Raw genomic sequence first — 70,411 nt, forward strand, 5'->3', positions numbered from 1 at the left:
TGCCTGAGATCACAACATTAGTGGTGATAAGGCTTGGCCCAATGTCCTCAGACCCCACATCCTTCTGGGAGCCCCACTTCTGCCTTCTCCACCCTCATTCGCCTAATTCCCTGTTCCTAACACAGAGATTGAGTGAGAGTGCTCTGCCCTCCTACAGGTTCTCCACCCCACTCTGGCATCTGTGCTAACAGCTCAAAGACGTGGTAGAAACCACCGTGGCTGACATCTGCATTTCTAAGATGAAGACACTGAGTTCAGTGCTTGTCAAGGCTTCATGACTAAAGGGTAACTGAGCAGGAGCCCGGCCCTGCAGCTCCTCCACTTCGCCACACCAGCCTGACAGCACTGAATTTCAGAGCCAGAAAAGGCCTCAGGTAGACCAAAGTCAGGGGCTTAATAAATACTGCAGTCAACGCTCAATTACCCATAATAATGGAAAATAGGAAGCAAATAGGAGTTGTATCCTTTACAACTTCTAAATCTGTCATTGCCATACTTCCCCCAGGGCTGTTAAGGCATCAGACCAACTGCTCCTCCTATTCACATCCCTGCGGATGGCCGGGAAAGGAGCTAATAGGGTGGGTACAGGGGCAAGATGGTTCAATCCTTGCTTTATCAGGCCCCTAGTAACCACAACTTGATGACTGTCCCACTATAGGATGGACTACATTTGCCCTGGTCCTGCCAGCTGTGCATCCCTCCATGGTGGCACATGGTAGGTCAGAAGTGCCAATGAGGTGGCATGAGGCTCCTGCCACACCACCTTGCCTCAAAACCTTATGTCTTCATCATGGAAACCTTGTTTATCCATTATCAAGCCAAGAGAGAGGATTACTGAGGAGAACGCAGCCAAAAACAGGGCACTCCCTTTGGAACCAGCAGGGTTTCTCCGCTCACAAGCACACCCTAGTAGTTAGCACAGTGTGAATGAAGACACCCAAATGTTCATCTGTGAATGCTAATAATGAATGGTTGCAACTACAGGATCAGCTTGTTCTTCCTTCAGGGACATGGAGGCAGATATCATGTTCTCCACTTGTCTAAAATGCTCTTCCAGCTCCACCAGGTGTAGAACAAAAGGAAATCAACTGTGCTGGCATCAGCAGAAACTTAAGACCGATAACAAGAGGGACTAACCAACTACTCCATTGCATACAGAGCAGTAATGTGGAGGGTAGGAATGTCTGGGTTGTTGGGTCCGGAAAACTAAGCTAAGAACATGCCCTGCCGCACACTTTCGCACTGTCCATATAATTGAGGTTAATTAAGGACCTAGAGCTAAGGGAGGGGCAGGATGGCCTCATCTCAGACCTTGTCTCATGCATACCTCTGCATGTAGACAGGTGACTACAATCCAAGATGGAGCTTGCCTCACAGGATCTTCTTCTCAGACAAGAGTTCCCTTGCACTGGAACTGGTAACATCCCCAGGGATCCCATCTACCTCCCCGCAATTACCGTCAACCCATCCTCCAAGACCCAACTCAACTCAGATGTTCTCTCCTCTTGACTGATGACCCTGGTGCGATGTGGCCCCCTCCTTCCTGTATTCCTCCAGTGCTTACTCTGTCCAGTTCATTGACCAACAAAAACTCACTAATCACTGCAGTAGAGTACACATTCTGCTGCATCTTCAGGATGAAAAGGTAAAGAAGACAGTCCTTGTCCTCAAGAAACTCATTATTCCATAGGTACTCATTTCTGTGGAGTAAATATATCTACCATGGTTGATCTCAAGCAATCAACATGGTGTTACTGAACATGGAGTTAGGAAGAAAAGCAGGCAACTGGCTTTCATGAGCTGGTGGGGGCTGGTTCCAGGACACTGCTGGACATCATATGCCAGAAGCAAGGAAACATAAATGGAAAAGTGAGACAGGAGTCAAGGAAGGAGGAACTGTGAACTGGCTTTTAAAGGATGAATTAGAGTCTACACACAGAAAAGAGAGAAAGGAACTCCAGGAAAGTGGAGAGACATTTGCAAAGACCTAACAACATAAATATGTGTGAAAGTTTGGTGTATTTGGAGAACGACAGTACCCTCTCCCCTAAGCCTGACCCAGATGAGAAACTGGTTGACACTCAATCTCCAACAGATGCCCATGACAGGTGTCCTGTGCACATTCTCGGCCAGGACTCTGATGGCCCTGCCACCTGCTTCCAGCCTGCCTCCATCCAGCTCACCCCAACAGGGCCTGGCCTCTGTCCCATGCAATCTCAGGAGAATCTTCTCAATGTCTGTAGGTGTTTGGGCAAGACAGCTGTCCTGAGGAGAAATCATACCAAACAAGGTTTTAAACTAAGGTCAGATGTCCTTATGCATGTTTAATCATCCTGTTCTACATTTGGTGACCTTAAGGACAGATCTTAAAGAAAAGGGATGGCACTCAGTCTTCTATCCCAAAGGCCACTCATCCCAGAGATACAGCTGGCAGCACCTGTCTATGGCTGTGGCTGAACTCCGACAGCCCTTTGCTCATCTCCCTAGTAAAAAGTAAGGCACTGTGCTGAAGTCAGGAGTCCCAGGGCATCCCTAGAAAGACCTCAGAGGTGAGGCCATCCTGACTTAGCTTTCCCTGTCCAGTTCTCCTAGAACCTACTGTTGTGACACCCACTTTCACCCCATCAGAAATTGTCCCCTGGTGAAGCATGCAATAAACTATACTCCCACCCCACCCAGGGATCCCACTTAGGAGAATTGTTACCCCCTGAGGTCTTTACTAAGAGATTGGGCCCTAAACCTTCCCAGTCCCTATCCCCTCACCTTGCTAGTTACTTGTCTCCCTAGGTAGGGATGGTCACCAAGGGCCTTCCCTGGCCCCGGATTGGTCAGACATAGCTACTCCTAATGGCCGGTTGAACTCAGCCTGCCAGAGACAGCTCCCTTATAACCCCTTCACCAAAGGAAATATGGTCTAGGCAGGTGAAAAGACACCCAGTAAAGCCAATAAATGCACATTTCAGACCCTTGAATGTGCTTTTCTAGGACAAGATTCCTCACCCAAGGGGCCCAAAATTAAGGACGCCATGTGTTGCTTTGTTGAGGGATTCTTAACGTATTTTGTTGGAAATAATCAGAAATAAATAAGGCATGCCCCCACCACTCACTCACCCATTTTGGACAACACAAATCATTGGAACAGACATACTTGCAGCTTCCTATATTTGTTATTAATGCCAGGACACAGGCAGGTAAAATGGGATGGGAACACAAAAGAATGTTTTTTCCCCTGCGGGAGAGGGTAGGATTCACAGAAGTTCTGGCATTTAACTGGATCTTGAAGAAAATGTTGATGATCAATATTAAAATGCACGCTAATAACTATACCTACTTTCAGGTTACAGCTGCATTCATTCATCTTTACATAGGAAGAGGGTCTAGAATGGAAAGGAAAACTTAATAGTTCTTAGTTGAGGTGAATTTTCTGTTCATTTTGATTTTCTTTCATATGGTTACTAGGCCGTTTGTGAAATTTTTCAGTAAAGATAAAAATACATCCCAGTAATTTCATTTGTACTATTTCCCACCCCTCCCCTTTAAACATCCTTATGAGGTGGCTGGAAGATGTAGCTCCTTCAAAGCTGGAAAATTTCTAAAGTTATACAGAACTGCATGACAACTGGGCATGGTGGCACATGCCTGTAGTTCCAGCTACTCGGGAGGCTGAGGCAGGTGGGCTGCACATGCAGCCTCAGGCTGGCCTCTCCTTCATGACAGACCCCCACCTGTCAACACCCCTACGGAGTATACACAATAAGAACTTGAGCAGGATTGAACCAAATCCATCATAAACAACCCCTGCTCAAGAACTGAACTCTGACATTTTTTTTTTTTTTTTTTTTGAGACGGAGTCTCGCTCTGCCGCCCAGGCTGGAGTGCAGTGACTGGATCTCAGCTCACTGCAAGCTCCGCCTCCCGGGTTCACGCCATTCTCCTGCCTCAGCCTCCCAAGTAGCTGGGACTACAGGCGCCCGCCACCTCGCCCGCTAGTTTTTCGTATTTTTCAATAGAGACGGGGTTTCACCGTGTTAGCCAGGATGGTCTCGATCTCCTGACCTTGCGATCCGCCCGTCTCGGCCTCCCAAAGTGCTGGGATTACAGGCTTGAGCCACCGCGCCCGGCCGAACTCTGACATTTTTTAACTGAACAAACAAAAATGTTCACCAAAACACCTATGAAATCAGGTCAAACCAGAACCAAACCTTTATGCTCTTTAAAAGAACTGCTCAAAATATTCTGGGAGTTGAGTCTAGGAATCTTGGGAAAGAAAATTAAAAAGAGAGAGAAAGAAGAATCTGGAGGACTTGCAAGGATAGTGGGGAAATAAGGCAGCCTTGGGATCTCCAGGTTGGAAATGGTCGAATTTCTGAACCGGGGCTGGACTCTCTGCTCAAGTGCCCGTACCTTGGGAAAGACCCTTCTACTTGTTTCTCCAATGCAGCTTAACTCATCTCACAAGACAGCTCCTGCACTATCGGGCAACTGGGCCAGGGTGAAAGTTCTTCTTTAGAGTGATTCCTGTAACTTCCAAGCAAGAAGAGGCTGACCCTCTTCCCTACGAACTATGGTGTGGTTTATGTGGTGTGGTTTATCTTCATTGAAAGTGACCATTGGCCAGGTACAGTAGTTCATGCCTGTAATCCTAAAACTTTGAGAGGCAGAGGCTGGTAGATCACTTGAGCTCAGAAGTTCATGACAAGCCTGGACAACATGGCAAACCCCATATCTACAAAAAGAACAAAAATTGGCTCGGTGCGGTGGCGGGTGCCTGTAGTCTCAGCTACTTGGAATGCTGAGGTGGGAGGATCACCTGCACCCAGGGAGGTTGAGGCTGCAATGAGCTGAGATCGTGCCACTGCACTCCAGCTCTCAGAAACAACACCCTGTCTCAGAAAGAGAGAAAGAAGGAAGGAAGGAAGGAAAGAAGGAAGGAAGGAAGGAAGGAAGGAAGGAAGGAAGGAAGGAAGGAAGGAAGGAAGGAAGGAAGGAAGGAAGGAGGGAGGGAGGGAGGGAGGGAGGGAGGGAGGAAAGAAGGAAGGAAAGAAGAAGGGAGGGAGGGAGGGAGGAAGGAAGGAAGGAAGGAAGGAAGGAAGGAAGGAAGGAAGGAAGGAAGGAAGGAAAGAGAGTGAAGGAGGGAGGGAGGGAGGGATGGAGGGAGGGAGGGAGGGAGAGAAGGAAGGAAGAAATCATCACACCCCACCCTCAGCCATCTTCCTTGATCTTCTTTCCAGTCCCTTCTCTGCTCTAGTTCTTGACTCTGTGCTCACATTAACCTTTCAGTGGGTCACTTGAACTTCCAAGATGCTCAGGACTGAGCTCAACACCCAGGGACAAGAGCTTTCTCCCACGATCAAAGATTCTTTGTATCAGGAAGGATTTAGCTGCTTCCTTACATCTTTACAACTTGTGAACAGAATCAAGAGAAGTCTTTTTTTTCTATTATTCCCAGAAAGCTTTCTGAAATATCTGAATTATGTAATCTTCATCCTCACCCTCCCTGGGAGCGGCTATATTGTGGTGACCATCACAGGAACCATCATTGTGTGTAGAGGAGCCTTTGTACCAGCAGAGGACACTCCATACTGACTAGAGAGAATACGCAGGGCCTATTGACAGATTGGAAACCGGGCGTGGGCACCTGGGAGGGGTGGGGATAAACCCAAATGAACTCGGGAAGGTTGCAAGTTGACTAACACTGCACCATTTTTCTGATAATGGATTGGCAGGGAGTGTCAGGTTCCCTCCAGCAGATATGGGAGGGGCAAACACAGTGACACAGAGCATCCCAGGGCATCGTGAGGATCCAATCTTTCAACAAACAAATAAATTTGCTGGCACCACCCAGATGTCTTGTGGGCATCTTTACTCTCCCTTTCACCCAGCACAAGGCTCCAGCCCACTGGGCAATTTTAGAGACCACGTTTTTGGCCTCTAATTGTAGTCAGACTATTATCCATGCCCCCTTCACCAGGAAAGGGGCCTATAGTGCCACTTCCTCCCTGTCACCTACCCAAATCTGGTCCCTATTTCTAGACTCGTCTCAACTTGCAGCTCCTCCACGACTCACATTGACTTCTCCTTCTGGCTGCTGATGGAAATGGGCTGGCCTCTTGGTTTCCAAGACACCATGCTCTCTCACTTCTCTCATCCTCAGTGATGACTCCTTTGGACTCAACTGATTGCCCTTTCATTGTCTAATCCTTAGGCACAATGGTCCCTGCGTTCTGTTACTGATGCCCCCATCTCTCTTTAAGAAAAAAAAAAAGAGAGAGAATAAGTTACTTTGATGGCAAATACAACTGAAATTAATGGAGAACTAGTTACACAGTTCAGGGGTCCACATAATCTACTCTCAGGTGGAAACATATGCTTTCCACAACCCTTCCCCACAACACACACACACGCACACACACACAAACACATATACAAACAAGTACAGTTGAAAATAGGTACCTATTCTCCCTGGATGCTCTAAAAATGTCCCCAGCCACAAAAATTTCCTAAAGCAGCAATATTGTCTAGAAATCTTTCAGAAATCTGCGGATGCATTGTTGTTGTTGTTGTTGCTGTTGTTGTTGTTGTTGTTGTTGCTTGTCGCTGTGACATGGGGAGCTGTGACTGGCATTTAATGATCAGAATCCAGTTTATGCTAGGCCTCTTGCCCAGCTTTCGAGTGCCCCATAATGTATAATGATTGAACCCAGAACCTAACTCTGTATCACATACAGATGCAGAGTTTCAGCACAGTTTTCAGGTACACTGAGTGGTTGAGAACTACAACTACTGTATAAATAGAGAGAAGATCATATTTCTTTTCATCAGAAGCTTACAGGAGTTTTTTGTTTGTTTGTTTTTGTTTTATTTTGTTTTTTACCTTTTTTGGAAAATTGTGTCATCAATGGCAAAACTACCAGAGTTTTTAAGTTGTCCACAGACATCCTACATCCACCTGCATTTGTAGCTGGTTTAATGCATGGTGATTTTACCTATAGGCACAAACGTCTGACTGCTTCATTATGTCTTCCATTGCAGTTCCACCTAAGATCTTACAGGTTGAAATATAATATGATATTATACCTTTTTTCCTTTTCTGTCTCCTTTATATTACAGTGGGGATTTTTAAAAATTATGTGTTATTACAATATAATTATGCTTTTCTTTTTCTTCCTGACAGTAAAGGGTGTTACTTTAATTTTTGTTATAAGACAAGAGACAATGAGACTGATACCTTTAGAACTGCTAATCTAAATAAAGAATATTCTTTTCAAAAGAAAGTTTTATCAATATCCATAAAGTCCCTGTTAAAATTTTCACACCAGTTTTTGATAGAACTGGGCAGTTTTGTGAGATTTCCTCGTGGTCCCTCCAAAAGACAAACAGAAGGTCCCCATTCCAATGAAGTCTTTCCTGTACCTCCTAAAATTCCAAGAATACTACAGGCTCCAGCTCAAGACCATCATTTGGAATTCTCTCTCCCAAAGTGCTAGAGAACAGCCCCCGGAGCCGGTGAAGATTTCCCATGGGAAGGAGTTGGGATAGCAGATTCGGGCTGAACTAGGATTAGGATCTGAGAGGCAAGGGGTCCAGGGAGAACTGCTGGATTCTGCTGTTCTCCACGGACCCTCAGTGGCTGTCTTAGGCCTGGAGTTGTTGGAGAGAAGGCAGTTAGTGTGTGGGAATGAGAAAAGGTGGGAAGTCTGTTCTCTCTAGAATTAGATGAATCCCCAAGCTCTGTTAGAGATGTGGCTGTGTAAGAGCCACACAGTTATGGAAAAAAAAAAAAAAAAAAAAAAAACTTTGATCAGTTATGGAAGGAAGCCTAGCCACTGAATTGATGGCTACAATGTTGGGGCCATTCAACAAAGAAGCATGGCCCAGAGGGAGCCCCATGACTCCATTGACCAACCAGCTGAAGGTGAGATTCTGTCCTTCTAACTGTTCTGCTATGGGGGAGGCACATGGATCTAGACCCAGGGAGAAGAGATGCCTGCAGATATCCTAAAGTAAGGACAAAATGCAGGAACTGGTCAGGTCTGGGGGCTCACCCCTGTAATCCCAGCACTTTGAGAGGCCGAGGTGGGTGGATCACCTGAGGTCAGGAGTTTGTGACTAACCTCACCAATATGGCGAAACCCTGCCTCTACTAAAAATACAAAAATTAGCCAGGCATGGTGGCAGGTGCCTGTGATCCTAGCTACTTGGGAGGCTGAGGCAGGAGAATCACTTGAACCCAAGAGGCGGAGGTTGCAGTGAGCTGAGATCGCGCCATTGCACTCCAGCCTAGGTGACAAGAGCGAGACTTTGTCTCAAAAAAGAAAAAAAGAAAAAAGGAAAAGAAAAATCCAGGAATTGAGTCATAGGTTGTAATGTATGGACAGAAGCCACAGTCAGACTCCAAAAGGCCTATCTGCTAAAGAATATGCAATTCAAATCCCATCCGGGTGAAGATGATCAAGTTGGCTGTGGTGGGAAGCCCAGAGTAGCAAGATATCTGGAAAAAGAGAATTAACATATATGTACATTTTTGCTTGCATGTTCATAGATACCTTTTGAAGGACACCCAAGAAAGTGAGGGGAGTGGTTGCCACAGAGAAAGGGAACTCATGGCAGGGAACAGGAGAACTTTAACCCCACGTTTGCCCTTGTAGATTGCCCTCCTGCTGAGTATTGTTACCAGGATAAGCACCAAGCCTCAAACACACACTAGACTACCTAGGGATGAAAGAGTACAGTCTAAGGTTTGGGGAGGTATCACTAGATCTGGGGATCTCAGTAGCTTTGGTGGATGGCCCCTGAGGAATTCTGACCAGCTTCATGTCTGTTAAACTTTGTCCATTTGAGCAAGTTTCTCCCATTTACTTCTGGTTTTCCTTCCAGGGAGTATCAGTAGTTCTCCTTCTGCTCCTTCTTCCTGAGTTATCTGATGATTTATTCTACCCTCCAAATGCTGATAATTCTTCAGTTTACACCTTTAGCCCCATTCATTACATGGATAGAGCAGATGCACTTGCTACGTAACTCAGCATCTTTCCCCACAAGCCCTCTTGCTGGATTCTTTGTTACTACCCAGACCAGGAATGTGGACTCTCCTCTTGCCTCACCCCACCGCATCCTCGTCCAATCTGTCACCAAGTCCTAATGATATGACAGCTAACTATCCCTGTAATGCATATTGTCATTTCTGACCTTCTACTACCTCTAACGCCTGGAATTAAAGTGCAAGTCCCTATCGTCTTTTGTCTTCTCCTTTGCAATAGTCTCCTAAGTCTTCCTGCCTCCAATATGGACCTCTTCGATCTGCCCTGGCTGATTTTTCCAAAACACCAATCTAACCATGACACTCTCTTATTAAGTCCTTTTACCAGTTCCTCCTCACCTATGACAGCTGTTTCAGACATAAAATTCCTGAGGGAAAAAGACACTTCGATAAATAGATCTCCCATCAGCAGACCAGATTTCTTAGGGGATACTTGGAAACAAGACAAGCTGTGGTCCATACTCAATTCCTACTCCACTAGCAGTAAGACAACCCCATTCCCTTCCAATGGACCCGTACATAGTAGGTCTAATAAGTCAATAGGTATGAAAACCCCATCTGAGAACCTCTGACCCAGAATTCAAAGTCCAGACTCCACAGGATGCCTACAAGGCCCTTCTTGATTGGATCTGGATATCTTTTCCACATCATTTCTGTCACTAATTCCATGCTTCTTCAGATGCTCAACTACTTCATGAAATTTCACTCTTCCATGTCCTTATCTATATGATTCCCTCTACCTTGAATATCCTGGTCTGCCTGAAAAACTCTGATTCATTCTTTAAAGCCCTGCCAAGCATCACTTTCCATCATCTATACTCCTGCATATCTATTTCTGTGTCTTGTATGTATCTCTACCATTGCTACTACCCAGGTCTCTAGGCTCTCTGAAAGCAAGAACCACGTCTCACTCATGATTGTCTCCCCAATGCCCAGTTCCTCATACACAGTATTTGTGCAGAAAATGTTTGAACAGAACTGAATCCAGAGTCTTCCTTTATCGTCTTTCTGATATGGGTGCATTTTGGCGTTTGGTCTAACTCAGTTTACTTCTTCAATATATACTGACTTACACAGGGTTTTCATTTAATCCTTGTAACCTTAAAAGCCTTGGTAAGTTTGCCTGCAAATTGTATTTTTCTCTGTTTCATGACCTTACCATAAAAACTCGAGTCCAAACAGGATAAACAGGAGCATTCCCAGTACTGAAATGTGACTAAACAAAGTTGTAACTTAAGAAAAAATCTAGAAAATGTGGGCCAAAGTGTAAGAACACGTCAGTGTTCATTCAGTAGCGTCCCTCGGAGAGAGGTGTTATATCTGTTGACCCCAGAGGTCAGCTCTTCTGTGGAGGAGAGTGAATCATCTCCCTCAAGGCCACTTAACTTTCATTGTTCTAAATCCACAGATCAAGCCAGCACTTGTGACTACTTTAGTTTCCCAGATCTCTTGATAACAGGATGGTATTTCAGTCATTGAAAGTATGTGTTTCCCCACAAGCTAATGCATGGACTTTCTGATTGACACAACCATCATCTCTTGTGTGTTTGGTTCCCATAAATCAGTACTCAGGAGCAGATTCAACTTTGGGTGCACTAACAAATCAATTTCCTGTCCCTGCAGAGCTGTCACTGAGCCACAGTGACCACATCAAGATACATCCCCCCATGGAGGCCCTGAGCAGCCAGCTGCCTTTTACTTTTTTGTCACTCCCTTTTAATTCTTTCAGCTACTTCTTTATATAACATATTCACAATTCACAAATGTTTTCACATTATATTTATTTTCCTCTTGATGTCTAGAGGCAAATATTCTCATCTCCATTTCCCCTCAAGACAACTTAGGCTCAGGATGGCCAAATCACATCCAAAGATCCACACATCCTATAAGCTATAGATGCCTTTTCTTTACCTGCCCTTTAAATAGTACAGTTCCTTGTTCTTTCTACTCCACCATAGTGCTTTTCAAATTCTCACATCAGTTCGAACGGAAATGGACGTGGTGAAGGTGTTTCATCCAGCCAAACCCACTGCTGGACTCACTTTGACAGTGAGAGCAGGTGAATTTCCATGAGGAAGTGCCCCAAACCATCCCAAAATGGAGCCAGGTGGGATTCCAAAAAAACAAAGCACTAAACGCCAGGGTGATCAGTGTGCAGTATTTAAAAGGGGGACCAAACGTTCAGAGTGAAGTGCAGCATTCTCACAGTGGACAGGGAGATGAGGAATGTTCTAGCTGGGTATGCCTGCAGTTAAGGAGTCAGGTTATGGAATTTTATAGAAGAGTTTAAGAAATTTGGCTCAGGGCGAAAGCTAGTTTCTATGTGTTCAACAAAAGGGCTCTTTCCCAGTGTTTCCTAGCAACAACTAAACAGCTTTGTCAGTGCCTGAGAATGTCCGAGACCCAGCTTTGCTTCAAGTGTGCAGAGGAAAGCATGCAGCTGGCCAAATGATGGAGTAGCCAAGGCACTCTGTGTTTCCCGGTCAGGACATAGAAAGACAGCAGGGGACACTGAGGTCCCTACAGAAGGGATAACTGAGAAGGAAGAATAGAGCTCACCTGAGTTGTGTTCGCATAATACTTGTGTGATCTATTCTCTCCTTATTCCATTAGCCCTGTGGGACTCTGGAGCTAAGAAGGCTTTTCCTAATTGGAGGCTAAGGAAATTGATCCTCAGAGAAGTTGACTGCTTTTTTCATGTCATAGAATCATTACAAAATTGATGGTAACTTGTTTCTTTGAGCAAGCATCTACTGAGCTGTATGGAGTCCAACAAGCAATGTTACATCATCATCATCATCATCATCATCATCATCACTATTATCATTGAAACTGGCACTTATTGAGTGCTTACTATGTGCTCAGCTATGTGTATTCATCTTATTCAATCCTCACACTATTCCCACAAGGAAGGCATTATCATCCCCAATTTAGAGATACTAAAACTGAGGTGCGGAGATGTCTGTAACTTGCACTGTATCACAGAACTAGTAAATGGCGACGGTAAGATTCAAACCCAAGCATATCTGAGTTCAACTGTCCATGCTTCTGGCCACTATGCTATTCTCTTGTACTACTTTACAAGTATGAGATATGTGTCAACAAGGGAACTTCTTAGATTAGGCAGAGCTTTGAATGATGGCACAAAAAGAGAAGGGAAATGGAAAAATCTAACTCTCTATTACCACTCGTAGTTCTTGAACTCCCCAAGCCAAAGTCTGTATTCTGGCTGCAGTTACTGCTGACCCTATATTACTCATGCCCCTCCTTACTGGCTGTTCCACGTGAAGAATTACTTTTTCGTGCCATACTCTCCCTTCTTCTCAATGCCACACCTCTCCCTCCCAACCTGCTTGCTCACTGCCCTTTTCAAGAAAGCCTTCTCAAATGAATAAAATCTGCCACCCAGTCTCTCCATTTCTCCATGACGTCCCCACCGTCTGGGAAAGTGCTTTCTCTCTCTCTGTGATTCTAATCTGGTGAAATGTTGCCTGGTTGACCTCTGCATTTTTCTCATGTTTGTGTGCATGACTCTCCCATATGCCATGTGGCTCTAGTATCTTCTTTTACCTCACAAAACACCCATCCAGGTTAAAGAGTGCCGTAAACAAGGGAGATTGAGACACATGGAGAATTTCAAATGCAGTTTATTGCAGCAAAACAAGGAAACGGGGAGTTTAAGACCTCTCCACAAAAGAAAAACAACTTGCTAACACCTTATGTACAAAACCAAAACAGCACAGAGATAAGATGCTAAGGAGCTGTCCACACCCTGGATCTAACTGGTCCTACTCTGGCTGGCTTAAGAAGGTGCTTTGAAATGTCACATGGGTGGTGGTCACTGCTGAACTGTTTCTCAGGGAAAGCACAAAGCAGGGTCATAGCCAGGGGACTGAGACTGCCACTGATCTGAAAACTTCATTGGGAGACAGCAGAAAAAGAAAGAGCTGGGGGAATAGGATGAGCTAGTGTAACTAACCATAGCTCTTTTCTCCAGTAAGGCTGGGACAAATTGACCTTGGTCTTGCCAAGCATATTTGTTAGTGATGCTGGGGAGAACTAGAGCTAACGAAACAGACGGTATCTCTTTATCTGGTTACTCCGGAGTAAGTGGTAGAAACAAACTTCACGCTGGAACTGCCACCAGAGGACTTGACACCCCCAGAGCTGGATCCCCGGCCGCCTATGGAGCCTCCTGAGCTCCCGCCGCCAGAGCCCCGGCCGCCCGAGCTGCCGCCGCCGCCTCCTCCAGAGCCGCCTCTGTAGCCCCCACTGCTGCTTCCGGAGCCGTAGCTGCCATGGCCGCCGCCGCCGCCTCCGGAGCCGTAGCTGCCACCTCCGGAGCCATAGCTGCCACGGCCGCCGCCGCCGCCGCCACCTCCAGAACCATAGCTGCCACCTCCGGAGCCGTAGCCCCCGCCGCCACCTCCTCGGCCGCCACCTCCACTGATGGTGGTGTGGCTTGTGCTCACAGCTGCAAGAGGAAGCTCAGTTATTTTCAACTTCAACTCCCTTTCCAACCCAACAAAGCTTGCACATGCCCCTAAGAAATCCGCTTGGACTTACACACGCTCACGTTCGGGGCACATTCTCCAGACATCCTGTAGGAGAAAAGAAGAAAATTCCTCAGGACACTCCAGCTTCACAAACCCCTTCCCCATTCCCCCCGCTCCGCCACCTTGAAGACTCTCCCTGTCTGGGGCTGCTCCAGTGCACCTGATCTGAAACTTAACCCAGTTCCCTCAGGCCTCCCAAACCTGTCATTTTTCTCAGCAAGGGCCAAACAGGGAGAAATTCTCATATAAATGAGACAAGAGCCTTGCAGCCAATGAAGGCCCCCTCTACAGGTGCTGACTTTAGGCCAGCTGCCATCTGAGGCAGCCCAGATATAGAATAATTTGCTCCACCTCAAAGCTCTTTCTAGATATGTTACAGCCCTAGAAGAAAAAAAATAAACAGCTTGGAACTCCAGCTCCCAAAGTAAAACTAGGTCTTTCCCCCTGCTCCGTGTACTTTTCATTTCCCCATACCCAGGACAAGCTGCAGTCAGATGGTTGCGTCTTCAACAACAGTCAGCTTGCAAGGAAGGAAGACCATGAGAAGAGGTTCGACTCCCAGCATCCCTTCCTCACCTGCTTTCCTCTCCCTCCAGGAGGGTCCTGTAGGTGGCAATCTCCAGATCCAGGGCCAGCTTGGTGTTCATCAGCTCCTGGTAGTCGCGCAGCAGGCGGGCCAGGTCTTCCTTGGCCTGCTGCAGGGCATCCTCCAGGTCATTCAGCTTGTTCTTGGCATCCTTGAGGGCACTCTCGCCACGCTGCTCTGCATCACTGATGGACTGCTGCAAGTTGGCGATCTGAAAAAGAATGTGACATCCTCTCATAACATGCATTCCCCCCGTGGCCTCCTCATCCCAGGTCTCCCCACTCCAGTGAGGCCAATAATGAGTCCAACAGAACCACTTGGCCTTAAGTCATATCACACGGGATAATGCATCACCATGTTGACTTCCTTAAAAGACCTTAGGGGTAACTCAACAGCCTCTCTTGGCCCTGAATAAGGCTCCTACAATCCTTACAGACTTGACATTCTTCTAAACACCTACTCTAAAACCTCCTGGCTGTGCTTCCTGTCACTCCCCAACTCTTAAGTCCACTTTGGGTCATAGGCTAGATCGCTCACATTGACCATTCCATCTTTCTCTATTAGGCCATTCTCACAGATTTCCTTAAAGAGAACCCAGCATGATGGCTGCATTCTGGAAACTAGTATAGTCACAAAAGGAACCAGGGATAATAATGTAGCCTCGGTATGAATTTCAAGATTCAAAACTAAGAAAGCACTCGCCGTTTACCTGAGGGTTACCCCCATTCCATGCAGCTGAGTGCTAGAAGGAGGAAGCACATACCTGCTTCTTGACATTGTCGATTTCAGATCTAAGTCTCTGGATCACACGATTCAGCTCGGAAATTTCTATCTTTGAATTTTTCACACTATCACCATGTCTGCCAGCAGTGATCTGCAGCTCTTCATACTAAAGATGGTAGATAGCATTTGTTAAATGTGGGCAGAACTCAGCATGACGCAGACACACATACATGAGATAACACAGGATAGCAAGACAAGCCATTTCAGGGAAACTGGCTAGGCCTTCAGCCCACTCACCTTGCTCTGGTACAAGGACTCAGCCTCAGCTTTGCTCTTCTGGGCAATCTCCTCATACTGGGCCTTGACCTCAGCAATGATGCTGTCCAGGTCGAGACTGCGGTTGTTGTCCATAGAGAGGATGACATTAGTTTCACTGATTTGAGTCTGCATCTGAGACAACTCCTGCAAGACATAATAGGTTAGTGACTCTTACAACACTGAAACAAAAAACAACTTAGACAGAGAAAGCAGTCAGAAGATAAAAGATAAATATCTATTCTTCTGAATCGTGGTGGAGTCAGACTTAAAAACTCTCCATTTAGAAAAACTTGGTTGAAACTGGAAGACTTACTGCTTGGTAGAGTGCTGTAAGGAAATCAATTTCCTGCTGCAAGTTGTCAAGTTTGGCCTGAAGGTCCACCTTGGTCATATAAGCACTATCCACATCCTAGAGGAACAAAGGGCATCATGAAGGCACATTCTCTCCAGGGCAGCTCCCTCTCATTACCTGTAAGGGGATTCTCCAAGCAAAAAAGGAGCTTTGGGTCTACTCCACTCCTTTTTACCCCAGGTAGATCACAGTTCCCTGACTGCCCCAACCCCAGATAGCACCACCATCAAGGGAGTGCGCCTGGCTTGCTGAGAACCTGCCTCTCCACCTACTATGTAAGGTGCTGAGAAACACGGAGAAGCCAAGTGTCTGGATCAGTCTAGGTCCATGATGATGTGAAAATACAGCCCCACTCCAGATACTCCTCAGGTCTACTCCCTGGCTCTCCATATCATGGCTGCTTTCTGCTTAGTAATTGGAGACTCTCTTCCATTATTTATTTCAAATGTGAGTTCCATTGTACAGAATTTGCTCACCTTCTTGATGGTCACAAATTCATTCTCTGCATTTGTCCGCTTGTTGATTTCATCCTCATACCTGCAGGAAAGCAGAAATAATTAGGAGATTCAGAGGGGGTAAGACCTGAAGTCCAGCATTCTAGACTAAAGGTGGCATTGCCTATCACTGCCTTTCTATTATGAACCTGGGACATATTGGCCACTCCTTTCTACTGAGCAATAAAACCACTAAACTATTTCCATCTCTTGAGAAAATGAAGATTTCTGAAAATGCCAAATTGATGTGCCTCTAACCTAAGAAAAGACATAGCTACATACTGCTTCATGATCTTAGCTTATCACTTTCTGGAACTCTTTTGGAGCAAGAATTAAGAATGGCCCAGACAGGGTCCCTTACTTGTTCCGGTAATCCTCCACCATGTCCTGCATGTTCTTCAGTTCTGAATCCAACCGAGATTGATCGCTCTTCAGTTGGTCCACTCTCCTTCTGAGATTGTTGATGAATGACTCAAAGTAGGGCTCTAAATTATGGGTTCTAGTGGAGGTATCTACCTGCTGCAGCAGCTCCCATTTTGTTTGCAGTACCTGGTTCTGCTGCTCCAGGAACCTCACCTAAAAACACAAGACCCCATTACTCCTGATACAGAAAAGGGGTCCCATAGCCATGGAGGCCTCATTTGGAAAAAAACTTCAGTTCCTATCTTCTGACCATGACAGATAAATAGGAAGAAGATGATCAAGTTAGCATCATCTGCATAACAAAACCCAACTCGTTAATTCAGAGAGGGCTTGGAAGGGAGTAACTAAACAAATACCAATAGCAAAGTACGTACAGAATTATTGCAATTATGTTTCGAAATAGGTGCTTGGTATTTAAGAGATTTGCCTTCCAAAATTTTGTGAGGTATATTACCATAAAAATTGGTTTACATCCCCAGGACACACACACATTTCAAAAGCATATCAGGAAAATTCAAAATTGGATTTGAAATTTGTTGTGGATAAGCTTGGATTGGCACTATTAATGATTAAGCAAAAAGTTAAAAAATGGTTTATCTGGGTTTTTTTAGAACTGATTTTTGGAGATATTAGTGTAAAAAAGCTCTAGCCTCATCCAGTACCAATGTAAAATTATTACAAGGCAGAGCTCCCCTCTGACAGCAAAAGATGTTTGGCACTGACTTACTACATATTTTCTGCTACATTAATACTCTATACTATGTTCACACTCAGCTCCCTTTCTATGGTTAGGAAGACCTTTCCAGGGTTCTCACTTGCACCCTGGAAAGTTCAGTTAGCCCCATTTCTATTATCTTCATTCAACAGATATGAGTCCCAATTCAGCTCAAGAGCTGAATAAAAAACACTTAAATGTTAATGTCACACTGATCCATCTTTAGGTAGACCACAGAACCCTTTGTCCAAGAGAGAGTCATTAGCACCATTCACAAGCATGCTTCTAACATATCTCCCAGGAGACCATTCCACAAAACATCCTTTTAACCATGTAAACATGGAAACTTGAGGTTCAAACCTACATGTATTTTGACTGCACCAGTCCCAAGTGGACCAGCAGCAGCCCTACCAGTGCACTGAGCAGAGAAACTCACCTTGTCAATGAAGGAGGCAAATTGGTTGTTGAGTGACTTGATTTGCTCCCTTTCTCGAGACTTCACTTTTTGGATCTCAGGGTCAATCTCCACATTGAGGGGCTGAAGAAGGCTCTGGTTGATAGTGACTTCTTGTATGCCACCAGGGGGGCAGACAGGCCCATAACCACCCCCATATCCACCACCCCCGAAGCCACCTCCACCAAAACCACCACCACCACTGCCAAAACCACCAAAGCCACCACCCCCAATGCCACCACCACCAAAGCCACCACCACCAAAACCACCACCACCAAAGCCACCGCCACCAAAGCCACCACCACCATAACCACCACCAAAGCCACTACGTCCACCTCCTCTAGCCACACTTATGGAGATGCTTTTACTGCCACCAAGGTTAACAAGACTCCGACTTCCAAATCCACCACCAGCACCAAAGCTACCACCACCACCACCACCACAGCTTGAAAATCTCCCACCACCTCCTCCACTGCGGCGTGTGGAGCTGCTGGTGGTCCTGCGCTGGTAGTTGACTATCCCAGCAGAGCCGGAGCTGAAGCCCCCTCCACTTCGGTACCCAGACCTGGAACTAAACTGCCGACTCATGTTGACTTAGAGAAAAGTAGGAGCAAGGTAGAGTAAGGGAAGGAGCTAAACACTCCTCTACCCCAAGCATAGACACTTCCCCTTATATACAGGGAAGCAATTGGGCTTGGTCCTCCAGAGTCAGCGGAGATGCAGTGCCTCTCAAGGGTTTGGCTTGCCTGCAGCCATACAAGATTTTTACGAGCCTCAACAATACGATAAACACTACACACCTAGCTCCCAGGATGGGCTCTCAGAATTGCTGTGCATGCAAAATTGGTTCATGTGGTAATTATTTTATCACACAAGATCTTCCTTCAAGCATTTGTGGCTTTGGGAAAACAGGACCCCACATCTGATACCTGGTGTTTCTTGGTAGGATTTCATAACCCCCATCACAAAGGTATGAAAGTTTCCATTCTCACCTTGCCCTTGTGAGCTACCAAGCACACTGTCTTACCATGCACAGCAGGTGCAATTCCCTATGCTTGGATCTCAGAAGGAGCTCTCTGGCCCACTTCTAAGATCTGCCTTCCAAACTCCAGAGCTCACTCAGTTACACCCTGACAAAGAGTAAGGGCTTTAATAACTAAAAAATTTAAAGATCTTTTATAAATATAAAGATCTTTACAAATATACCACGTTGATTAATTAAAGGAAGAGAAGTTGTCATTGAACAAGATGGATGAGTGGGTGGTCTGGAGGAACCAGAAGGGAGAGACAATTTTTTGTCTCTGTTTCTCAGTTGTTACTTTTCTTGTTCCTTTTCTTCAAAGATGGAGCAGGAGACAGACACCAGCAACAGAAAACAGGTGGCAACGGATAGCATGCAAACACCCATGAGTGAAAAAGCCCACAGAGCAGTGAGATGAGTAGACAGAAGCTCTAGGACATTTTGTAAAGCACAGGGGTAGAGGTGAGGCTTGACGGGTGATTTAAGCCTCACACTGGACTGTAAAGAGGGAGAAATAAATGCAGATTTGGAAAGGAGGACAATGAGAGCTATCTGGAGAGCCTGATCTGAGAAGTTTAAATTGTTTCTGGAGGTAATAATAATGATAATGATAACACCTAACAGTATCAAAAACTGACCATGTACCAGGCACTGTTCTACGTAGCACATATGTATTAACTTGCTTAATTTTCACAACTTTGAGATAGATGGTATTTTTCTCCCCATTTGTAGAATGAGAAAACTGAGACACGGGGTTGAACAACCTGACCAAGTCTACACAGTTGGTAAGTGGGGTGGCTGGGATTTGAAGCAAAGATACCTAGCTATCGTGTGTAAGATCCTAAACAGCATGTTGTACGACAGCACAGCAGCTGAATTCAAGTCATTCTGCATGCTGTGTGTAAAGCCAGACAGCACAGGAAGTACCCCACCACAGAGAGTTCTGAGGGCAGAAGGCCTGTTTTATCACTCTGAATCCTTGGCTCCTCGCACATGCAAGCACTTGGAAAATGTTTCTTCAATTCATTCTGAGAAGGGGATTTTGGTGGTGCAGAGTTTAGTGAGGAGATTTTACTTCCACCCAAGTGCAAGAGCCCCCGGCATGCATTGCAATGGACCAGGAAACCTCAGGGGCCTTCCTGGAGAGCAGCACTTGATCAATGTCAGTGGATAATAGTGGCACTGAGATCTGGACAGACCAGAACCCCACGCAGACTTTCATTTGAAGACTTCTTAGAAGCCTGGCGTGGTCTCCAGGCCTGCACATAAACACAGAATTGAAGACTCAAAGGGAAGAAACCAGCTCTAACTTCAGCTGGCTCCAAGCAATTCTGTAAGTGGCAAACCATAGATGTACGTGGGAAGTCTCCACTATGGTGTGCAAGATCTATGGGAGAAAGAGAGTCTGTGAAGATCATCTGATCCCATTGCTCTGTGACTCTGAATCGGGCTGGCTGTGTTTGTCCTCTCCATTGCACTCTTCACATTGAGCCTTGTCCCTCTTCTCCTCCCACAGTTTTTGCCTTATACCCTCCTCCAGAAAGTGCCCCTCACCACTCCCCCGCTACCCTGCTCCCTTGCCATCTCCATGGCATTGCTATCTGGGACTCTGTCCTAGCACTAAAATCCTTCGGCTGCTAAACCAACCATCTCTTTAGGGAATGAGTAATTCAGGTCTTGTTAGGAACAATGGAGACTGGGACAGTCTTGACATGGTAATGACTATTGCCTAATCATTTTCTGACAGGCAATCAAAATTATTTTAGTTCAGCATACTCCCTCATGAGACATATTGTTCTGCGCCATCGATTCCTTCTAGCATTTTGGAGGGGTGTGAGTATGTGTGTGTACACATGTTTGTGTGCATGTGTGTGCCAGCCAAAAACAGATCCTGGCAGTGATCCACACTCCCATCTTTGAACTAAGAAACTGACACACAGAAAAATCAAAGGTTTGGATGGTCAGGGAATTGGTAGACAACTTAGCTGCAAAACGTACTCCAGGTGCTCCTGTGAGAAGGGAGAAATGCAGGACTAGAAGGAATAAGTGCCGTAAACCTCACCATAGCTTACATTTGCACAGCTCACCCCACCAAACACATACACAAAGAGCATCCCACAAGAGCCCTGAGAACTGGGCAGTCTAGCTGTTCTCAACCCATTTCATGAAACAGAAAACTGATGCTCAGAGACTAAGTGGCTTCCTCGAGACACTCCAGCTAGGAAAAGACACATCTGGGACCAGAACCTGGGTTTTCTGATTTCAATTCAAGTGATATTCCTCCTAAACTGGGAAGAGGCTCAAAGACAGGCAAGTGGAACTGGGCCCTGTAAACGAGTACACAGAGAATTACAGAATGCTCCCATCCATGGAGCCGCAAAGGTCACACCATCTAACCTGCCTCACAGAGAAGTGAGAGCACAGGCCCAAAAAAGTAAAAAAAAAAAAAAAAAAAAAAAAAAAAGTCTAAGTCATAAGTCAATTCCTGAGACTCTTCCCATCGCTGAATCAAACTCCTATTCTTTTTCCACTGCCCATTTTCAAGGCAGCCCAACAGAGCTGGAGCTGCAGTGCTGCCAGACCAGGCCCGTCATCTCCTGTGATGTCCCCAGGATCAGGGTGGGTGTGTGGGATATGAAAAACCACATGCAGGAAAGGTGTGAGCCACACACTCTCTCCTGGCTTACTTATGTACTGTGCATTTATGAAATAAAGATAAAATGAGAGAGAAAGAGACACTAACATCTACAGGCAGCAACTATGTTGTTAGGAACCACATTGCATTTAAATACCACACAAAGTCTGTGTGGTGGGAGCTTTTAGCCCCATTTTAAAGAAAAGGCATCTTAGGTTTACAGAGGTTGAAATATGTGCCCAAGGTCATCCAGCAGGTAACTGACAAGCCACGCTTGCCTCACTCCAGAGTCCAAGCCCGCTGCATCGCATGGGCTCCTTCTGTCATCGGCCTGCTCACACCACCCGCACCTCCTACATCTTGCCCTGCTCACCCACTCCCCCAGCCTCACGCCTTGACCACTTCACTCTCATGCTTTGCCCAGACTGTTCAATCCTCTTCTTCCCTTTCCATCCCTGTTCCTCTCTGTCTTCCAAGCCCAGTTCTACTCTTCTCTTCTCTGAAAAGTCTTCTGATTGCCTCGGCAACTTGCCACAAAACCCTACCCTTAGTCAAGCTCTGGGCCACCAAAGATCTCAATTCCTGAACATTTGGTCCTGAATCTGTTTTTGGTCCATCAGGCCTTGCAGGTAAATGCCATCTCCTACAGGAAGTTTTCCTCAATCCACATCAGGCAAGTGCTCTGTTGGTCTCTTTTTCCAAGCTCGGCTGCTGCCAGACTCAGTACATATTGATGCATTGCTTGGCTCATTTTCATGCATGTGCTGTGTGTTTCCTGGCCCTTCAATCGCTCTGTAAGCCTTTTGAAAGCAAGACTGAGTCCCCTGTGTCTTTTGATGCCCTCCCAGCATCCCACATGTCCCCTTATACTTGAGAGTTACCCCAGCGGTGCTGGATTACAGAGTACCAAAACACCCCCACCCAAGGACTCACACACACAACCCAGAACTGATCATTGAGATGAGGCTGCCAGGGGCTCGCTGTGGGGCATAGGCAGGAGCAGGTGTGGTGATGTTTTGAGAGCTTTTTGTGGGATGGGACCAAGAAAAGAGTGAAGAGAGACATGCAATGACAAGCCACCCAGCCCTGAGGGACTCCACCAGGGACGTGGGACAGGGAAATCCCAGGGGAGTGGGGAAAGCTGAGGCCTGGGCGGAGTGCAGAGAAATCACAGACAATGGGGAGGTAGGGTGAGATGTTGAAAGCAGCCAGGCAGCAGAGGAGGGGCCAAGCCTTCTTACGTAGGAGGGAGAGGTGCAGACAGAGGGGCAGCCTTATTTAGGACAGACGGCAAAGAAGGAGGTCCCCAGGAGTCACTCACTAGCAAGGCTGGAGCAGAGCAGAAGCCAGGAAGGAGGAAAACAAAGATGAGCGTGGAGGAGAGAGGCGGTGGGGCCCATCTTACTCCGTGCCATGGAGGCCGCCAGGCCTGGGCTCTGCTCCACTCCTGCTTCTGCACTTCTCTAGGCAGGTCACTGACCATCTCTGAGCCTAAGTTTCCTTCCTCTGTAAAAAGGGGGCTCTTTGTACCTTCCAGGGAAACTGAAGCATAGTAGAGGATAGATAAAGAAAAAAGGAGCCGGGCGTGGTGGCTCACGCCTGTAATCCCAGCACTTTGGGAGGCTGAGGTGGGCAGATCACAAGGCCAGGAGATCGAGACCATCCTGGCTAACATGGTGAAACCCAGTCTCTACTAAAAATACAAAAAAATTAGCCCAGTGTGGTGGCAGGCGCCTGTAGTCCCAGCTACTCTGGAGGCTGAGGCAGGAGAATGGCATGAATCCAGGAGGCAGAGCTTGCAGTGAGCCAAGATCATGCCACTGCACTCCAGCCTGGGCAACACAGAGAGACTCCATCTCAAAAAAGGAAAAAAGGAAAGATTTTTCCCTCACTCTTGCATTTGAGAGAACCCAGAAGCCGATATAATAATCAGACAAAAAAAAAAACAACTTTAGAACAAGCCCCTGCTTTACTGGAAACAGTGAAAAGGCTGGAACAGGACATTTAAGCTCTTGAGATGGGCCCATTCCTCATCTTGTGAGAGAAAGCCTTAAGGAGTCCACGGACCTGCCCTAGGAAAGCTAGGGGCCATCACGTGGAAGAAGGGATGCTGGGCACACCTGAGGCTGGAGGGAGCTGGGGCCAGATGTGAGGAGCCTTTGCCCTCGCTGCAGAGTGATTGCTCTGCAGGGGGGGGCACAAACACTGAGGGCTGAGCACACAGGGACAGGCGTGGAGGCCAGAATGCACACTTAGAGCCCCTTGGAAACCCTTCCAGGCTTGGGATTGGGCCACTCGGATCCGGTCCTCCACGCTAGAAAACCTCCCAATACCCCAAATTCCTAGCCAGCCCTGCAACACAGCATTGATCAACCTGAAGACATCCATTTCCCAGACTGATCGGAAAGCTGATACAACCAGGGAAACCTTGAAGAGGGACCTTCAAGTTCAGGGTAATGCCCAGTAATTTGTTGGACTTGTTTCCCTGGGACCAATTAATGAGCAAATGGCTCATTAATTTGAAGATGCATCCTGCGCCAAAGGGCTGGGTAATTGAAAAGAGATGACATTCTCAAGAGACTCTTCCTTAGACCAGGAACTTTCCCAGCCCAGAAACGCGCACCTTGTCCAAGGTCAGATGGAGTTAGAATTTTACTGAGTCAATGATTGCTCCTCCAGTTCACCACGTCCTCAGATCAAAATCTCTGTGGATGAGAAGCTGGTGGAATTAAATTTATATTTCCAGAGTGCCCCACCCTGCCACCCTGCCTTTCAGAGCGAAGAGTAGCTGGCGGCCTTTCCCTGGGACTCTCACCAACCCAGGTGCTTGCTCCCTCCTGCCAGCCTCTTGGTTTGATTGATGAATGCACCTGCTTGGCTCTCCCTCTAAGTATCTGCCTTGTGGGAATAGCATTGATCACGGGCAGGGATGGAGAACTCTGTGGTCCCTGGAAGGACTTCAGACCCCCACACCTGGTCTCCCCACTCCCAGGTACGGTGGGACTCAGGTGAGATATTGCACGTGTGGGCATTTCCTACATGGTTTATAGAATTGCTTGTTGTTTTCACCGGGGTGAGCTGAAAGTGAGAGACATTTTCTCCTAATGGGATTTCTTATTGTCTCTGATGGAAATATTATCTGTTTCAGGAAATCGCCTCCATGTCTTAGTGCTAGCCTTCCTTGTTTAGGTCCCTGGAGTTACTCCCTCTTGCCCTGAACTTCAAATTAAGACTACTCATTTAGACATTGAGATAACTTCTTTGACCAACTCCTCTCCTCTCTGTCCTTTATTTCTCCTGCCCCTGCCTTGTGGAATCTCTATTCCAATATTCTTCAGATTCAGGCACACGATTCCCTCCATCTGTCCCCCAGGCCTCCATGACTGGACAAAATCAGGAATTCTGAAGAGAAAAGTCAGGGCCACATTTTCTGGGACAATCCCAACTTGTTCTCAGGAGAGGATGAGAAAGGTGAGCTGTGGTTGGCTTTACCTTTGCGCTTTTTATCAGAGCCAACCTGGATCCCCTTAGAGTATCAAACACGCATGACCCCAGGGAAAATCAAACTCACACCCTGTAATAGACCCTGTGCTGCCAGAAAACTTAGCTTCATTTTACAATCCTGGCTAGGGCCCTTGGCCTCTCTGTGACTTTAGCTTTCGCTGGCACCTGACCTTATTCTTCCCATATAACACGGAGAGTAGAATTTTTTTTCTCAGGCTCCACCACGTGAACTCAGTACAGCAAAGATGTGAGACACCTTCATACACATATCCCCACCCATCTCCACTCCCGCCCTCAACCTCTTGCCAAACGGTTAGCCAATCTCTGCTTGAAATTTGATCACTCCCCAGGTAGTCTCTCCCATGTTAGGATCAATAGAAAGGTGCTTCTTATATTGAGCCAAATTTGTTGTAGCTTCCTAAAGCAATATTGATGGAATTTGGATATGGGATTCATTGGAATAAGACAGCAACCCATATGAATAAAACATTGTGTTCCCAGGCACGCCCCTCCAGAAGTCTTTGTGGGGGATGTGGCAGCTAACTGCAAACATCGTATCAACCCGTAGTGATAAGACACTCTGTTCCCAAGCACACCCCTGTATTCTCTCTGAGAAGTTTCTCCCCATTTCACCTATCCTGGCAGCAGGCCTGTCAGGGGACAGGCAGAAAAGGGAAAGGTGGGCAGACAGTCTGCCCACATGTGGAGGAGAAGCCCACCTTTCAGGGGACATGTGGCAACTAACTGCAAAAACACTGCCTAATCTAGGTCATCGGCTAGAGTCAGCCACCCTTCCTGCGGTCCCACAGAAGCCTTTCAAATCTTTGCAGTTAGCTGCCACATCTCCCTCAGAGTCTGCTCTCCTGTGCCTTTCACCGGTACTCCTGTGACCAGGCTTTGATTCCCCACCATCACTGTCCTGGTCACCCTCCTCTGAGTAGGCTGTTTATTACTGTCCTTGGAGCTCAGAGTCCCCAGAGTGATCTGCCTCCAGAAGAGCCTAAACAAGATCTAGACGTGACTCTCTTCCTGATTCCCACGGCTGCCTCCAGCAGCTGCCACACCTTCTGACTCACGTCTCCTCACCTGCCAGCTGGACACTCGAAGTCATATTTATGCCCACTGCTCTCCATCCATGTCTTCCTAGTCCTTGTGATCTTGGCTGTTGGCTGCAAGTGTGGTACACTGCATCTGTCTGCTCCCTCTCTCCTTCCCTTCGGACAGCCTCTCTGCCCATCTCTGCCTTTCCTACCCATCCCCTGACAAGCCTGCTGCCAGGACAGGTGAGATGGGGAGAAACTTCTCAGAGAAAATGGAGGGGTGTGCCTGGGAACACAGTGTCTTATCAATATGGGTTCTAGTCATATTCGAATGAATCCCGTATCCAAATTTCATCAAAGTCCCTCCAGGGAATTAGAAAGTAGATCACATCTTTTTATGTGACTCTTTTACATGGACTCAGAACTACCACAGAGGATGAGGTGGTGGCTTAACTTGCTCCATTCTGGAATTTCTGCATCTCTGCTTCCCTCAAGTCATCAATTGTAGATGTCTCTGCCCATGAGCCCACTCAGTTTATGGGCCTCAGTCCCTTCCTCCCCAGCTCAGTTTCTCCCGTCCAGCTGCTCCCTCTCACCCCCACACTCACTCTCATTTTGAGTCTCTGAGGGGACTATTCCCCTGTTTGGAAGGCCCTTCCCTCACCTCCCCACCCACACCCCCCTTCCTCGGCCCTGTTCCATATCCCAGTCCTCCAGGAGTCTGTTGGAACCAAACATCCCTTCCCCAGCACTGGCACCTGTCGTAAGTCCCACTGTTCCTGTTTTGGGGGGTCTGCCTGTGTCCTCAGAATAGGCCTTGCTTCCACTCTCAGGCTAGGAGGTCCTTAAAAGCACATTCAGATTTCTCTTCTCTCTGTATTTTCCCTCCCCCATAATATGTCATTTAGTTGTGAGCAACTTAAGATTCAGAAACATGTTCATTCAACATTGCATTCCCAGTGCCTAAGCCACTGCCTGCCACACAGTAGGAGCTTAATAAGTGCTTATTGAACAAATGTATAATTGACTTTTGAATGATCAGCCACTTTAAGGATTAATAAGATTATGTCTGCAAGATTCTTCAAGGCTGTGTATTACTTATACAATAAAAAATAAGAAGAAGAAATTTTAACTTCCCAAATATGAATAATTTCAGGTCTGCAGACATTTTAAAAGAAATGGCCCAGGTACCGTGGCTCACACCTGTAATCCCAGCACTGTGGGAGGCCAAGGTGGGAGGATTGACTGAGCCCAGGAGTTCAAGACCAGCCTTGGCAACATAGTGAGACCCCATCTTTATTTAGGAGAAAGAAGAAAAAGAGGAGAAGATGAAGATGAAGATGAAGAAGAAGAAGAAGAAGAAGAAGGAGGAGGAGGAGGAGGGGGAGGAGGGAGGAGAAGGAGGAGGAGGGAGAGGAGGGAGGAGAAGGAGGAGGAGGGGGGAAGGGAGAGGAGGGAGAAGAAGAAGAAGAAGAGGCAGAAGAAGAAGAAGAAGAGGCAGAAGAAGAAGAAGAAGAGGCAGAAGAAGAAGAAGAAGAAAGAGGAGGAGGAGGGGGAAGAGGGGGAAGAGGAGGAGGAGGGAGGAGGACGAGCAGGGAGGAGGAGGAGGGAGAAGAGGAGGAAGGTGAAGGATAAGAAGGGGAAGGAGAAGAAGAAGGGGAAGGAGAAGAAGAAATAATGCATCTCCTGACCAAACAGCAGTTTGAGATCACAGAAAAATTTATTATAGAAATACCAGAAATGCTGCCCCTTGACAGTACAATTTTGAACCAGGAAATGATGAAGTCACAAGCACTGCCTAAGAGACCCACACTGAGCCCATCCAATGCCCCAAGAGAATCATGGACTTGGAAGTTGTGTTAGGACTCAGCTAGCAAGTGAAGGTAACTCCAGATCTTAAAAGCAAAGCTACATTCTCTCTCTCAAGACCTGTTAGTTGGCTGATAACTTTCCTCTTCCTGCCCTCTCCAGCACATCTCAAGCCTCTTACATAAGATTCAAAATTAAGAGTCAAATTCTCACAAAGTGCTCACAGCCACAGAGAACAGAGGGCGGGAGGGACTAGAGAGGTCTGAGAAAGGGCATTAAACTGCCTTGCACCAACAAAAAAAAAAACGGGCAGCTTCCTGACTGACTTGGGGTTGGAACCCTTCCAAGACCCAAGTCAGATCCTCAGACTCCTCAGGCCCAAGGCACCTGGATAGAACAGAGCTGGGCTCGCGTGCCCACCCCATGGGACAATTCTCAGAGTGGTTATGAAGCAGAGCTTAGGAAGCATCAGACTTTCAAGGAATGGAGCTGTCAGGAGGAAACAGGACAGAAGCAGAACTTGCTTGTCTGTTCATCAACTCCCGCATCCACTGCTAAAACAGGCTTCCCTCTGGGTGAGGATTCGTGACCCCATGCCCTCTGAAATACTCCCACCTTGAGTTGTTTACACAGGGGAGAATGCTTCCTGAGATGGAGGTTCAGAATCAGGACAGTGATGCCTTACAGATATCTGATGTGGGCAGCAAATCTATACTTTCCATCAACATGAGTGCGTGAGGCTGTGGACCAAGAGGCAGGAATAGGCGGGTGGTGCAGAGGTTTTCCTTACCAAGCTAGCTTGTCCTGCAATCAGCAACTTCCCCCAAAGGGATCATCTTGTGGCCCCCAGAAGGGCAGGGGTTGTGGATTCTTGTTCACAGAGCAGCCCAGGTGCAGCAAAAGGAGCCTGGGGCTGAGATACCAACTCTCCATTATGTGCCTTGTCGATGCTTTACAGGCTATTTCTCTCCATTGCTAAACTAGATGCCTGGTGTCTTTTAGCATTGTGGATCAATACTTAGCTGCAGTGGTTTGAGTTGGGGCATAAGGGCATTCTATTTGGAGGCAGAGGAATGATAGCCATGACTTCTCCCTAACCTGCCAACTCACACAGCCTCTGCCTCTAACTGGAATGTTTCTGCTCACCCTGGGCTACCGATCTTCCCAAAAAGGTGGGAGCAGGAACAGCAGCAGGGCCAGCTGAACGGAGTCTGAGTGAGAATGTGCTTAGCTGTTACTCTGACTGCAAGCCAGTGCCCTCCAAAGAGATCTGCTGTTTGGGCTTATCCACCCTGCTTCCCCCCATTAGACTCTAATTTATTGGCAAAATTGCTGAGACCCATCAAGAAAAGTGAACGACAGGGAGTCAGGAAGGGCGTGGAGGGGAGGAGTTTGAGGAGAGGGCGGTGCGGGTGCAGGCTTGAGGTATGGCAGAAGCGAGGCCTCTACTCCAGGATCCGCCTGTGGGAGGTGTTGGTGGAGGTCTGGATGATCTGCACGCGCGAGGATCCGCGGCTGCTTCTGCCGCTCCCTGCGTAGCTCCCGCCGCCGCTGCCATAACCGCCTCCACTGCCCCCTCGTGCGCCGCCTCCGCGGTAACTTCTTCCACCGCCATAGCCCCCCCCACCGCTGCCGCCGCCGCCGTAGCCTCCAGAGACGTAGCTGCCGCCACCTCCCGCGCCGCCGCTGATGCTCACCTGGCTGTTCTGCACCGCTGTGGGGAGGGGACAGTGCACAGGGGGTCAGAGGGACCGGGCAGGGCCCCCACCTGCACCCATCCCTGCACCTGCAGCCTCCTCCATCCTCGATCACCCGTGGCATCGACTTGCAAACCGATACATTGAAAACTGAAAGTGTTCCCACTTGAAAATTATTCTTCATACTACAAAGGAATGCCAGGGTTCCTCTCAGCAACACACTTTCATTGTTTATTGAACATATACCCTAAAGAGTTCTAGCCACTGCTGATTCCTAGGCATCATTTAAAAAAAATTTTTTTTTATTTTAAAAAAGGCATCCTAACAATTAAGATAAGTAGACCTGAAATCACAACCATTTATTTCAAATGAATTCTTCCAGACTTTGCCATTACACTTGCTTACTTTGATGTCTGTTGTACAAGACTGGAAGCTAAAATGCCAGACTTTCAGTTCTCTGCTGGCCACCTCCCGGCCCTCCCTCCACCCAGAACCACCAGCCTCTCTCTGTCCGTGGGCTCTGCTACTTACAGATGCTCACATGGCTCTGCAGCTCTCCTGACATCCTGTAAAACCAAAGCACAGGGTCAGCCAGACCCACAGGGCCTGAGGAGGGAAGGCGGTGGCCCACAGACATCCAGATCAGAGGTGTCCCCAAGCTTTAGGGAAATTTGTGTGCATGAGAGCAGGAAGCCAGTGGAGCCGAGAGAATTTTCAGCGTTTTCATGAAGACTTTTAGCATTGGGGGTGAATACCCAGCTGCAGTGACTTGGGTTGGGGTATAAGGACATTCTACTTGGAGGCAGAGGAATGATAACAATGACTTCTCCCTACCTTGCCAACTCACACAGCGTCTGCCTCTAACTGGAATGTTTCTGCTCACCCTGGGCTACCAATCTTCCCAAAAAGATGGGGCTTATCTTTTCTCCAAATAGCCAGTCCCACAGTTTCATGGGTACATATCAAGCCTTAGCCCCAGAAACACAGCTGCCGGACCCACCTGCTCTCCTCGCCCTCCAGCAGCTGGCGGTAGGTGGCGATCTCCACATCCAGGGACAGCTTGGCCCCTAGCATGGCCTGGTAGTCACGCAGCAGCCGGGCCAGCTCCTCCTTGGACTGCTGCAGGGCCTCCTCCAGGTCCTGCAGCTTCTGCCGCGCATCCTGGAGGGCCTGTTCGCCTCTCTCCTCGGCATCCGAAATGAGCGACTGCATCTGTTCAATCTGCTCCAGAGACAGTCAGAGACCATTTTAGGGTTAAGCTTCCAGACCTCGATCTGGCAGGGCATTGTGGGAGGTGCAGGGCTTAGTCAGCCCTCCCTGAGCACCCATCCCACCTGCTTCTTCACATTGCTGATCTCTGCCTGCAGCCTCTGGACGGTGCGGTTGAGCTCTGCAATCTCCATCTTGCTGTTCTTCAAGTCGTCTCCATGTCTGCCTGCTGTGATCTGGAGCTCCTGGTACTAGGGGCCAAAGGCAGCATCATGGTCAGCATGTGCTGCCCACCACAAGCCCCTCCAGGAGGGAGTAGGTCTGGGTTGCTCTCCCCTGGGAGATTCTCACCCATCTTGTGCTGTGGTCGCCCCTACATACACACTCACAGCTATACCAAACCTCCCTCACCCGGGCTGCAAACACATGTATACATGCACACGCTCACACCATACCAAGCCTCCTGCATTCCCACCTATCTCTGGGCAGACTCTCATCCCAGCCAGACAAACCTGCTTCGTGATGCCCTTTCTAACACTTTTTCACACATCTAAGCCTTCATGTTGGTCCTTACCCGCACTGAGACCCCCTCACTCTTTCCGCCCACCATATAGCTTCCCACCCTTTTCCAGGATGATCTCCCTAGCAATCAGGCAGGACCTTATGTCCCAGAGGCCCTCCACCTGCTCCACGTTCAGTCTCATTTCCCCTCCATCTCTGTTTCTATCTCTGTATTGCCCCATCAGTCAGAACTCCACCCCCAGGACAGGGTTTTGAAGTGGGTGGGAGAAGCGTCAACTTGAGGGAATCTGCATTCTGCTGTTTTCACTGTTGGCCTTCTGCCTCCCAGTCTAAGGTCAAAATCCATTCCACCCCAGAACACTGTCTGCAGGACAGTGGGACAGAGGTCAGCCAGGATTGGAGTTGGCCACAGATCATCCTCAAAGCCAATCATCAATGCTAGTTGTTCAGAATTTAGTGACTGGACTGTCAGCCATGCCCTTTCAACCAGAGGATTCACCATCCAAAAAGATCCAGGTCAGTTTATGGTAAAGAAGTAACCAAAGATGTGCCCAACAACTTAGCCACAAAGAGGTTGATCTAATAAGGGAGGGTGTAGTCTTACAATATAATACCAGGCTGTTAAAAATGCGGCAGATTATTTAGTGTCACAGAAAGGTATCCATATGCGATAAGTAAAAGAGAAAGTACAGCCTGGCCAACGTGGCAAAACCCTGTCACTACTAAAAATACAAAAATTAGCTTGGTGTGGTGGTGTGCACCTGTAATCCCAGCTACTGAGGAGGCTGAGGCAGGAGAATCGCTTGAACCCAGGAGGTGGAGTCTGTAGTGAACTGAGATCACGCCACTGCACTCCAGCCTGGGAGACAGAGCGAGTTTCCATCTCAAACAAACAAAAAAAAAAGAAAGAAAGTTAAAAAAAAGTACATTTTAATAGATACCGTTATGAAAAAAAAATAAAAATCATTCTAGTGGTGAGGGGAATGAGTTTGTAGACACAAACCCGAGTTTAATTAAGCTGTGGCTCTGCCATTTACTAGCTACAAGGCCTTAGAGAAATTAAGTAATCTCATGCACTATTATCTATTATAAAATTGTGATAATGAAATTCTTACCTCATTGGTTGTTGTAAGGATTGAATGAAATAATATATATATTATGTAAAGCACTTTGTGCAGTGCCTAACACATATGAGTTCTCAATAAACATTATTGAGTTGGTGCAAAAGTAATTGCGGTTCTTATCATTACTTTTAATGGCAAGAACCACAATTACTTTTGCACTAGCTTAATAGCTACAAAGAACTGGCAGAAGAGATATTAACATATTAATAGAGGTAGTGAGAGATTGGTAATCTTTACATGTAATTTCTAGAATTTGTATAACAAACACATTTTACTTCAGAAATAAGAAAGACAATGCAATAAGAGAAAGACAATTCTGGGAAGAATCTATTTTTCTGGGCACCAGATCTGGGGGCCGTACCCACCTTGGTCTGGTACAGGGCTTCGGCCTCGTCCTTGCTCCTCTGTGCAATCAGCTCGTACTGGGTTCGCACTGCATCAATGATGCTGTCCAGGTCCAGGGAGCGATTATTGTCCATGGACAGGATGACGTTGGTGTCGCTGATGTGAGTCTGCATCTGAGACAGCTCCTGCGAGGCATGGCGCACAGGCTGACTCCTTCCATTCTCCTCTGGGGGCCTCAGTTTTCCTCTGCTGCTCCCTCAAGGCTCTCGGGGGAAGCCAGAAGCCTGGGCCAGGTAGTCTTGGGGGAAAACTCTTGGAATTGTTGTGTGCAATGAGAGATAATAGGGAGAGTCTTAACTGCCTCCAGGGAGAAGGAAGGAGCCTAAACCTGGAGCCCTTCAGATACCATCTCCCCATCACACCTCTTCTGCAACTGCCATTCTGCCTTGCTCTGACTTGGCCACCATAGTTAGCTGGGCTCCTTGGCAGGCATGCCTGTTCCTTGAAATCACATGAGCTCTCTGAGGCAGTAGAATGGACTCCAGTTGCGGAGCCACTTGGACTCACTTTTGAGTCTTGGCTCTACCATTGACTAGCAAGGTAACCAAGCAAGTAATTTAACGCTTCAGTGCCTCAGTTTTCCCATGTGTAGAATGGAGATGCCCATAACATAAATTTCTAACACAGCATCTGGCCCAGAGCAAGTACCCCCAAATTAGACACAGGCAAAAGAGGGCTGGGTGACAGAGTGTTTGATCCCCCGCCACTAAGGTCACTCCCTTTGAGACTCACACTGTCACCTCCCACAGAGTTTCCTAACAGCTCCATCAACTCCCCAGAATTAATGAAGATTTCTGGTTGGTTTTGCCCCTTATATGTCTGGGTGATTTCCCAGACAGATTGGAAGCCATGAACCAGGGACACGTTCGCCTCCACCTAACTCAGGATTCTCCCAGCCTTCCATCTCCATTACCCCAACCTGGGGATTCTGAGGATTGGGGTGGAGAGGATGGCTGACTCCAGGCCCACAGAGTTGGGGTACCTGGGGAGATGAGTCCCTAGTGGGTAGCGTTGGGTTTCAGACCTCGCCTCTTATAGCCCATACTCCTTGTGAGATGTGAGAAAAGAAAGGGCGTTCTTTTTTTTTTTTTTTTTTTTTTGAGACAGAGTCTCACTCTGTTGCCCAGGCTGGAGTGCAGTGGCCGGATCTCAGCTCACTGCAAGCTCCGCCTCCCAGGTTCCTGCCATTCTCCTGCCTCAGCCTCCCGAGCAGCTGGGACTACAGGCGCCCACCACCTCACCCGGCTAGTTTTTTGTATTTTTAGTAGAGACGGGGTTTCACCGTGTTAGCCAGGATGGTCTCGATCTCCTGACCTTGTGATCCGCCCGTCTCGGCCTCCCAAAGTGCGAAAGGGCGTTCTTATAAACGCTTAACTCACCGTCAAAAATAAATACTTCAAGAAATTGACCTCCCCAGTCAGAGTGTCCACCCTGGACTCCAGGTCCACTTTGCTCGCGTAAGCAGCGTCCACATCCTGAATAGCAGGCAGAAACAGTTTGACTTTATTGCCCAGGCATTGCCTGCCTCCAGCTCACTGGGTGGCTCAGGCAAGTGGCAGAGCCACTCTGGGTTTATTTCCTTACTTCAAAAATTCAACACCTCACTCCAATAAGGGATCTACATGTCCTGGCTTTCCTGGCCAGAAGGAGATGTGACACCAACCTCCACATCTCAGTCAGTCACACCCAACACCCAGGTCCTTCCCCGGGTCCCAAGGCTACACATAACTGACATTCAAAAGCTGTCATTTCACTTCATTTCACTTTCAGGACCCCAGACAGATACAAACTGGAGGCTTCCTAAAGAGTCATTATCAGTGTCAGTTCTAGTGTAAGGGCCCCACATTTAGGCATCACACACAGCAAGCCGGCCACAGAGGTCACCCTGCCATTGCCACAGAGCATCCCATAGGGATTCCTTACTCCCCGAAGCCTCCTTGGTCCACAGCCACCCTTGGGACTCCCCTTTCCCTCACCTTCTTCAGGACGACAAAGTCATTCTCGCTGCCAGTCCTCTTGTTGATTTCGTCCTCATACCTGTCAGGCGAGGCAAGGAGCACAGAAAGGCTACAGGCTGACCTTGGCTCTCTGAGGTTCCTCCTCACAGCAGAAAGCTTGGAATTCCCCAAACATTTGCTGTCCTGAGCTCAGAAAACCCTGCTCAAGGTGCTGGCTGTCCATTCCAGGAGGCTGGCGCTCTCATGGATGAGGGCAGTGCCAACTCCTGGGTCTGTGGGCCAACAGAGGGGAGCCCAGGCCAACATGGAAACCCAGAGCCACAGAGAAGGTCCCTGGAACATCTATTTTTATTTTGATGTTTTACCTTTGTAAATGTGTCAAATTCATTCATTCCTTAAAATTGAGAACATGAAATACCAACCACTTTTACTAAATATTTTTGAAGAGAAAAAATTTAACCTACAATTCTGTGCCCCATCCCCCACCAGCACCTCCAGTGTGGATTTCATTTTTCCCTCATTGACTCACACACACTTGGATCTCTACTGGCACGGCACAGTGGGCATGCCAAGGTGATGGGAGAGAAGCACCCTGAGCCCCACATGGGGAAGAAGAGGAAGGGAGAGGCTCGGCTGCCTGCACAGCTCAGGAGCAGCTGATCTGGAATTCGACAACTCCTGTCACCCCTACTGTTTGTGGTCATAATAGCTAGGGTTTACTGACTGTAGGGGTGTGCAGGCACAGTACTAAGAACTTATTAAGCATCATTTCATTCAAAACCGGCAGTTCTCAAAGTGTGGTCCCCAATCCACGAACATCAGCATCACTTGGAAACATGTCAGAAGTACAAACACTCTCCTGTATCTGCTGAATCCAAAACTTGGGGGGCAGAGCCCAGCAATCTGATTCCAGCAAACTGATGCATGCTCAAGTCTGAGAACCACAGATCTACCCACAACAATCCAACAAGGGAGGTTCTTGCTCTTCCCACATTATTAACATGAACACCAGAGGCTTAAAAAGATGAATTTGTAGGCAGCTAGTAAGTGGAAGAGCCCACACTGGAAATCAGGCTTACTTGGCTTCAACATCCATGAAGCTATCCTGCCCCTCCCCACCCAATGCGATTGACAGCTGGCTGCCAATATCATCTACCTGGGTTGCCACATACAAAACAGCGCCTCCTGCAGTGCAGAGTCTGCATGTCCCGCTCCCCTACCCTTACACATAAACACTACAGCAGAATGTCTTGCCCCTGTGACGAGTTTCCGGCCATGCTTCTCCCCTGTTTTGCCCTGCCTGGAGTCTCACTTGCTTTTGTAGTCCTCCACGACATCCTGCATGCTCCTGACCTCTCTGTTCTGGCGCATCTGCTCCGCATTGAGCAAATCCACCTGCTTCCGCAGGTCACCGATATAGTTCTCCAAGAGGGGCTCCAGGTTGTTGGTTCCAGTTGAGGTGTTCACCTGCTGCAGCAACTCCCATTTTGTTTGTAGCACCTGGTTCTGCTGCTCCAGGAATCGCACCTAAGAGCAAGAGACCCCAGCCCACCCCAGGCCATGGATCAGAGCAGCACCCCCATGAGTAGGGGGATCCATAGCCCCTCAACACATCCAGACCTCAGAGAATCAGGATGGTTCCTCCAAGGGTCAGAGAGCCTTTTCTCTGGGATTGAGACACACAGAGGGCAATGTGGTTTCTGACGGCCAATGGCTGTACAGTCAACTTGTCTAAAATTGACACTAAGCTCACGCTGGTTTTGAAGGTAAATCACCTCCTTCATTTACATCATAGAGCACTCGCCCTCCAAACTCAATTTATCCATGCCAACGTAAGGAAATGGTGTTTCGGAGCATCTGAGACACTGATGACCCCAAGGCTCCTTTCTCTTTGTGGTCAAAATGCATTATGTGATAGAGGAGAGGAAGAAAGAAAAAGCGAGAAGGATCAATTTGGCTTAGAACATTTAACTAATTCCTGAGCACACTTGCTCGGGTGCCCCTGCCTTGCAGTCACCACCACCTCTGCTGTCTGCCAGGATGTTTGTCAGGAAAGTAACTCATTTAAATGCTTTTATAACGCAGACAGAATTTTTAAGGCAAATGTTCTCATTCTTTTAAAAGTCTAATGCAGTCAAGTGCCCCAAAGTGAGGACTTGGGTTGTCAGGTGTTTGAGAACTACCCACTTGCTATTTCCCGGGAAATGGAGAGTGGACATCACCTAATATTTTCACCACCTCTTCTCCCAGAACTGTGGATATGAAGGTAAGATAAGGGGCCCAGTAAGGCAGCTGGCTGTGCAAAGTGTGTGGCTTGTCCTTGGCATGGTAGTGACCAGCCTCCACCTTTCCTCAGCCAGCTACACACTGTGGAGCCTCCACTCCAGTGCCCTGATAGAAGCAGTGGTGCTGCCTCCAGAGTTTGCTCGGCCGCATGCGGGCGCGCACGCGCAAAAACACACACCCTCTGGAATCCAGCTTCCTCCTCCGGGCACTGTGTAAAGGGGCAAACCCACTGCTTTGTGTGGTCGGAACGGAACTCTGAAGACACTCCCTTACCACGTGACACTAGTGAGGGTCCCCCAAATCCCCTGGCCCTTGAGAATCTGCCCGTCTGAGGGGCCAACCCTGGTTAGCTCCCTTTGGATTCTGACTCTAGGCTGGAAAATGTTTGCAGACAACACCACCTCCCATGGCTCATTTTTGCTGGCCTTATCAAAGCAAGAGATTAGGCAAGCAGCTCTCCCAGGCTTGTCAGCACAGCTCACAACACCGTGAGAAATTCCTGCCACTCTCTATTTTTACTCTGTGGTGGCACTCCCAGGGAGTGAAGAAATCAATTCAGCACTCATTCACTGCGCTCAGTGGCAGTGGCATTGTGGGACCAAAAGAAAGAATCCTGTGGTCCCATGGAGAGTCTCCACATAAAACAACGAGGGAGCAGTGACACAACTCTGGGTGTTCTGGCTTTAGCCCAGGTACCCACCCGCAATATCCCAGGAGCTCATAGAAGACACTGTGGTTCTCATCAGGCCACCCAAACTGCAAAGGCAGAGTCTGGCTGCAGGGAGTGCCTTAACCACTAGAACAATCGGTGAAAGCCACTGTGTTTTTCCCCAGGTTCCCCAAAACACTCCTGGTCTGTGTCCTACCAGCAAAACTCAAAGGCAGCTCAGCTACCACAGATGGAATGAGGCATGCTGCTGAGCGACCTTCTCGCCCACCCTCTGCTTCAGTGCCCCTCCCCTGCACAGGGACCTCCCAGTGCCCTCAGCACTCCAGGTCTCCTCAACTCTTTGCCCAGTAAACTCCTACTCACCCTTTAGACCTCACCTGAGGTGGCATCCCACCAGTGTGTCCCCTTTGCAGCCCCTTGTTCCTTGCCTTTCTAAATCTGTTGAGACTTGCAGTCATGCAGCAGTGTGTGAGCATCTCTCTCCCGGGCTGCACTGGACCCCCTGAGGGCAGGCCTATATCTACTTTGTTCTCCAGGGGACACAGTGGACCCATGGACACACAACGCCCAACACAGAGAAGACAAAAAGTGTCATGTACTCATGAAGTGCAAAAGGTTTTAAAATTGCCTGCTGGTGTGGGCTATCCAGACCACTCCCCACCCCTGGCATAGAGGTCTAAGGATCAGCTGAACAAGGCCAGCCCAGTGTCCCAGGGGGAAGAGCTGGACCCCTCCTTTCCTTCCTGAGGCCCTATCCCCTCGTCATTGGTTCTAGAAAGCCTTTGGCTCCATTTCCACTCTCTGAGCATACAGCACTGACCCGAGGGGCTGACCCAATTTGTCATCCAGCTTCTATTTACTGAGCAATTCTCATGTGTCAGGAACTATTCTGGGTGCTAGGGATTTGGTAATAAGCAAAACAGGCAAAATCCCTGCTTTCTAGGAGTTTGCATTCTATTTAGAGAGATAACTATAAAGAAACAATCATGTAAAAAATACAGTGCCTCAGACAGCTGCAGGGACTATGGAGTCACACAGGGCCGGGGCATAGGAACGCTGAAGTGGTGGTCAGGGAAGTCCCCACTGAAACTGTGGCATCTGAGCAAAGACCCACAGAAGGTAAGGGAGGAAGGTGGGCCTCTCTTTGGGGGGAAGAGTTCCAAGCAGAGGGAATGGCAGGTGCAAAGACCTTGAGACAGAACTGAGCCTTGGATGCTGGTGAGCAAGAGAAGAGCAGCTGAGGAGGAAGAGGGGCACAGGACACTGCAGACAACAATGAGTTGGAAGCCTGGAGGCTATTTTCCAGGCCTCAATCTGCTCACTAGCAGTTGTATCCTGAAAGCTGTCCCACCCAGGGAGGGCAATGTGGCCTGATTCCACAAATGTAAGTGTGGGCTTAGCAGCAGCCGCAGAGTAAAGGGCAAATAATATAGGGCCTTATAGGACTTGGGCTTTTCCTTCAGTTGAGACAAGAAGCCACTGGAGGATTCAAATGGAAGAGTGGTGTGACATGCTTTTAAAGGATGGCTCTGCTGTGGTGTCAAGCATAGGCTATACAAGGGTCAAGGGTGAAAGCAGGAAGACAAGTTTGGAAAGCAGAGTCAGAAGTCACCTGTCATAGAAGCTTTCTACCTTCCAGTCAGGCCACAACCCACCTGGCTGAGGAGCCTCTCCTCATAGTCATCACAGGCCATGCCCTTCAAAGGACAGGAGACCCAGGTCTCTTGCACCTTAGCCTCTGCCCCCTGCCCCATGCCATGCAACTGGACAGACACCCTGTTCATGGCAGAGGCCACAATTGGATGAGCCTCAAGAGGTCAGTTGCCAGCGGCCTGTGGTTATTTCCCAGCCCTCTCTCCTCCCTGCTCCTCTCTTGGCCCAGTCGTGAGCTCCCAGTAGCGACTCCTTGCTCCAGTGAAACCCTCTAACCCCCACCTGTGCCTGAAGCATGGTGGTACTCAGCCACATTTCCCACGCAGCGTGATCAGAAGCCACAGGAGCACTCTGCTGTGTTGCGCTCCTCTTCGGCAGCCTCACCCTCCTCCACCTGCTCACACACTGTCCCATCCCCAGCATCTGCCCAGATATCAGAGGCCTGCCCTGCCACCCAGCATGGCCTCTGGCCACAGCTACCCTACAGTCAGGCCACAGGTCAAGCTCTGGCCTCAGCACTGAACTCCTGTGGTGACTGAGGGAAAGTCACTGACTGTGCAAGTGGCCTTGGTGCTCTGTGGGGCTTCCCACTGCATCCCTGAAGGCAAAATTCCTCCTGGAGAGGTGCTAGTACCTCGACCTCCAGACAAAAGGAGATGCTGGAAGGAGGTCTTCACCATGGTGAGTTCACCAGCCTCTGTTGCTGCTTTGGACCTAATCTGAAGTTTCAATAGGGAACTAGGGACAGGGGCTTCTGTGTCTCCATCTGGCCCATCCTTGGCCCTTGATGAGCCAAAAGGGGGAACTCAGACAGAACCCTACATTGCATGCTGTTGACTTTAGCCCCAAGAGATACCCACCACCAGGGCATTCACCATGCCCTGCCTGCTTCTCCTGCCCTGGCTCTGAGGCTTCATCTCTGCTTCTCTCATCCACCCCCTGGTATCCCATTTTCTCCAGGAATTGTAACCGTTTGAAATTCCCTACTGTGTGTGAAAGGGACCAACCGTTTGAAAGGTGTCACACTTTCATGCCTCCTGGTCCTTCTGCCTGAAAACCCCCTCTGCCCTAAGAACCCATTTAACTTGTGCTCGCTCCGGCAGCACATATACTAACATTAGAACCCATTTAACTTTTTATCCGTCTTCCAGACTCAGCAGGCAGAGCTCATGACACCCTCCTTTGAGCTACCATGTCCCAGAGAGTACTTCCCCTATTGACACACTTCACACGCATTGTCGTAATTCTCTTCCCTTTAGACGTCAGTCCCTGTGTCCTAGTCACCTGGCACAGTGTCTGCCCTATCATAGATGCTTAGAAAATATTTGTGGGCTGAATGGGTGGATGGATGCATGGGTAGATAGTTGAGTGGCTTGATGGATGAGTGAATGAACGGATGAACATGTGTGTGTGTATATAAATGGATTGTGTGGATGAGGATGGATGGATAGATGGATGGATGGATGGATGGGTGCATGGATGGATGGGTGGATGGAAAGTGAATAATTGTGAAAGAGAATGAGGGTACTACACCATGTATCTGTTGAGTATTTTCACACTGCTTATCTCCTTTCCTGCCAAAAGGAAAAGATAGAATTAAATCCCCACAAGAAGACAAATTGAAGCCCAAATGGGGTAAATGATTTCCTAAGGTCCCAGGTATCACCACCAAGCTGAAACTGCACGATGTGCTGAGAGGTGGCAGGGTGTAATCTGTCTCAGTCATTTGGTCAGTGACCAATGACCCTCCCTGCCCCTGAGGTGCTCACCTTGTCAATGAAGGAGGCAAACTTGTTGTTGAGAACCATAATCTGCTCCCGCTCCTGGGTCTTGATCCTCTGAATTTCAGGGTCCACCTCCAGGTGAAGTGGCTCTAGGAGGCTCTGGTTAATGGTCACCTCTTGGATACCCCCAGGAGGACAAGAAGGACCAAAACCCCCAAGCCCAAAATTGCTAGCCCCAAATCCAGCACCCCCAAAACCACCTCCTCCAAAGCTACCACCTCCAAAGCCACCAGCACCAATGCTGCCAATCCCAAAGCTCCTGACCCCTCCAAATCCCCCTACTCCCCCACCCTGACAGAAACCACTGGCACTCCTCCCCACTAGACTAATGGAGATGCTTCTACTGCCACCCAGATTATACAGGCTCCTAGAGCCAAACCCCCTTCCACGGATCCCATATCCACCACCACCACACCTCCCTCGAGTATAACACACAGAACCCACAGCCCGACTCCCACCACCAGAGCCTGCAGAAAAGCTGGTGCGATAAACCTGCCGGCTCCTTGAGCTAAACGCGGACTGAGAACTATATTGGCGGCTCATGGTTGCTGGAGCATCCAGATAAGCAGGCAAGAGAAACAGCCTGGCAGGAAGGAGGCAGAGACCAGAGAGGAAAGGAGCTCTGACTCCTTTGGAAGGGATCTGGCTCCGTCTCTATATATAGACACACACACATTGCTGGGCTGGGCATCTTTACAATCCTGAAAGGGGAGTATTAATGTTTAGTTTGCCTGCCAGCAACATCTGTTTAAAACCTCATACCTATGAGTTGCAGAAATCAGACTGCAGACAAACTTCCCTAACTCGATCATTTATCATTCATCTCTTGCCATTTAGAGATCAGAGTGCAATAATCTCTCAGGACCTCATTGCTGGAAACTCCTATACAGATTCCCCCCAAATCGTCAGTTCATCTCTTCCTAAGAAACTCCACCACTGAGCTGTTTGTTTCTGGGGTGTACCTGGGAGATCTGGGGCAAAGTTAGATAGTGTCTGGAGACCTCAGGACAACAGCTGGGACAGAGGTGGAAATACTTTCTGTCATAGCATTGTCCTGGTGGGGCAAAAGTTTTGTTCCCATCTCCCCACGCACTGCTTCTGCTCCCTGAAGTTATCACCATGAGCACCCAAAATTTTATCACATGGAAGTGCAATATTGCGGTCACTGAGTACAAGTGTAGGCCCACAGATTCTACCCAAGGTCATTCACGTTGTGTGTTGCTTGATAAGCCTCAGACTCCTCAAACACAAAACCACACAAGGTACTTCAGCACCAAAAATCAGTGGTTCAAGATTTGTTGAGCATCTACCAGTACCTAATATTGTCTTCTAGACCAGAAGACAAACCATCCCTATTTCTCTTTCTGTTTTATCATTTCTGGTTCTTTATAGACAATACTTTTGTAAAATAGAATTAAATGAATTACCTCTTAAAGATAATTTTTAAGAGATATACGAAATGCAAGCCCCAATTTTTTTGATTTTTAGATTCAGCAAGCAAAACATTGTTTAACTGCTAAAAATAGCAACAATAATAATAATTTTCTAAAAGGCTACTCTCAAATTCTGTGCTTACCACAAGGCAATAACAAAGCGCTGTAGACCAGCACTGATCTGTGCTCACACTCTGAGAAGCACGTCCCAGACAGCATCCTGGGGAGAAGCTCATTCAGTGATCATCAGTGTACGCTAACAAAAAAATGTGTGTTTTCCCTCTGGACTCAAATAGCTGTGGCTTTCATCCAAAATGTAATGATAATTTTTTTTAACTTGGGGAAAAAATCTCCAGCCTTAGAAAAATGGCTGTGATGGCTTGCCCAGTTGGATACAATTATTTTAAATCATCTTGTTGGAGACGCTGCAGCAGAACCAGAAATGACTTGTACCATATTAAAGGGAAAAGGCAAACTACATGATGGAGTCTGTGCTGTGAACTCATAAGAATTAAGAATGCAGAAGGCCAAGTGTGATAGCTCACTCCTGTAATCCCAGCACTGTGGGAGGTCAAGGCGAGCAGATCACTTGAGCCCAGGAGTTCAAGACCAGCCTGCCCAATATGGCGAAACCCCGTCTCTACTAAAAATACAAAAAATTAACCAGGCTTTAATTTTTTGCTACAAGCACACGCCTGTAGTCCCAGCTCCCAGGGGTCAGGGGGGCTGAGGTAGGAGGATTAATTGAGCCTGGGAGGTCAAGGCTGCAGTGAACCCTGATCATGCCACTGCACTCCAGCCTGCACTCTCACAAAAAAAAAAAAAAAAAATGCAGAGGTCAGGAGATCGAGACCATTCTGGCTAACACAGTGAAATCCTGTCTCTACTAAAAATACAAAAAATTAGCTAGGTGTGGTGGCACATGCCTGTAATCCCAGCTACTCGGGAGGCTGAGGCAGGAGAATCGCTTGAACCCAGGAGGTGGAGGTTGCGGTAAGCCGAGATCGCGCCATTGCACTCTAGCCTGGGCAACAAGAGTGAAACTCTACCTCAAGAAAAAAAAAGAAAGAAAGAAAGAAAGAAAAGAAAAGAAAGTTGTGGCAGAAATCCCAATAGACGTGGGGAAGAACAGGTGGTAGAAACAAGAGCAGTGTGGGGGAGCCAGAGTGAGAAGCCATCCTGGGGCAGGGAAAGGCTCCGAGGACAATTCCAAGCTTCCACGCCCTCTTCTCATGAACCTCTGCATTCCGTGCATGTTATCTGTTCAGTGGGTCATCCAGGAGACACTGTGGGATAGAGGAGGCAGTGAGCCTGAAATGTATAGGCAGAAGCCCTGCTGCTGGCTGGCTGTGTCATCTTAGGCAAACTGCCTACTCTAGAGCCTCAGACACTTAAGGAACCAAAGTGTCTACTTCTCAGAATTCAAAGCTGTAAGTCATGTGGGGAGGAAAAAAGCACAGAGCACTGGAATCACTAAACAGGCAGAAATAGCTGCTCACAGATCCTGGTGGGATGACAGCTGTCCTACTTTGCCTGAGATTTTCAGTACTTAAACCAAGATATAACTGGGCAAATCAGAACTGTTGCTCACCGTAGTCCTAGGCACCTATGGTCCACACAGCCATACTCCTAACCCTAAGGCAGAAGAGGGAAGTGAGGGCCTAGCCTCCAGCACAGAGTGACAAGGAGAGAACCAGTAGAAGCAGAGGAAGGAAAGGGAGGTGAAGCTAGGGAATGGGGTGGGTTCGTGTGAGAAAGCTGCCTAAAGACCAGGATTCTGAGTCAGGTATCAGAGAAGAGGCAGAGAGAACAGAGTAGGGGGAAGAAGCAGGGGTCTGGCGGAGAAAATGGGGGTGGTTATGGAGAAGGGATAGTAGGTCCCAGACAGAAAACAGCAGGGGTATGGAGAACAGATCCTTGAATTGGGCATCTTGAAACCCAGCTCTGACTCCTAGCTCCTCCCCCTCCTAGCCCCATGGCTAGGACACTTGACTCCTTGAACCTCAGTTTCCTAACCTCTAAAATAAAGAAAATAGTAGCCAGCCGGGCGCAGTGGCTCACAACGATAATCCTAGCACTTTTGGAGGCAGAGGTGGGTGGCTCACCTGAGGTCAGGAGTTTTGAGACCAGCCTGGCCAACATAGTGAAACCCTGTCTCTACTAAAAATACAAAAATATATAATCCCAGCTACTTGGGAGGCTGAGGCAGGAGAGTCACTTGAACCTGGGAGGTGGAGGTTGCAGTGAGCCGAGATGGCGCCACTGCACTCCAGCCTGGGCAAAAGAGGGAGAGACTCTGTCTGTCTGTCTGTCTGTCTCTCTCTCTCTCTCTCTCCCTCTCTCTCTCTCTCTCTCTCTCTATATATATATATATACACACACACACACACACACATACAGCTTTGCAGAGTGATTGTAATGAATAGCTAAGAACAAATATGGAAGAGCACTTTGTAAGCCCCAAGGAGTCACACAAGTGGGGTTCCTTCCCCCAACCCCTCCTTGTGAACCCTCCTGTCTCTCTCCGGCTGCACCACTCACTTTCAACCCCACCTCCCCCTCATGAAGAATGCACATAATTAACCCCTTCACATCTGTCTCTACTGCCACCTAAACAGATAGGAAGCTCCTTGCTTTTGGGAAAAAACTTCATGGACCAGGAGCAGCTTTCCTCTCGCAACTGCTGGGCAGAGTGGGCCAATAACAAAGGCCTACCTGACTGAGTTAAAGTGAAGACACGTGGACAGCTTGGATAACCAAGAGCTTGGGGCCCACAATTAAGTGCCCCTGAAGTTAAAGCCCAGCTCCCCTATGTACCAGTTTTATGATTGAACTAATCACTGAGTTCCCTGAGCCCTGTTCATCTGACCCTTAAGTAGAGCACTTGAAGACAACAAATATTTTGAAAGGCTTGCTCTTACGAGTGGTGTTATTGTGTGGCTATGGCTACAGCATTGAGACCTATGAGTGCGATGAGAGTTTTTAGAAAGAGAAGCAGCTGGAGAAGGCTTCACAGAAGCAAAGGTAAGCTCAAGCTAACCTTGAAGGATGTACTGTAGGCCAGTAGGGAGGGTGCTCTACAGTAGGGACTGGGACTGGAAAGGACCAGAGAAACTGCTTGTGCCAAGGCCTAGAGGAAGGAATGGGCATGTGAAGGGGTGGGATGGGGGAGCCAGGAAGAGGCCCCCTTGCCTCGAGGGAGCAACTGGGAAACCCTGAGGCCTGAGTTTGGCTTGGGTCACAGAGGGTTCCAGCAATGTCTTTGAGTAGAATTTGTTCAGCACTCACCTGGTTTCTATATACTCTCATGCTGAATGTGAAAGTATTCCATTGTGATAAAATAAAAAAGGAAGTCCCAGACAGCAGAGTTTAGGAAGCTTCTTTGATCTCTGTCTATGATCAGCTTTCAGCATCCAATGCCAACATCCTCATCTACCTCCCATCAGCTGATGGCCCCTGCTGGGCTGCTGTCATCCCTTGAAGGGCTTGGGAGGGGAGAGGGAATACACTCACTAACCAAGCTTTTGGTGGAGGGTGATAGCTATTCTCTACTTCCTCAGAAGAAAAAAAAATGACTTAAAGTGAAACATGAGAGATTTTGCTTGTCTCAAAGGAAGTGTTTCAACTCAAATCAATATTAGTGGGTAAATAATGTTCCTAGGACGAATCACTACCCCTAAAAGAAACTCCTCAGCTGGTTAGACTGCAGACAGCAGCAGTTTCCAAACTGGCTCACATTGGAATCAGCTAGAAAGCTTCAAAATCACTGGTGCCTGGGCCCACACCTAAGGGGTGGAGTTTAATTGGTCTGGGGCTATAGTCTGAACTTTAGAATTTTTAAAAGGTGGTTTTAATGTGCAGCAAGTTTGGGGACCACTGGCCTGGAGGAAACAGAAGGACAAATGAAATGGCCTCTTGAGATTCCATTCAATCTAAGGACACAGATAGGAGTAATGATCATTATCATAATAGTGAACTTCACCAGGTGCTTTCCATGGACCATGCACTGTGCTGAGTCTATAACGTGGAAGGTCTCATGAAATCTAAATACCAACACCATAAGGAAGATATTCTTACTATGTTCATTTTGCAAATGGACAAAGCGAGACTTGGAACAAGAATCTTGTCCAAGAATACACTAATGAAAATAGTGGAATGGAGATTTGAACCCAGGCATTCCCACTTTGGAACTTACATGTATTGCAGAAGAGATGGGGTCCTTGGAGAAAGATGTGCCCGCTTCCTCCTCTCCCCACCTGCCACCTTAAAAGAAAATGGGGAATTAGTTGAAGGCTCCAGCTCCCCCAGCCCAGTAAATCTCCCAGTTACTGAAACCCAGGGCTGCCAAGAGGATGAGGCCCAGAGCAAACTATCAGCCACCTGGATCACAGTTCCAGACAGCAGCTGGAAGCAGGGTTCAGAAGAGCTGCTGGTGTGACCAGCAGGAGCAGCTACCAAAGTTCTATCCCCCACCTCACCCTACATTTCCCAGAGTCTGGAAGTGGATATCACAGAGGTGTGTCAGGGGCGTGGGGCTGGAAAAAGGAAGGGAGGGAGACTCTCACTCACCAGTCCCCACCAAGGAGAGAGTGGACAGCTGCAACCCTGGTCTAGGAATGGTGGCCTTTAATCTCCTTGAAATGAGAGCATTTTGACCTGTCGTCAGCACAGTGGAGGCAGTGATGTGACACATATCAGGGAGAGAAACCTCTTGTGACTGAATAGAATCTCCTAGCCTTGGCTTGCCCACCCTTGGCCCACTCTTCTTCCTGCATAAGAGCATCACAGCCAAACATATGATGGACAGTATCAGCTCAGTCCTTCATTTTACAAGGAAGAAATGGGTACAAAGACAAGGACATGGCCAAAGTTACCCAAAAAAGTTGGTGGTGCAGATAGAACTAGAGCTTGGCTACCTTCCCCTCCCTCTGAATTCAGAAAGAATAAGGAGTCCTGTGGGAAATTCCCAGGTGCCTCTGTTCTCCTGCAGCCTGGGAGAGATAGATGTATGGGGTGTTCCACCTTCAATCTCTAACAAGCCTGAATGCAGGGATGGGAATGCGGTGCCAGGCACACAGGAACATCTCTGGTGAATCCTCTGATTTCTGGGTTAGGGTGTGTGTTTGGGGCAACAACTAGGGCCTTAAGCTCCTCCTGACGCCCAAAACTAGCCTGGATGCCACTTTGACATCCGTTTAACTAGAATCTCAGAGTCTGCCTAGAACATAAGAATCGGGCAGTCTCCTTCCTTCTCGGTAAACCCAATAGGTGCTCTTGGGCCTGGATATTGTCTAGAGGCCTCACTAAGGGCAGCTTGCAAATTCCCATGGCAAAGATCCAGAGACAATATTGTGCCAAGCATGCCAAAGCTCTTCCATCCAACATGCTGGAAGTCATGACTATTTATACAACCATTTATTTATTTATTTATACAACCATTTATTTGTTTATAATTCGCCCAGGCTGAAATGCTCACTGCAACCTCCACCTCCCGGGTTCAAGCGATTTTTGTGCCTCAGCCTGGCAACTCTCTTGTCTCTGAAGCAAAGGGAGCAGCTAGGCAGGTGTGGCCCCAAAGGAAAATAAGGCTACAGGTTAGACTTGGATTGAATTCCAAAAGAAACAGTGAGGTCCCAGCAGAGGAATGGCGCTGTCTGGGCAAAGAATGCTTCTATATGTTGGATCAAAGAGGATGGGCCAGTCTCAAGGTTACAGGGCTAGTTAGTGGTGGGGTGGGACCAGCATCCCAAGTCCCTGAGGGTAATATGAGACCTGCCATCAATTCCAGGTTCATGTCTCACTTGACCATGGTGGGAGAGATTACAGTGCTTTATAACCGTAAGGAATTTGCAGTGTGTTATTCTCTTCATTTAAAGAATAGACAGGTTCCCGAAATGTTGGCCATAATCAGTGATGACCCTTTATTGAGCTCTTACAATGTGCCAAGAATTAAACAGATGACATGATTCCATCCACACAACTGCATTTTACTGATGACTTTTGTGTGAGGGGTCAGGAGGATGGCCAAGCAGCCTGTTCAAGGTCACACACTCCTGGTAAGGAGTGGGCCCAGATTACACCTGGCAGCTGGGTTCCAAAGCCTGAGAGTTTCTTGCTGTACTATCTGATCTTCTGCTTTATGGGGCAATTTAGGAGGGCTTCAGGTTAGGCCTGCTGGAGTTTGAATCCTGGTGCCATCCCTTCTAGTTATGTGACCCTGGATGAGTTCATTCATCTCTCTGTGCTTTCATTTCCTCTTTTGTGAAGCAGAGGCCATAACACTGCCTACCTCACAGGGCTGTGAAGATTAGATGGGTTAATTCAGATAAAGCTCAGCACATGTCAGGCAAGTAACAAGAGATCATCCACTTTAGCGATTATTATATTATGACAAAAGCAAATTTCTATTAACCAAACTGCATTTTCCATCCAGCTTCCCTTAAATTAGAATGTTGCCATAAGCAGGAAACTGTGACCCCGTAATATATTGTAAATCATATAAAAGATGCAGACAAGCTTTTCTTTAATCATCTATTTAAAGGAACATGGCAATTATTGATGAGTTTGAAACAAGCCAAAATTATCTCCTCTGTCATTAAGCTAAAGGACAATCTCTCCAAGCTGCATTCACTGCTTAAGAGGCACATGTGGGCTCGCTTTTTCTTGTTCATTTAGAGAACTTGTTCACCATAGAGAAAATTTCATCATAACTGAAATTTCATACCCTTTAACCAACATCTCCCCATTTCTCCCACCCCTACTTCCAACCCCTGGCAATCACCCTTCACTCCATTTCTATGAGTTTGACTGTCTTAGATTCCACATGTAGTGAGATTCTAAGGTTTTGTGGTTTTTGTTTTGTTTTGTTTTGTTTTTGAGATAGGGCAGGGTTTTGCTCTGTCACCCAGGCTGAAATATTCACTGCAACCTCCACCTCCCAGGTTCAAGTGATTCTCATGCCTCAGCCTCCCAAGTAGGTGGGATCACAGGCATGTGCCACCACGCCCAGCTAAAATATTTGTCTTTCAAAGTGTGGCTTATTTCACTTAGCATCATGTCCTCCGTTTGTCTATGTTGTTGCAACTGACAAGATTTCTTCCTTTGTATGGCTAACTAAAATCCCATTGTGTATATATTCTACATTTTCTTTGTCCATTTATCCATCAGTGGACACTTGGGTTGAATTCATATCTTGGCTATTGTGGATAAAGCTGCAGTGAACATGGAGGTGCAGATGTCTCTTCAAGATAGTGATTTAATTTCTCTTGGATATATATTCAGATGTGGTGTTGCTGGGTCATATGGTAGTTCCATTTTTAATGTTTTGAGGAACCTCTATACTGTTTTCCATCATGGCCGTACTATACCAATTTACCTTCCCACCCACAGTGTACAAGTGTTCAACATCACTAACCATCAGAGAAATGCAAATCAAAACCACAATGAGACATTACTTCACACCTGTTAGGATGGCTATATCAAAAAGATAAAGGATAAGAATGAGGGCATGGAGAAAAGAGAATCTTTGGACAGTGTGCTTGTTTTTGAGAGGTGAAGCCATAGCCCCTCCCAGTGCAAGCTGCAGTGGACAGTTCCCAGGCTTCCTCCTCTCTGATTTAGACTATCCCAGATAAATGTTTCACCTTAGAACTGGAACATTCTCTGTTGAAGCTGTAGTTGTGTGCTGTTTTTCTAGTGTGGTGAGCCTTTAGCTATCTCTCTCAGCTTTTTGTGTACTTAGCTAAGAGTTTCTGTGATCTGTTATCAAGGAATACTATCTCTTTCTCGCTGTCTCTGACAACCTTCCTCAGTCCCCCACACTGGTTAGTATTTTACGAGGAAGGCTGTCGTGCATGTACGCCTTTGCATGTTTGCTCACCTTTTACTTCTCCCACTTGCATGCCCCATACCCAGCACCAAACCTCTGTTCTATCCAAGTATTCCTGGATCTGCCTGGATTCTGTGCTCTCATCTGCGGTAGGGGTAGGGATGAGGGTGGGGGTGACCTGTTACCAGACCATTTGAAGTTCTTTGTTCTCATAACTCTCAATATTTGAAGGCTCCGCCCCACATCATATCAAACATGTTAACATACATCCTCGGCATATATAACTTTTGCCATAAAACATTTGAATTTTTATAATTGCTTTTGAAAATGTTTGACTACCAGCAACTCCTTTGATTATAATTAGCTGTGATTCCTGGAGAATTTCAGACGTATTTCGAATTACTAGAAAAACAAGGAAATCTAACCTACAACTTTTTTCAAATATAATGAAATGTTTGTGAATTCAAATCTGAACAATTAGGACGGTGGATGTATGTCATCCATAGTATCTCCTGGGTGAAAAGGCCCTGCCCCTCCAGCCTGGGAACTCTCAGTACTTCCTCCCCAGGATCCCCCTCCCAGCTCAGACCAGAGCTGTGTGTGTGAAAGGGACTGTGAACGACCCACCGGCCACAAAGAAAGTCTTAATGACTTGGAATCCAGAATGAAAACTCTACCATGATGTCTGAAACAACGCACTTTATTGAAGATTGTACAGAACAGAGAATTCCTTTCTTGAAGCCAAGATGGGACAAGTGCCAGTCTTGGGAAATCAAAGCACCAGCAGGAAGTGGGGACCGGGGAGGCCCTGCCTACAGAGAGAGGAATGGGCCGGTTGGAACTGTCCCATAAGGCAGTGGGACATTGGCTGGGGTGGGGGCACTTTCAGGGCACAAGCGGTGACATGGCTCAGAACGTGGGCACTGCCTTGTGTGGGTGGATGTTTTTTCAGATTTTGTTTGTTTGTTTAAAGACAGGGTCTCGCTCAGTTGTCCAGGCTGGAGTGCAGTGGTACCATGCTAGCTCAATGCAGCCTCAAACTCCTGGGCTCAAGTGATCCTCCCGCCTCGGCCTGCCAAAGTGCTGGGATTACAGGCATGAGCCGCCGAGTCCGGCAGAGGAGGGTTTATGCCTACTCATCCATCCCGGCAACTTTCGGGTTGCTGCGATGCCAGCCGTCTGGGAATGCGGGGCTCCGGGGCACAGGTCAGAAGCAGCGGAGGGAAGGGGCCCCGCGGGGATGCGGGGAAGCTCAGAGCGGGGCCCGCCGGAGGGCGAAGGAGGCTGGTCCAACGACGCCTCTGGCGCCGGGTTCAGAATTTGTGGCGGGACCGCCGGCTCTGGGAGGAGTTTTGTGAGATGCTGGCCGCGCTGCTGCTGCCGCCGCCGCCACCCCGGCTGGCGGCGCAGAAGTCCCGGAACCAGAGAAGCCTCACCGCCCCGCGGAGCTCCCGCCCAAGTCCCAGCCACTGCGGCCCACGCTACCTCCGCGGGCCCCAGCTCCGGCTCCTCCTCCCAGGGCGCAGCCGCCGCACCTATCTCTGCAAAGAGAGTCGGGGTCAGGGAGCCTGGCAGTGTCTGCTCCGCACGCCAGCCCCTCCCACAGTCCCAGGCCGCAGGTCTTCCCCAGGGTGACGCCCCGCGGAGATCCGGCAAGGCGTGGGGAGGACAGGCTTCAGGGAGGGGAGGGGAGGTCTCCAAAAGCGCCACCAACAGCTCTTCCAGCCTGCAGGCTGAATGGCCCCGCACCAGCGCTGGCACATGGCTTGAGAAACTGCATTCGGAGGCCTCCAGCCCCTTCCCAGAGAAATAACCCAATACTCACCGAGGCTCACCGAACTCTGGTACCTCCCAGACACCCTGTGGGGAAGATCAAACAGTTCGCTCAGTTCCTCCCTCTCCCTAAATGGCCTTCCTTAGGTCAACAGCAAGGAGAGCCTTGGTCATCCCACTCCCATTCCCTCCTGATTGATGTAGAGAGTGAGAAATAAGCTGGATGAGTGCTCAGAAAATCATAAAACACATTGTTCTTTCTCTTGGGTAAGGTTAAAGTGTTACTCTTTCCACTGACATCTCCCAAGGAGATACAGACCAGAGGACACAGAACATTTCTGGACCCACCCATCCTCTCCACCTCCTCAGGATACTCTTCATTTAGCAAAGGCTATTTGAACCCACATGGGACAGAGCCCTATACCCATGTGCCAGTGTACGGGAACCCACTCTTCAAAAACTTACAATTAAGGCAGTAATAAAGAAATGGCCTAGAAGTAACATTTATGTCTATGACCCTTCATCTTTGCAGACATACATTGTATAGCTAAAACATAGGACACTACCCCAGGTAAGGCGCTAATGTGTTCATATGGCATAGGAAACACAGCTTTCTTGGTGTGACAGCATCTCCCAGCCCTGAATAAGAGGCTGTGCCTGCCAATGGCCACCGCCACCTCCGACAGCACGCATAGCTCCCACACCTGGCAGCATGCTCAAGCAGGAAAGCCCCAGGCTTCGGGCCTCCTGGGAACCAGACGGACTCTCACCTGCACTCCTTGTCCTCCAGGAGGGTCCAGTAGGTGGTGGTCTCCACGTTCAGGGCCAGCTTGACATTCATCAGCACCTGGTACGTGCAAAGCAGCAAGGCCAGGTCCTCTTTGGCCTGCTGCAGTCCATACTTGATATCCTGAAGCCTGGCATTAGCGTCCTTAAGGGCCACCTCCCGGCACTGCTCTGCCTCAGCGATGGTCATCTGCAACTTGGCGTTCTTAGTGTGGGGAGCCAGGAGTCCAGTTTAGATTCGAGTGTCATTCACTGATGGCCCATCCTGTGTGCTTGCCCTGTGTTACCTGATGTTGGATAAGTGAGGAAACCCCAGGCACTAGGGTTAAAGGCTACACAGCTGGTCAGCAGAGAAGCCTGGGCTTGGATCTAGGTCCTAGCTCACCAGGGAATGGGATTAGAAACACCTGGCTTCAAGGGGCTGTACCAATTCAGGAGGAGCCAGACCCTTCCTGTGCCTCTCTCCTTTTTTGTGGGAAAAAACTGAGCATCTTCTGAAAATTTCCCTCCTCCAGGAAGTCTTCATGAATTATCAGAGAAACCTTCCCTCTGCCTTAGCCCATCTAGATGTGGGCTTCCTTGGCTACTTCCCCAATTCAGTCTTCAACAGTCAACTTCTTTCTCCAACCATCTAATGATATCTGTATTCAGTTTCTATCCCATATCAACCTTCAAGTCCCAGGGAAGCAGAAACTAAATCCACATAACAATCTTAGTTCAGCGCTAGCCCAGCATATCACCCAGGAAATCTTAGTGTACGTGAGTGTGGGGCGTGATTTCACTTCGTGTAGGTGCTAGGCCTGAGTGTCATGATGGAAGCATAAGCCCACAGCCCTGGTCATGTTCTTGTCCTCCTCATCCCCATCTGCTTCTCGATGCTCTCAATCTCCACCCACAGCCTTTGGATCATCCTGTTGAGCTCCACGATCTCACTCTTGGTGTTCCTCAGGTCATCCCCATGCCTGCTGGCCATGGTCTGAAGCTCCCCGAGCTATGTCCAGAAAAGTCACATTTCCAGAAAAGGGGTCTTATAGGTCATCTGCTTCAACACCTTCATACCACAAATGGAAAAATCAGAGCACAGGCGTATGCAGACCCAGTGCTCTCTCCCTGCATCAGAAGTCCTGTCTTCCAGAACAGTAGCTACTGTTTGTTGAGCAGTCACACCACCCTCTGTTTTATCTCATTCGTCCTCACAACAACTTGATGAGAAAGGCATTATTATCCCCATCTTATACAAAAGGAAAGCTGAGACTCAGATTGCCTGAGTTCCATGACCAAAGTCATCCAGCTATGGAGTGACAGTGTGGGCACTTGAATGCAAACATCCCAGATGATGGAGCCAGCTTCTTTCTTAACCAGCAGAAAATCCAGGGGAAGAGTCAGATGTATATGGACCACTTCTGTCTCATTCAGATTTGGGGAATGGGAGGGAATGTACAGAATTCCCTGGGCCTGTGGAGTTAGACTTTGTCCATCCCCCTCCCTTGGCTGTTCCAGATACTGGCTTCAACACCTCGGTGTGATCAAACCAGAAGCGCACGTAGATGCAGAGCCTTTGTGGAGGAGAAATGGAAGAGTTTCTAACACAAAATAACAATAAAGGGGATGCAGCAAGAAAGATTTAGGTTAAGAATTTGTCAGCCTTGGTGCTATTGACATTTTGGGCACAATAGTTCTTTTTGCAGAGGCTGGCATCCTATGCATTATAAGATGTTTACAGCATCCCTGGCCTCTACCCACTAGATGCCAGTTAGTACCCCCTCCCCATTTTTAGGTATGACAGTCAAAAATGCCTGCAGATATTTCCAAATGTCCCATGGGGGAAAATCGTACCTTCCCCACCCTCTGTTGAGAAGCACTGGGTTAGAGAAAAGTCAGAGCTTTCTGACTGGGAAGAAAGCTTTCTGTTAATAAGACCAGATCAGTGGGAAGATGAGGTAACTGCCATGTGGAGATGTGGGAAGAATGGCTTGGAGGCAGGGTCTGCTCAACAGGATGATCCACAGGTTGTGGGTAGAGATCGAGAGCATCAAGAAGCAGATGTGGATGAGGAGGACAAGAACATGACCAGGGCTGTGGGCTTATGCTTCCATCCTGACACTCAGGCCTAGCACCTACACAAAGTGAAATCATGCCCCACACTCACATACACTAAGACTTCCTGGGTGATATGCTGGACTGTCTAGGTAGATTGATGGGGGAGCAATATTCTCCAAAGCTACATGATGCTGTCACCCGTCTTGGTCTAGCACAATGCCTTGGCCTCAGCCTTGCTCCTCTGGGCAATCTCATCGTACTGGGTGTGGACCTTGGCAATGATGTTGCCCAGGTCCAGGCAGTGGTGGTTGTCCATGGAAAGAACCACAGACATGTTGCTGGTGTCTGACTGCATCTGGGACAGCTCCCACAGGGCCAAGCAAACGTGCCATCTCCTGAGCAGACCCACACCGGGCTGCCCAGCAGAGCACGGGAAGCCACCAGCTCAGGAAAGGGGTGCTCAGGACTGAGGGACCACCACTAGAGGCTTTTCTGGAAGGCAATGGCCACTTCTACAACAGAGGAAAGAAGGTGAGGAGGCAGAGGTTTGAATGGTCCAGGCAGAGAGCAGAACTACCCACAAGGGTGGGCCGGTGTCTCTCTGGTCAGGACAGACAGACCCACAGTCCTGCTGGACTTCTAAATGCCCTCCTCTAGGAGGCAGGGCAGGTGAGTCCTGAGGAACGGCAATGAGGGAGACTTCCAGCATCATAGAGGGCTGTCAGGAAGTTGATCTCACCTGTCATCCTCTCCACCTTGGCCTCCAGCTCCACTTTGGTCATGTGGGCAGCATCGACGTCCTGGGAGATAATTCAGTCACTGTCAAGACTAGACAACCTGTGGCTCTGTCTAGTCCTGCATATTATGGAAAGGGGCAGGAAGAAGGGGCCACAGGGCCCTGCCCCTGGGAGCTCCCACTCAGAGGAAAGGAGACCCCATCCAGGCACAGGCAGCTGCACCCCTAACATTGCTAAACCAAGTACTCTGCAGGCTGGGCTGGTGAACGCACACCAGGGAAGGGCACAAAGAGACTGTAAGGCGAGAGGAAGAATGACGTCTGGGGCTGGGGCCCTTACCCTGAGACAAGGGGAGAAGAATATGTGAGGAAGGGGGTCTGAGGGACAATTTAAATTTGCCACACTCAATGTCTCTTTCTTTAAGTAACTCCTGGGAATGCACTCCTAATAGAAAAAAGAAAGAAATTATTTCTTCCCTTCGTCCATTTTGTAATCACAACTCAAGGCCTAATCAGATCCATAAACCCTACACACCCATCAGGAAAGGACTTGGCAAAAGTCTGCTGGGACCTTCACACCCTTCAGCTGGGGTGGGCAGGGAGCCACTGGGGCCTGAACCCTGTCTGGCCTCCTCCCTCTTTCTGGCCCTCACTTGCAGGGCCTACAAGAAGTCCTCAGATCAACAGCACTAAGCTTCTGCCTCTCCTCCACCCTCAAACCACTCAGGTTAGCAGGGCTTTGGGGTTGGAAGCTGGGAAGGAGCCCCTCACCTTCTTCAGGACCACAAAGTCATTCTCTGCAGCTGTGTACTTGTTAATCTTATCTTCATACCTGTGAGAAAAAGGTCACCTGTGGTCTGCCTTCTCTCAGTCATCCCCATGGCCCCAGAGCACATCCCATGAATCACATGGACTCAGGGCTTGTTGTCCTACCAGTTTAGCCCAAGGCCTGCATCTTTCCAATGCATTGCCTTCTGGGTTCAGGTAAGACCCAGTTCATTCTACAGGCATTTACTAGCACTTTGTATGTGCCAGGCACCACTTAATAATAATGATAATGATTGGACAGTGAAGTAGATATCCCTTCCTTGTGGGATTCTATTGTGATTGATCCTAGAAGGCTTTCTGGAGAAATTTTTATTTTTTTCAACTATTTATGGTACCAGAGGGAGATGGCTGAGCTGCCAAGAGCTTTCAAGGGAATTTTCTGGTGCCAGCTCTGTGTACAGCAAGTACAGTAGCACCATGGGCTCTCCATAGGTACTTAGTGAGCATTCTACAGCAGATGCAGTCTCCAGGAAGATGTTTACAATCCTGGGTACACTGCACTCAGGTGGGAATTAGAGAAAACCACAGAGAAATGTCTCTCAAGCAGACCTTTGCCCAAGAAAGATCCTAGATGCACCTGAGTCCTGCATTTAAACTTAACCACTAGCTAAAGATGTCTCAAACTTTTATCTGCTATGAGACATTTCTGCACAAAAGTTCAAGGCTAACCATATAAGCAGGGGAGTAAATATCAATCAACTGGTCATTCAACAAACATTTGCAGAGCACCAAGCACATGTCAGGCCTTATGCTAGACACTTGGGATTCCAAAATCTCAGAAGCCCCCTTTAAGGATGATAAGGGTTACTACTGAGACCTTGGGCAGCCAAACCCACTTGCTGCGGAGGAGCTGCATTTTCAGCATCACTTTCTGTTTTTCTGTAAATAATTTTTTTTGAGACAGGGTCTCACTCTGTTGCCCAGGCTGGAGTGCAGTGGCGTGATCTTGGCTCACTGCAACCTCTGCCTCTTGGGCTCAGGTGTTTCTCCCTCCTCAGCCCCCCAAGTAGCTAAGACTACAGGTGTGCACCACCATGCCTGGCTAATTTTTGTAGTTTTTGTAGAAACAGGGTCTCACTATGTTGCCCAGGCTGGTCTCAAACTCCTGGACTCAAGCAGTCCACCTGCCTCAGACTCCCAAAGTGCTAGGATTACGGGCGTGAACCACCGCACCCAGCCTCCGTAAATAAATTTATCCAGACACTGAGATGTCTGCTGGGAACCAGCTAGGTACCTCTAGAAGGTCACTTAATTTTCAAGAGCTTCACCTCTAAAAAGGTGTGATGTTCCAATGGTAAGACTAACTTCTTCAGCTTCCCCCAGGACACATAGGGAAATGGGACCCCGCAAAGAATCACTACAAGCCCTTTCTGTGAGGCCTCCTATTACCCCAGGGTCACAAAGAGATCTCCACACATCATACCCCAAGAGTACTGATGACACTCTCAGCAGCTAACCAAGCCCAGACACCACACAGTCACCACTGTCATTGCTATGGTGAACGCAGACACATAGACCATTAGACATAGACCATTCATTCAGCCAGGCCCTTGCATGTATACATGCAAACAAGCCTCACACGCCTTCAACATTTGCAGCTCCTCACACTAAAATCTTCCTATGAGAAGCACCTAGGAGGAGGTGCCCCTTCACCCTCATCTCACATCGCAAAGCTGATGGCAGGTCGACTCATCCCTCAAACACAAATTCAGCTTCGGCAGAGTAGGCCTCTCTTTCAAAGACGAGCAGCTTGCAAGTCTTCCGAGATGGAGGGGGAGTTCTGTGTTTGAGTTTCAGAAGGCGATGGTTAGGAGACCTCAATGATGGCAGCCAGCAGTCCCTGGAGCAGCAGCCTCAGCAGCCCCTCTGAGGAGCCGCGGGACGGGGCACACAGAGGGACAGCGCCTCCATCCAGGGAGGGCTGCAGTGTTTTCCTCACCTGCTGCTGTACTAAGCAGGCCCACCACTGCTGAGATACCACAGAGGGCTTGACATATTGGGTGAACCCACAACTTCCTCAGACTCATAAGGAGAAGAGGGGAGAAAAAGACCAACACAGTTGAGCCAGATTTCCTCACTGTCTAGCTGGCTTTAGATGGGCTCACCTGTCGACGAAGAAGGCAAACGTGGTTGAGAGTCTTGATCTGCTCCCACATCTGGGCCTTTACTTGCCCAAACTTAAGTAAGACTCCACGTGGAGGGGCTGCAGAAGGCTCTGGTTGACAGTCACTTCCTGGATTCCACCCAGAAAGCCACCTAGATCATTGAGGTCACTGAGGTCACCAAAGCTGCCAGGATCACCAAAGCTTCCAGAGCCACCAAAGCCACTAGGGCCACCAAAGCCACCCGCTTCTCTGCAGAAACCCCTGGCTGCTCCTCTGAAGCCTCCAGTTCCTCCACCAAAGCCCTCAGCTCTTCCACCAAAGCTTCCACCCATCCCTCTTCCACCACCTCCAAAACCACTGCTTCCAAATCATCCCCCACCAGACCCCCCAAACCCACCAGCTCCCCTGAACCCACCAGCCCAGGTGCCACCTCCAGCCTCACTGATAGGGATCATCTTCTTCCCCCCAAGGCCATCATGGCACAGGCAGCAGACCCACCTACCACCAGCCCTTCCTGAGCTGGAGGCAAAGGAGGACATGATGGAGCTGATCCAGCTGTGACCCGACACCACGGCTGTGCGGCCGCTGAAGGCCTGGCAGTAGGCCCCACCAGAAGACATGCAGGGCTGCTGGCTGTAGCCTATCTGGTGACTCATGGCAGACAGCAAGGTCTTCCAAAGGAAGGGTGGGCTCCGAAGGCTGGAGGAAACTCAGAAGCCTTTTGAAGTTCTGGATGGGGATGGCCCTTATGTACAGCCTGGGAGGTTGGCTGGCTGATGTTGCCAGCCACCTAACTGAAGTATTAGCAGCTTTGGTTTGCCTGGCAGCAAGATGTCACGTTCAAAACACACAATACACCTTGATAATCCCTCCAAATTTCCAAATGGCTTTGTTTTCCCAGGTTACTCACCCGAAATAACCTTAAATTGGGAGAGGGACCATCCTGCAGGGCTGGACACAACCCCTAATCCCCAAGAGACCTGTGACCCCATGCTGAGAGTGACAGGTCAGCACTTCCCTGCCTCTCGGCCACTCAGCCAGACCAGCCAGCCTCAGGAGGTTCCCAGGGTGGGTGCAGAGCCCCAGTGGGGTCAGGGATCCAGGCAAGGACTCCAAGGAAGAAGGGAGAGGAAGGGGGAGGGCTATGAAGGTGGTGTCATGGCTGACAAGGAGGAAGGTGCAACAGAAGTTCGAGAATGCACAGCAGCTGCCTCTGGGACCTCACCCTTCAGGGAGGAGGTGCACATACGAATGCAAAAAGAGCAAGTTCTCAGCCACAGGGGCACCCAGAACTGGGGTCTAAGGGGCCTTGGAGGGAGAGCTGCAAGGTAGGAGAGAGGAGTCAGTCTGACGAGGACAGGAATGAGCATGGCTGGAGAAGTCAAGGTCACTACCAAGTGTCCTAGGAGAGGGTGAGCAGAGAGAGAGAGGGGCTGAGGCCAGCCTGGGCAGGGTGGAGGGGATGGACCACTTGGTCCAGGCCAGAAAGACCATCAGTTTTTCCTCTTCCAAGCTTGTACAACAAAATGAATCCAGGATTCCCAAGGCCCCCTTCCCTCAGCTCACGTGAGGCACCAACCCCGCCACCTAGGAAGCTCAGATCTTCACCAGTAAAATTTAAGAACAACAAGGGCTTCTTCTTAAGGCTGTTAGGGGCATAATATTTGGAAGAAGTTCTGTGTGACATGAAATGTTACTCACTTTTGTAACATTTACCTCTACTTATCTTTGGCAGCAAAGACTACCTTTGATGACACCAATCCTGACAGCACAAACCAAGGCTGGAAAATGAGCCTCTGCAGATGCCAGCCCCTTTTAAAACGACCCTTGCCTTTTCCTTTTCTAATCTGGCCTCCAATTCCCTCTGATCCATTCTCATAGAAGAACCCTTCCCTCATTGATCTCACCTTCTCCCCTTTGCTCAGGTCTGACTTCCTAACCGCTCAGCACCTCCTTCTTCCCTTGCCAGCTCACTGAAGGAAGGGCAAGTTCAAACCAGTGACCTGCCAAACATCAGGGCAGCTCCTGTTCCTCTCCACCAAGTCACAGAGACCCTCAAGTAAAATGGAAGAGAATGAACTGAGTGGAGAAAGAGAGAAGCAAAACACACCATAAATTCACACCAACACACACACACAAAACAGACTTATCACAGAACCACAGGCACACCCGCAAGGATGCACATGCTCATCACAATTCCCTGCCCAAGGCACTCTTCCCCATGCAGCCTGTTGTGCCACAGGTAGGCATCATCCTCCTCACCACCTTCAAAACGTTGGTGCCTACTCCATCCCCCAGGGCCCTCATTCTTGCCCAAAACTCCTTGCTGACCTAAGAAACCAAGATACGGCAGCTAGATCCAAATAGGAGCACAGACTGAGAGGAGACTCAGGTCCCAACTCAACTCAGCCACTGATTCTTCCCTTTGCCAGGCCTCAGTTTCCTCCTCTGCACAATGAGGGCTTCAGACTTGAGTGGAGGATTCACATTGGACCTAGTGAAGCCCCAGGGTTCAAGGGAGGTATGAGTGGGAGAAAGGGGTGCAGTGGGCAGTGTTCTGGTCACATCACCACTGCCATCCTGACACCTCCACGCTGATCTCTTAAGCAAAAGACTCTACTGTTTAAAAACAATTTGGAAACTCCTGGGCCCATTGCCATCTGGTTCACTGCCCGTGCTGATGGTGGGGGTCAGCAACATAACATAAAACCGCTGTCTTTGCTCACCTGTGGGGCTGATCTTGACTCCAAAATCCAAGTCGTGTTTTGGTTTCCAAGTGTGGTCTATGCTTTTGTCAAGAGAGGCCCCAGGAGCAAATGAGGAAAGGTCTCCCACCATCCTTCTGTCCCCTACTTGCCATTTTTAAATCCTTGCTCTTGAAGGAGAACTCTGCAGAACAGTTCACTGGTTTCCACCCCTTGAACGCTGCCAATGACCTGGCCCAGTCTGAATACACAAAGACATCGGTTTGCATTTTAACATCAAGAACAAATCCCAAAGAGATTAGGGTGGAAGTTGGGGCTCTAATGAGGACCCATCCCAAATCTCTTTATTAGCAGTGGTAAATCCCACCAATTTCCCACACCTGCAAACTAGAAAAGTCCAGCTATTGTCTTCTGTTGCCTCTTCAAAAAAAATTAGAGTGCACTGCTAGCCAGGGAGCCACCAACCCTAGAATCAGCCCAGATGGGCCTTTCCTGGGGTTAAGGACACAGAGGCCCCAGGAAAGACACTGCGCCCTACACTCTCTCCTCTCCATGGCCATGGCTGTGCCTCCCAGGCTGGCACCCGACCGAGGCCCGTCTGCTCTGGGGCAGCGGTGCCCTCACCGGTGGAGTCCAAGGGCAGAGGAACAATCGCACCTGCCTGAGGCAGTCCCAGCTTCTCAGGGAAATGGGGGCCTCAAATGCAGCACCCAGGGCTGAGGCCAGAGCTTAACAGTACATGGCATGGCAGCTGGCAGATGATGCTGGGCTGGGAAGGGAAGGTGGGGAGAGCAGAGTTGGGGCAGAACTGTGTATGGGAGGCTTCAAGGGGAGCACATGGATGGGGCCCTGGGGCAGGTTGGGCATGAGCTAGGAGGAGCTCAGCTCTGGTTCCCTGGGCAGACTGTCCTGCTCTGTGCCCTGCAGTCAAAGGGGAATCTGTTCCATAAGAAATCGTTTTTGTTTTGTTTTGTTTAAATGGAGTCTCGCTCTATCATCCAGGCTAGAGGGCAGTGGTGTGATCTCCACTCACTACAACCTCCGCCTCCTGGGTTCAAGTGATTCTCTTGCCTCAGCCTCCCGAGTAACTGGGACTACAGGCAGCCGCCACCATGCCTGACTAATTTTTGTAATTTTGTAGAGATGGGATTTTGCCATGTTGGCCAGGCTAGTCTCAAACTCCCGACCTCAGGTGATCCACCTGCCTTGGCCTCCCAAAGTGCTGGGATTAGAGGTGTGAGCCACTGGGCCTGCCCAGAAACTGTTCTTCAATACCAGGTGAGCTCTGAGCTGAGTCTCACGGAAGAGGGCCAGCCTCATGGCATCTGAAATTTAGGAAAGAAGGTCTTGGGCCAGGCAGCTGCAGCTCGAAACTTGGCCCAGCCCAGAAGGAGAGGGCCCAGGGAGTGAGGCAGCCTCTTCAACATGCCCAGACCTACCCACACTAGGAGGCCAGCAGAGCAGTGCCAAGGAAAGCACGCTGGACAGAGGCAAGAGCCCCAAGTTCCAGTCTCCAGGCTCCTCTGGGCCTCCTTTTAGACCATCGTAAAGTAGAGCTGATAAACCTCTGCTCTGCCTGTTGAGCCTCTACTCCTGAGCCCATCGAGGGCCAGAGGAGTGAAGTACAACAAGGGCCTTATGAACTAGAAAGCCAGAGCGCCGTGGGAACTGAGGGATCACGACGGCAGCAGGGAGTCAGGCCATAGAATGCTGGCCAGGAAGCAGGCTCTAAATTGACACTTACAGACTTTTTCAACCTTCATGGCAACCCTCTAGCTCTTTTTTTTTACTGATGAGGGAAACTGGGGCTCAGGAGTTAAACAACTTTTCCAGGGGCCTATAGCCAATAAGTGGCAGAGCCAGGCCTGCAGTTCAGTTTCTGTCCCAGCCTGGAGCACATGCTATGGACTGAGACATATACCACTCAGAGCTCTGGAAAGGCTCCTTGTGCAGGCACTGGCAGGATGTTCTGTGTCTATCCCTTCCTTCTGTGTCTGTAAGTTCTCAGGTTACAGAACAAGCCCTGACTCTAAGCAAATGACTTGTATTTGATCATGTTTGCAAAGTGGTGTGGAATTGATAGAAAAGGCACAAATAGGACTCCATGCTTCTCTAAGCATAGTCCTTAGAAGGGCACTTTGCATGGTTTTCCCAGCAAAGGGGATGCTGCCCCAGCTTGCTCCTTCCTCAGCAGGATCAAGGGCGTGATTTTGCAAGCTGACAGGCCAGGAAAGGACCACAGTCTATACCTAAAACCCTTTCCCTTCCACCCTAAACCAACTCATTTAGGAACCAGCCAAAGTCCCAGCCCCACCATGATGCCTTGTATGACCAGCCTGGCCCCTGAGCTCTCCTGGCCTCAAGCTCCTGGGACACTCATTGTCCCTACGGTGTCTATAAGTCAAACAAAAATATCTTACTTCTCCTTAACCAGTGTAGAAGCCCTGGGAGGGCAGGCCCCATACCCAGGGCATATACCCACCCAGCTCCCAGTCAACCTTAAACAATTCAGAAAGCTCTTGGCTCCTAAAAAAGCTAAGCCATGGCCTCATAATCGTACATGACACTTAATTGTCTCTGGCATTTGTGGAGTGTCTTGAACTTGTTAAAGTCCTTTCATTTATCTGCCCTGACAGACCAATGGGCAAACATGCCACACACAGACACACACCCACTGTGACTCACAGACAAAATACTTTCATACAACGTGTAGCCCCAAATGAAAATGACAAAAGCATTAAGCATGAAATCAGTTTAAAACTGATGCAGTCAGAAAGTAGAAGCCATCTCAACCTAATCACTGGCTCTGGTTTCTGCCAAGAAGCATGAAAATTGGAGCAGGGATCTAGAGTCAGGCATAATGGGTGCTCCTGCCCTCTGTTCAGAGAATCCAGCAAGGAGTGTCCATAAGGGTTTCCCCTTGAACTTCATTCCCTCCAAGAGATGCAGCATTGACCAGCATCCATTTAGTCATCTCTCCAAACATTTATGCAATCACTCAGCAATGATTCGTGGATCACTTGTTTGTGTCAGGCAGCAGGTTTTCCAATAGAAGACAACGACACACAAAATACAGTTCATGGTCTGGAGAAGCCTACAGTTTTCTTGAAGGAAGTACCAGGCATGTAAATAACACCTTAGAGCACATTGGAGTCAGCGTTATTGACAGTAGATCAAAGTACTAAGATGTGAGAGGAAGAAAGGCTATTGAAGGCATCACAGAGGAGGTAGTTTTGAGTGCAGTACTGAGGGACAAGTCAGAGTGGGCCCAGTGGGTGGACAATTCAAAAAAGACACCACTGGTAGAGAGGGGAATCTAATGTGATGTGGTGGGGGAAGTGTTGGTAAGGGATCCCACATGTTCAGGATAGGCGTCATAACGGAGGCGGAGAGATGATGGGGAAGGAGCTGAAGGTGTAGGTTGAAACTGATTGCAAAGGTCTCTCTGTGCTATGCTGCAGATTTGGGACTTTGCTCTATGGGCAGCTACACATCAGGACCACTGGGCAGCTTTTAAAAATCCAGATCCTCAAGCCCTACTTCTCGTCTCCTGAATCAGAATCGGGAGCATGGCCCGGGCACCTGGATGTTTTTAAAGCTCCAGTTTGCTTTAATTCTGATAGACTGATTCCCAGAATGTAAGCAACTTTGCTAAAGGAGAAAATGTCCCCATTTTTATAAAAGGCTAGGTGAAAGGTAAGAGAGAGTCACTTGTCTTCACATGAGACACAGAGTTGGATCTAATCCAAGGGCTGAGCCAAGCACTCAGCTCTAGATATGAGTACAAATGCTGCTGATTGGGAAGCACAGGGAGCTTTGGAGCCCATTAAGAACATGAAAAGGCAAACCGCAGACTGGGACAACACTTATATTTGCAACACATATGCCTGAAGGGTCTCAGAAAGATTACGATGAGCCAGGGAAACCAGACACAAAGGAATACATTCTACATGATTGCATTTCTATGAAGCCCTAAACACAGCAAAACTAACCTATAGTGACATAAAGCAAGCCTCAGCCTAGTGCTGGGGATTGGCAGGGGATTGACTGCAAAGGGGCATGAAGAGCGTTTTGGAAGATATTCTGTATTTTGGTTGTGGCTGGGTCACACAGGGATTTACATTTGTCAAAACTCATGGAACTGTACTCTGAAAATGGGTGCATTGTTACTGTATACAAATTGTGCCTCAATGAAGTTTTTTAAAAGGGGGCAGGAAGAGGAGACAGGAAGGACAGGATACTCATGTTCAAGACAGCATGAGCTCTGAGCTGTTCTTGGGAATAGCTGTTCCTGGGAATAGGATTTATATGTCCTGCATTTGTGTGTCCCAATATACACTAGACTGTAAGTCCCTTAAGGGGGCATCCATGTTATAGTCATTTCTGTGGCCACCGCCCCCATGGTACATGGACCAGATTGGTGCTAGATGAAATTTGAATAAATGTTTCTCCACATCCTCTCCAGCACCTGTTGTTCCCTGACTTTTTAATGATCACCATTCTAACTGGTGTGAGATGGCATCTCATTGTGGTTTTGATTTTCATGTGCAGCCATAAAAAAGGATGAGTTCATGTCCTTTGTAGGGACATGGATGCAGCTGGAAACCATCATTCTCAGCAAACTATCGCAAGAACAGAAAACCAAACACCGCATGTTCTCACTCATAGGTGAGAATTGAACAATGAGAACACTTAGACATAGGGTGGGGAACATCACACACCAGGGCATGTCTGGGGTGGGGGGAGGGTGGAAGGATAGCATTAGGAGATATACCTAATGTAAATGATGAGTTAATGGGTGCAGCACACCAACATGGCACACATATACATATGTAACAAACCTGCACATTGTGCACATGTACCCTAGGACTTAAAGTATAATAAAAAATTAAAAGTAAAAAAGAAATTTGAATAAATGTATGAGTGAAACTAGAGTGTGCAGACTCACCCGGAAACAATATGCAACATGAAAAGAACAGAACAAGAAAGAAAGAACCCAGGGAAACATATATTTTTTAATATTTTTCATTTTAACTATAGAATATTTCAATCATACTGAAAACAATAGAGCAAACACCTGTATGTTCACCAACAAGATTAAGTAGATTGATATGTCTTTTCCTATCTTAAATGAAACGTTATGAAACCCCCAGTGTGAAAGGCCAAACAGTAGAGCATTTAGAAGAAATCAGAGAATGTCTCCATGGCCTTGAGAGTATAGAGCAGGGTTCTTAAACAGGACACAAAAACACCACACAAAAGAAAAATATGATGAATTAGAAGAAGTAAATTTTGAATAAGTCATTCTGCTTGTCAAGTAGTTTAATTAAGAGAGTGCAAAAACCACCCCCAGTGTGGGAGAAGATATTCATAATTTACATATCTGACAAACGACTCATATCCAGAACATATAAAGAATCGCTATAAATTAATAAGAAAAAGACGGGCAACCCCACCGATAGAAAAATGTTCAAAAGACGGGACCAAAGAGGTATCCAAACGGCCAATACACATGTGAAAATGAGCTCTACGTCATTAGCCACTATGGGACATGCAGATTAAAACCACAAAGATACTTAACAGTCCCCACGCAGAAAAGTTAAAATACAAAAGAAAGAAAATAGCTAGTGTTGGTAAGAACTTTCCTGCCTTCCTGGAGCTACTTTGGGAACTGTCTGGAGTATTACTAAAGCTGACCACATGCATACCCTATGAACGGCAACACCACTGCTAGGTACACACAAAGACACAGAGTGCATATGTGATTCCCCAAGGGCCATGTACGCGAATGCTCAGAGCAGCTTTGTTCCTAATAGACTAAAGCTGGAATTTAGATTCCAACGTCCATCAGTAGTAGAGCAGATAAATAAATAAATCAGGGTTTAGTCACGCAGTGAAATACTAGTAAGAATGAATGACCTACAACTTCTTGCAACAATATGGATAAATCTCACTAACTTTATGTTGAGCAAAGAAGCCAGCCACAAGCTGTATGATTCCATCTATATGAAGTACAAAAACATACAAAACTCACTTAAGCTGTTAGAAGTCAGAATAAGGGTTTCCAGGGAATGTGTCGGGGGAGGGACTGGAAGGGAACTCAGGGCAGGGGCTTCTGGGGTGACGGGAATGCCTGATCCTTGATCTGGGTGTTGGTTATGTGGGTGGGTTCAGTTTGAGAAAATTCATCAAGCTGAACACGTGAGCTCTGTGCTCTTTGGGTCTATATATTGTAGTTCAATAAAAGATTTTTAAAACGTTGCAGAACTCCATCATTCAATTTGTGGACAGAAGAAGGGAGGCAACAGAAAGACCTGGGAAGACAGGGCAAGAGAGGAGAGAGAAAACAGGAGAAAGGGGGTGGGTGACAGCATCAGAGGCCTCAAAGAACTAAGAAAATGACCAAAACCAGGCCACCACATGGACACCGAGGAAGCCCCTGGAGACTTTAGTTCAGCCATCGGTGGAGGGAGTGAGCAGGATCCCAGTGGCAGAGGGCAGGGCGAGTGGGGCATGCTGGTCCAACTTGAGCCTTCTGGCTCCTCCCTAGGAGAAGTGAGAAGAATCACAGAAGCACCGGGAGCCCTGGTGCCCCCTGCCCTGAGTCAAACAGACCAACAACTCCTAGAGATGTCTGCTGCCCTCAGGGGCCGGCAGACACAGACCCTGGAGGCTGCAGAGTGTCCAGGAGAGAGGGCCAGGCCACAGCCCATGGATCCCCGAGTCCCTTCTCTGCACATCTGAGCCAGACTTGAGAAGCAAAGTGACTGGGGGTAGGGGGACATGGGAGCATGCTATGGGCCAAGAGGGTGTGGAAACCCAGAGGCCCTGGACCCCCTCTTCCGATGGGGGTGCAAGGACTGGCTCAGCTGGAGGGATTATGGGTTTGAGGGTCCGGCAGTGAGTTAGAAGAGACTGAAGGCCAGGACACCACTGGGCCAGTGCAGGTTTGTGGCACAAAGCCTGCAGTAGCAAAGCGATGCTCAGGTGGCTGTAGGGTGTGCAGGAATGAGACAGGCCGCAGAGCGGGGAGCCAAAGGGGCCTGGGAATGCTCAGCCCATTAGCCAGGGCAGGAATGTCAGAGCAGATCACCAAAATGAAGAGGCCAGATGAGATATCAGAAACCAGGGCAGAGAGCAGGGCTCCAGGAGTGGTAGGTGAGCTGGCTCCTCCTCCACCCTGACAGGTGCCACAGGCTCCTCCTCCCTCACCCCTCTTTGTCTGTGCCTTATGATGCCCTCTGCTCCCAACAGGTTGCTCTCTGAGGACAGTTTCTTTCTCTTCCCCACTCTTTTCCTTCCCCTGCCTCTCTACCCCACCAACCCTGCAAAGTGACAATCAATAAAACCCACTGACTGTCAAAGAAAATGCAGAGAAACACACAGCAATTTATTAGAGAGGAATGAATGGAGACCTTGCAGAGGGAGAAAGTGAGGGCAAATTGCAAAGCAAGCTGAGGGCAGAAGTGGGAGCAGAGAGGCTGTAACCAGTGAGGTACCTTCTGATAGAGGCTCCACACACACAGGAGGGGAAAGAAGATCTGTCCTGAGCCTGAGGTGTCTGGGGCCTAGGAACTGAGGAACCCAGTGATGCAGACAGAGTACTAAGCAGGTGGGAGCTGGGATGGCTGGGCCATCTGCTGAAGTGGGGAGGCATCAGCTCAGAATTTGGTGTAGGCATGCTGGCTGCTACTGGTGGTATTCTGGATGATCCTGGCTGAGGAAAAGGAGGCACCGCTGGCTCCCCAGTGCTGGCCCCAGGGACTTATCTGCTGGCGGACTGGATGCTCAGGCCCCCACCTACACTCTGACCCTGGCCACACTCTGGCTTCCACGGCTGGAGATGCTGGAGCCACTGCCTCTGCCTTTGCGGCTGGCCACCCTCGAACCAGTGGTGCTGGTGTTGTGAACCACAGCTGCAAGGAGATGGCCAGTCACCCCTCTGCCCCATGAGGTGCTGGAAGGTGGTAAGGAATTAGACAAGGATGCAGAGAAGGTGGAGGTGCCCAGGGCTAAGAGACAGGGAGTGAGAGGCACAGGAATATTAGGAGGCAAGGTGGCCACAGTACGTGGTAAGCAGGTGAGTTCAGCTGTGGCAGTCAGACATAAGGAACAACAGTGAATGCACTTTTCTTTTTCTCCAGCTCCAAGGGATGGGAATGTGGAAAACTTAGAAATCCCTTTGTTTATAAAGACCCATTTTCCTTGTCTATTTTCCTGCCACTCCATCCTGAGGGGAGTAGTTATGTATCCCACTAGCAATGGTATGACCCAACCTCAAGGGAAATAGTATGCACACTTACAAATGCACACCCAGGTTTGACACCCCCCAGCCATCCTGTTGTAGAAAGAAAAAGAAAAAAATAAATTTTAGAAACATAGAGCCACTTGCCACTCTAAATGTGAGCGTTAGGGAACACTTCAAAGATTAGTCCAATGCTCTCTTTTTAAGGATGAGAAACATGAGGCTCAAAGTGGGGATGGAATCTGTCTGAGGTCGCACAGTGAATACAGGTAAACCCCAAATGATCACCCAGTAGTGGGAAGGTCTCTCAAGCCAGTGCTGTTTCCCTGGCTCCATCAGAGACTATCCAGAAAACACAAATGTGAATTGCAGCAGCTGAGCTGAAGTCAGATCTCAGGAGGAACTTCCTAAGCAATAATGAAAAACTAAGATAGGGCATCAGAGGAGAGTGGTGAGACAGGGTGGGGTGGACTTCATGATATCTCGGTGGGAGGTGACAGAGAATCAGTGAGATGCTCCCCGTGATCCCACGACCTCAGCGACTGAACATGCAAACTTGATTGGCATTTACCCCTGGGATCCACTGCATGCCCATTTCAAGTAAAACATTTATCTACTGCTGGAAATTTAAAACAAGTTTGCAACCCCGAGCCTTAAAGGAGCTAGGAGAAGGGGAGTGTGCTGAGCAGTGACAGCAGTTTAACAAACATTTGTTGAGGCCCTCCTTTGTCCCCTCCTATGCTGTGGGGGCCACTGGGAATATGAGAGGGAAGACATGGGCCAGTTCAGTTAGGCTCAAAATCACTATGGATCTAACCAGGGACATAAAGTTCTGATGAGCCTGCTTCTCAAGGCAGGTTCTCTGCCACAGCCATGGTCCCCTACCCACATGCACTCCTCGCCCAGCAGCTTATGGGAGGCAGCAATCTCCATGTCCAGGGCCAGCTTCAGGCTTAT

General features: G+C 48.4%; 3 protein-coding genes across 3 annotated transcripts; all 3 read right to left on the reverse strand.

Moving 5' to 3' along the window:
* Positions 1-12,666: 12,666 nt before the first annotated feature.
* Positions 12,667-18,305, reverse strand: KRT1 (keratin 1). The gene is made up of 9 exons (XM_001098182.5): positions 17,641-18,305; positions 16,428-16,642; positions 16,049-16,109; positions 15,534-15,629; positions 15,200-15,364; positions 14,943-15,068; positions 14,170-14,390; positions 13,604-13,638; positions 12,667-13,511 (listed from the first exon to the last, which is right to left on the reverse strand). The coding sequence occupies exons 1-9, from the start codon at positions 18,244-18,246 to the stop codon at positions 13,126-13,128; spliced, it is 1,911 nt and encodes a 636-aa protein (XP_001098182.2). The 5' UTR covers positions 18,247-18,305; the 3' UTR covers positions 12,667-13,125.
* A 9,254-nt stretch (positions 18,306-27,559) lies between these two features.
* On the reverse strand, positions 27,560-41,574 carry LOC718983 (keratin, type II cytoskeletal 1b). Its single transcript, XM_015151784.3, has 9 exons — positions 40,961-41,574; positions 35,895-36,109; positions 34,601-34,661; positions 34,004-34,099; positions 32,585-32,749; positions 30,699-30,824; positions 30,365-30,585; positions 29,896-29,930; positions 27,560-29,381 (listed from the first exon to the last, which is right to left on the reverse strand). The coding sequence occupies exons 1-9, from the start codon at positions 41,516-41,518 to the stop codon at positions 29,113-29,115; spliced, it is 1,746 nt and encodes a 581-aa protein (XP_015007270.3). The 5' UTR covers positions 41,519-41,574; the 3' UTR covers positions 27,560-29,112.
* A 10,337-nt stretch (positions 41,575-51,911) lies between these two features.
* LOC100428592 (keratin, type II cytoskeletal 2 oral-like) lies at positions 51,912-58,092 on the reverse strand. Its single transcript, XM_077953095.1, has 9 exons — positions 58,064-58,092; positions 56,343-56,403; positions 55,541-55,635; positions 55,051-55,203; positions 54,300-54,351; positions 53,663-53,786; positions 52,780-53,002; positions 52,072-52,096; positions 51,912-51,962 (listed from the first exon to the last, which is right to left on the reverse strand). The coding sequence occupies exons 1-9, from the start codon at positions 58,090-58,092 to the stop codon at positions 51,912-51,914; spliced, it is 813 nt and encodes a 270-aa protein (XP_077809221.1).
* Between the last annotated feature and the right edge of the window lie 12,319 nt (positions 58,093-70,411).

The sequence above is a fragment of the Macaca mulatta genome, chromosome 11, assembly GCF_049350105.2.
Source record: "Macaca mulatta isolate MMU2019108-1 chromosome 11, T2T-MMU8v2.0, whole genome shotgun sequence".
NCBI lineage: Eukaryota > Metazoa > Chordata > Mammalia > Primates > Cercopithecidae > Macaca > Macaca mulatta.

Bases quoted from the DNA above. Each gene is read 5' to 3' on its own strand.
- KRT1 (XM_001098182.5), bottom strand. From the start codon at position 18,246: ATGAGTCGGCAGTTTAGTTCCAGGTCTGGGTACCGAAGTGGAGGGGGC. The intron at 16,110-16,427 runs GTAAGGGACCCT...GCTTTCCTGCAG, and splicing joins GTGGAGGATTACCGGAACAA to GTATGAGGATGAAATCAACA. The intron at 15,069-15,199 runs GTGAGTGGGCTG...TACCATCTTTAG, and splicing joins AGTCCTTGTACCAGAGCAAG to TATGAAGAGCTGCAGATCAC.
- LOC718983 (XM_015151784.3), bottom strand. From the start codon at position 41,518: ATGAGCCGCCAATATAGTTCTCAGTCCGCGTTTAGCTCAAGGAGCCGG. The intron at 29,931-30,364 runs GTGGGTCCGGCA...TTGGTTTTACAG, and splicing joins CTGGAGGGCGAGGAGAGCAG to GATGTCAGGAGAGCTGCAGA. The intron at 29,382-29,895 runs GTAAGTAGCAGA...CCCTCCCCACAG, and splicing joins GCAGAGCCATGTGAGCATCT to CGGTGCAGAACAGCCAGGTG.
- LOC100428592 (XM_077953095.1), bottom strand. From the start codon at position 58,092: ATGAGTCGACCTGCCATCAGCTTTGCGAT. The intron at 55,636-56,342 runs GTGAGGGGCTCC...ATTATCTCCCAG, and splicing joins ACTTTGTGGTCCTGAAGAAG to GACGTCGATGCTGCCCACAT. The intron at 55,204-55,540 runs TGGAAGTCTCCC...CTTGGCCCTGTG, and splicing joins CTGACAGCCCTCTATGATGC to GGAGCTGTCCCAGATGCAGT.